This window comes from Ailuropoda melanoleuca, chromosome 15 (genome assembly GCF_002007445.2).
Source record: "Ailuropoda melanoleuca isolate Jingjing chromosome 15, ASM200744v2, whole genome shotgun sequence".
Classification (NCBI taxonomy): domain Eukaryota; kingdom Metazoa; phylum Chordata; class Mammalia; order Carnivora; family Ursidae; genus Ailuropoda; species Ailuropoda melanoleuca.
This window is the reverse complement of record NC_048232.1, coordinates 42,510,482-42,582,570: the sequence shown is the minus strand read 5'-3', so window position 1 is coordinate 42,582,570 and position 72,089 is coordinate 42,510,482. Positions and strand designations below refer to the sequence as shown.

The 72,089-nt window shown below is 37.8% G+C and overlaps 1 protein-coding gene across 1 annotated transcript; it reads right to left on the bottom strand.

Annotated features, from left to right (window-relative positions):
- Positions 1–12,411: 12,411 nt before the first annotated feature.
- CAND1 (cullin associated and neddylation dissociated 1) lies at positions 12,412–56,070 on the bottom strand. Its single transcript, XM_002918324.4, has 15 exons — positions 55,554–56,070; positions 44,607–44,750; positions 33,279–33,433; positions 31,586–31,709; positions 29,762–30,018; positions 29,571–29,676; positions 28,576–28,721; positions 24,031–24,323; positions 22,430–22,571; positions 20,604–22,097; positions 19,593–19,688; positions 16,975–17,144; positions 16,730–16,894; positions 15,394–15,501; positions 12,412–14,450 (listed from the first exon to the last, which is right to left on the bottom strand). Exons 1-15 carry the CDS (start codon positions 55,619–55,621, stop codon positions 14,226–14,228), a joined length of 3,693 nt encoding a protein of 1,230 aa, XP_002918370.1. The 5' UTR covers positions 55,622–56,070; the 3' UTR covers positions 12,412–14,225.
- Between the last annotated feature and the right edge of the window lie 16,019 nt (positions 56,071–72,089).

The window sequence follows — 72,089 nt, the reverse complement described above, 5'->3', positions numbered from 1 at the left end:
GGTCTAGCTATAGGATGTGTCAATTTTGTTTCTGTTTTCAAAGAACCAGCTTTTAGTTTCATTAATCCTTCCTATTGCCTTGTTAGGCTCCATTGATTTCCATGGGGATCTTTGTTATTTCCTTCCTTTGCCTGACTTTGGGATTCATTTTCGTGCTTCTCTTTCTAGTTCCTTGAGGTGTTGTAAACTTTGTGTGCTTGAGATCTTCCTGGTGTCTTGTGGTAGGCACATATTGCTATGAACTTCCCTCCTCAGACTGGCTCATCTCCACCCCATTAGTTTCAGTATGATGCCAATCCATTCTCACTTGTCTCAGGGTTTCTATTGCTTTGTTTAGTTTTTCCTCTTGATTTCTTCCTTGATCCATTGGTTGCTCAGGAGCGTGCAGTTTACTCGCCACATAGTTGTGAATTTCCCGGTTTCCTTCTTGTGCTTCATTTTGAGTGTCTTGGGATCGTAGTTGGAAAACATGCTTGACATGATTTCATTCTTCTTAAGTATATTGAAGATTGTGGTGTGAGCCAACAGAAGGTCTATCTTGGAGGATAATCATTGTGCTTATGAGTAAATGTGTCCTCTGCTGCTTTGGGAGGGAGTAGTCTACGCATATCCACAAAGTCCTTCTGGCCTAATGTATCATTTAAGGCCGATGTGTTTCCCTATTGATTTTCTGATGGATGACCTAGCCCTTGATGTAAGTGGGGTACTAGTGTCCCCTGCTGCTGTTCTGTCACTCTGTTTCTCCCTTTGGCCCTTTTAATATTGGCTTAACATACATAAGTTCCCCTTTATTGGGTGCACAAATATTTACAAACATCATCATGTCTTCTTATGGGATTGACCCCTTTATTATTACATAATGCGCTTTGCTACCCCTTGTTACAGCCTTCCTATTCAGGTCTGTTTTGTCTGATGGAAGTGTAGCTCCTTCAGGTTTCTCTTGGTTTCCATTTGCACGGAATATATTTCTGCATCCATTCACATTCAGTCTGTGTGTGTCCTTACATCTGATGTGAGTCTGTTTTAGGCCACAGACAAATGGTTCTGGTTTTGCCGATCATTAAGCCACTCTGTCTTTTCATTGGAGCATTTAGTCCATTTACATTTCAAGTAATTATCAAGAGGTATATGTTTATTTTGTTATTGACTATTTTCCGGCTATTTTTGTAATGCCTCTCTGTTCCTTTCTTTCTCCCTTGCTCTGTTCCTTTGTGGTTTGATGACTTTCTTTAGTGTTGTGCTGATACAGTGGATCCTTAACACAAGTTTGAACTGTGTGGGTTTTCTTATACTTGGATTTTTGTTTCTGGTGAATACAGTACCCTGACTGTATGACTCCTCCTGATGACTTTCTTTTCTTTTTTTAATTGAAGTACAATTAATGTACAGTGTTGTATTAGTTGCAGATGTGCAATGTGATAATCAAACAGTCCTACACATTTTGCTGTGCTTCTCAAGATAAGTTAACTCCTAATCCTTGTCATCTCTTTCACCCATCTGCTCCTCCCTCCCCGCCACCTCCATCTGGCAACCATCTGTCCATTCTCTGTGTTTAAGAGTCTGTGTTTTGTGTGTTTGTCTCTTTTTTCTTTGTATGTTCCCCTGTTTTGTCTTAAATGCCACATTTGAGTGAAATATGGTATTTGTCTTTCTCTGGCTGACTTATTTACACTTAGCCTTATACCCTCTAGGTCCATCCATGTCATTGCAAATGGCAAGATTTGATTCCTTTTTGTGGCTGCGCACTACTCTATTGTCCATAGATACCATGTCTTCTCTATCCATTCATCTAAGATTGGACACTTGGGCTGCTGCCATATCTGGGCTGTTGTAAATAATACTGCAAGAAACACATGGGTGCATATAACTCTTGGTGTTAATATTTTCATCTCCTTTGGGTCAATACCCAGTCGTTGAATTACTAGAACCAACAGTAATTCCATTTTTAAGTTTCTGAGAAACCTCTGTAGCATTTTCCACAGTGGCTCCACCAATTGGCATTGCCACTAACAGTGTATGAAGTTTCCTTATTTTCCACATCCTTGCCCAACACATGTTTTTTCCTGTGCTTTTTAAGTTTAGCCCTTGTGACAGGTGTAAAGTTGACAAGTCTCGTGGTTTTACTTGGCAGTTCCCTGATGACTAGCGATGTTGAGCATCTTTTCATGTGTCTATTGGCCATCTGGATGTCTTCTTTGGAAAAATGCCTATGCAGGTCCCCTGCCCATTTTTGTTTTCACTTGAGCTATTGCAGCGTTTGGTGTTGAGTTGTATGCTTCCTTTATCTGTTTTGAATTTTAACCTCCCTGGCCTTCAGAATCAGGTGACAAATAGTGTATTCTGGTCTTCGCCATAAAAACCGGGGCATTAGTTTTATGCAAATCTCTCTCTCAGGATATACTGACTGTGTTGATAGTGGCAGAAGTGGATCATGAAGATGATACCTCCTAAGATAAAAAAGAAACTAGCTCTCACTAGTTCCTTTGTTCTCATAAAGAATCTCAACAGGTCCCTGCCCCTACCAATTATGCTTTAAGATTAGCCAAGAAATCTCTTTCACATAATGATGTCTGGGGTCCCTTCAAATGGCTGCTTTTGTGCTGAGCTTTGGGATGAGTAATTCATGCATTAGCCCTTTAAAAGGCATTTCTTTGCTAGCTCCTTTGGGTCTCATCAACATATGTGCTGTTGGTTTTTAAAGCCAGATATTTTGAGGGGTCATCTCTCATGTGCAGGTTGTAAAAGCTTGGGTGCCTGATGTAGGGTACAAATTCTTCACTCCTCAAGGAGATATTCCTCATTTTTGCTTTCCCTACCAACTGTGGGTTGCTGCACCAGGGATGGAGTTTATGGTGAAACCATGTCTCAGCCTCTAATACCCACCTTGATGGGGTCCCCTCTTCTTGTTTGCCAATGTGAATGAGCTGCTTAGCTAGCTTTCAGGTCTTTTTCAGAGCAAATTTTTTCATATGTAGCTGTTGAGTCAATGTGTGTATGGGAGGAGGTGTGTGTAGGACCTTCCTTCACTGCCATCTTGGACCACCCTCTTCTCTCTCTTTTCTAACTAATAGCATTCATTACCTTTCCTTGCTTTGTTTCATTAGGAAAAATACCAAGACAATGCTATCTTATAATGCTGATAGTCTAGTACCTTGCTCTAGATCAAATGGTTTTAATGTTTCACCATTTAGGATACTATGCGTTATCATTTCTGATAACTACTCCACAGTGCCATAGTTTTACTATTCTAGTTTTCTAGTATTATAATTTATGCTTAACAGGGGCGCCTGGGTAGCGCAGTCGTTAGGCGTCTGCCTTCGGCTCAGGGCGTGATCCCAACGTTCCGGGATCGAGTCCCACATCGGGCTCCTCCACTGGGAGCCTGCTTCTTCCTCTCCCACTTCCCCTGCTTGTGTTCCCTCTCTCGTTGGCTGTCTATCTCTGTCAAATAAATAAAAAAATAAAAATAAATCTTATAATTTATGCTTAATAGTTTAAATATTAAGTCATTCTAGCAGTCTTAAAATTTGCTGTAAAATGTTCTCCTCAAAGTGCATCCCTCCCACCCCCTTTGGAAAAGTTCAACGAGTTAGCAGTAGGAGTAATATAAGGAAAACCTGTAAGTGGACTGTTTAGCTCCTATAGCCATTCGTTTGTGAATAAATGTATTTTTCAAAATATATCTGAAGTGAAATGTGTACCATATGCTGTGGTGTGCGTGGGTGTGTACGTGTTAACCTTCGTAATCTTTTGAGGCTGGTCTACATAACTCTATTTTACTGATGAAGAAATAGACCTAACGACAGTAATAATTTGGCCAAAGTCCCACAACTAAGTAGTGGTAGAATCAGACTTGAACTCAGCTTTACAGCCTGAACTTTTAACAACTGTTATGTTTCTCATTAATGCATTAGAAGAGAATAAGAAATAACAGAAGCTACAGGATGGCAGACAAATGTCATACTATTTAATCAGTTTCAAAATTCTACTGAAATGACAGCAAACATTTGTAAAATATAAATCGAAACAATATAGAGAGCAAAAGGGAACATCCGAGTATTTCAGCAATTCTGGCAAATTTCTAGAAGACAGAAAGCAGGGGACATCAGAATAGAGGAAGTCACAAACCAGACAAAACAGCAATCCTTTAAGACCAGCTAAGCCCCAGAGAGGACTCCAAGCTGTGAGACATTAGGTAGAGTGGGCCTGGGATGCTGGCAGTATTCGGTTTTACATAAAGGCCTATCTGCGAACAGTTGTTTCAGTCAGCTCTTTGCTTTACCTTCCCCTACTCAGCAATCATAGGCATCGGCATAAGGAATAGCAGTACTTGCAGTGTTAACAGGTGCTTTTTAAAGAAATTGGACTATATTACATGTGTAAAAATGGGACAGGCTCCAAACATGGGAGTTGGCCCCTAGAATATGCCCTCTTTCTCACTTGGCAGTAAGGAAAACAACCTGGCATCCTTAATTCAGCCTACAAGATAGCAACCAGTCATATAAAGGGAGGAAGAAACCCAAAATATTCCAGGCAAAGGCGTAATTTAAACTTGAGCACAGGTATGAAGGTAAGGAACAACATGGTGGCTCAGGAAGATATTTCTTGCCGGAGACAAAGGTCAGTCCTAGACGTGACAGATGCTAAAGCTAGAGGGGCAGACAGTAGCCAGTCTGGATATTGTACTGGCCCTGTAGGCAAAAGGGAACAACTGAAGGATGTACCGCAAGGATGAGAAATGGTCGAGCCCATCGTTTTGGCAATTGTGTAGAAAAAGGGAGCTGGGAATGAAGGCTCTCTGGGTATCTTAATACTCAGAGTCGTTCCCAAAGTGTGGCCTGGGAACTTGGGAGAAATGCAAATTATTGGGCCCCACGGCCACCTACTGGACCTGAACCCCTGGAGGTAAGGCCCGCAGTCTGTTCTAATAAGCCCTCCAGTGACTGTGAGGCATCCTCATTTGCAACCGCTCTTCTAAGGAACCCCTCTTATCTCCAGACACTTCATCGTGTCTGTGAACCTTTCCTGCCCCCCCCCCCCGTGTGGAATGGATCATATCCTCCGTTGTCATCCCTCTGTCTCCTACACCTACTTATACGGTAGAATTTTTTGCTGCTTCCTTATGTCAGCTTTGTCGTGGCAACCAGCACACTTCTTTGTCTCACGGGCGGTCTCTCGCCCGCCTTTGCAGGTCAGCAGCACCTGGCAAAGCGCTTCATAGACTAGTCCGCTGGATGAAGGACACAAAAATACTTACTAGGAGGCATTTGCAGTAATCCGGTCAATAGATGAGGAAATGAGGTCTTGAGTCAAGAGTAGTTGGGATGGACCTGAGAAATATTCAGGAAACAAAATGGGCAGGATACTAGGAAGAGCTAACAATTATATAGCACCTACTGTGTACCAGGCAGTTTTAAGTGCTTCACAAGCATTTCTATTTAATCCTCACAATTATCCTATGAGGTAGCTACTATTTTTATCCCCGTGTTATAAGTGAGGAAACTGAGGCTGAATAATTGATCCAAGGCAAACTAATATTCAGCTGACATTCCAACCCAGGCGATGTGTGGCAGCAGAATCCTCATTCTTTGCATTATTCAGCCTCCAAACTTGCGATGAGATTTTGAGTGGTTGGGTAAATGGAGTGCCTTCAGCAAAGACATAAAGAGGAAAAACCGGGGGAAGATGCCGAGTTCAGCGTTAGACATGCTGTTTGAGATACCTTTACAAGGCATCTAGCAATGGCTTGATGTAATAGCCTGAAATATAGGGGCATGGACTGGGCTCAGCATATGGATTTTTTTTTTTTAAGATTTTATTTGAGAGAGAGAGAGCACAAGTGAGGGGTGAGGGGCAGAGGGAACAGGAGAAGCAGACTCCCTGCTGAACAGGGAACCTTATGTGGGGCTCCATCCCAGGAGCCTGGGACCAAGACCTGAGCTGAAGGCAGGGGCTTAGCTGACGAGCCTCGCAGGCACCCCTAGGCAGGCGGATTTTAAAATCAACATGCAAACAATGAGACGACCTAGGAGGTATTTATTACAGATATTCCCACTTTTCAAAAGTTCATGTTACACTACTGTGCTTGTATGAAAGACCTGTGTTAGTCCCTGCTTTTGCTAACCAAAAGAAACCCAGAGGATTTTTGCATTGATGGACAAGCGAAAACAGCCTCCCGCGATAGTCCTGCAGCGAGCAGTTACAGAGACAGTGAGCGCTCCAGGCAGGGAGTGCTCCAGGCAGGGAGTCACGCCACCCCCTCCTTCCTGGGGAAACACACTCTGCATCTCCGCGGCGGGCTGCCGTGGCTTTGAACTCTGGGCATCTGTGCTTTATCTCCATTTATTTCGTGTAACTGTTAAAGTCTTTTCAGATACCTTAGGATACATCTTGCTAAGAGGTTATTTTTGGGTCTGGGGACGCTTACAGATATTTCCATACAAGTTCACAAGTTCATTTTACCCTGTTTCGACTTATGAAAGGTTTCACAGGAACCTGTACTTTCAGACAGCAGGGGAAAGCTGTATGTATGAGACCTGTGCACCGTGAAAGCCCTGGTGAACGATACTGGAGGGAATCTACGGTGCAGTGGCCTCACAGGTGTAAGGAAATTCCAGGGGACAGCAGAGTCCTAGAAGCCAAGGCAACAGGGAGTCTCATGACGGGAGTGACGAACAGTACTAGTACCAATGAATTCAGGTAAGAAAAAGACTGAAGGCCATTCTGGCATTTAAGACGTCACTAAAATGGGCTTGCTAGGTTCACCAACAGCGGGATGGAAGCCAGATTAGAATATGTTAAGTGAAAAGATGGCAAGAAACTGGGAAAGCAAATCTCTGTCTCTATAGATACAGGACATCTTGTGGAAGATGCAATAAAATTAAGTTTTTTAGATGAGACCTCAGCGTACTTGTGAGTCGAGCAGGTGGAACGGCTGGAAGTGGTGTTGAGAATAAAGGGAAGAAATGAAGGACCAATTTAATGATCCAAAACCTGGGAGAGGTTGGTCTTGAGCTGTAGGGCAGCAACTCAATCTCTGAGAAGAGAACATGAGTGAAGACAGGAATGGATGTGAGAATTTTACTTGAGTTTACTGATAAAATGAGACTAATGGTAGTCCACTGGATGTGGAGAAGCAGCTAAGTGTAAAACTTAAACGAAGATCTAGGGACTGGAAGAGTAAGCACCCATAAATGCAATAAGAGGACAAGTAATTTTATAAACAAGCCCTTTCTAAAACCAACCAGGTCAATGCTAGGTGGAAAACCAAAGGCTAGAATGGACTGAGAAGGAATGGTGGGAAACACAGGCTGCAGGACTCTGTGAGGTCCAAGATCAGGTTAGGGCCAGTGAGCACAGAATTTGGGCAGGAAGTTGTAGTTAAGAGTAGGTTATCAGAGGTTAAGTTCGAGTAGCTCTGAATTGAAATATATAAGCCGTAGCCCTCAGAGAGGTTGGTTGAAATAAAGACGAAGTTGATAAAAGCAAGAATCATAGGGTTGGAATATTGAATAAGAGCACCTAGGTACTTATGTTAGAAGACACCAACATGGCTGGGTGTAGTTTTGTTTGGAAAAATACACTTGAAATGGCGGAGCGGGGGGAGGGACGTGAGGTAAGTGATCTATTTCTCATGGGCCTGGGTGCCAGTGTTTAAAGCGAGTAACAAAACCTATCACTCTGGAAAGGTGAGGGTAGCTACAGCGGATAAAGAAGAGATGAGAGGAGTCAGACACTGGCACTAAGTGAAGGAAAAGCCTGAGAGAAACTCAGTGGCAGGGTGATTGAAAACAACTTGTAACAGAGGTAGGAACATCTAATTTTGAGTTGCTTGTGGTGTGGCATGCAATGTGACGTAACTTCTCTACCTCCCTTGTCTCTAAAAAAAAAAAAAAAATCACAGCTGAGCTATTTCCACAAATGCCTTGTGAATAAATGTTCAGCTGTTATGCATGGCCACGACTTCTCACCCACCAAAATGTGATCAGAGTGATGTGTCATTGTCAGGACAGGCAAAAGGAGAGATTGATTCGTTCACTTTCCCTCTGCCACAGCAACAGGCCACATTCCAAATGGTATCTTTGTCATACTGGGTCTTGAGGGGGGCTGCCTACAATAGACATGTAGAGTAATGAACAAGCTGTCCTAAACCCATTTTGGACAATATTCATATTGTGGGATTAATTGTATGTATTTCTAATATTCAACCAATGGCTGCCGTCAATTTTATTTCAAACATCCTGACTTCATCTCCAAATTACACTTGTTCTGCATAACCTTCCCTCTCACCTGCATTACCCCAATAATGTCCCAATTCATCAGCAAATGTCTTACCTTCCTTTTAATCCATTCTCTAAACTGTAGCTAATTTTTCAAAAATACAAATCTGATTACATGAGTGCCAAGCTTTTCAGTCTGTGGATTTAATTTCAGGGATGATGGCAAGCCAAGCTGTTTACAAGGCCCCACATAATCCTCCCTAGCCTCTCATTACTCTCTTGCATACTACAGCCACTCAGTTCTAAATACACCATGACCCCATGTTTCTATGCTTTCGCCAGTTCTGTTCCCACTGGAGGACACAGCTTTCTTGGCTTAGGCTTGTTCTGAACCCCAAAGAACCTCTCTGGTAACAAATCATACAGAACCCTGTATTTCCCTTATTACAACGTTTCCTAGTGTGTCTTCCCCAATATCAAGTACTAAAGAGGAGGAGGTAACAAGGGGAGAGAGGAAAAGGTAATTAGCTCTGCCTTTGATCCATTTACAGAAATGGAAGCATGATAATGTATAAATCTTGACTGCAGGACATGCGAGCAGGGGCTACGGTACTACACAGATCAGCAGTGGGGCCTCTTACCTGGGCCGAGGCACACGGTCATCTGATAAGGTTTGACTGTACGTTAGAGGGCAATCGATGCTGAAACAAATTTCTAAATCTTTTCAATGTAAATTTTAAGGGCTGAATGATTTTCAAGGTTTTCTGGACTTACACTGTGGGCCAATCAACCTCATTAGTATTTCAATAACATCATGTAAAAGGAAAAGCAGCTTTTTTTTTTTTTTTTTTTTGATCTATGCCGGTTCTTCCACGCGGTACTGAGACGGTTCAGAAGCTTGACAGACTACTCGCTCAATGGTCTGGTTTTAAAGAACAGGCAGTTTTGTGGTAGTTTTTCTGCCACATGGCTACCATCATCAGCCTTTAAAATCCCATGTGTGGGTGTCAAGATTCATACAGAAGCATTATATTGTCTCTATACACCAACTAATCCTAGAAAAATAGCAAAAATCTGCTGTAGTCAGCTTTTTTAATAGCGGCTTTCAAAGTTCAAATATATATTGTCTTGGAATTATACAAAATAGCACTATTTGGCAGGACTCCACATATTACAGCTAAACAGGAAGTTAACTATACTGGGAAACAAGTCATTAGTTCCATCAAGTAGATAGGAGCCTACTCTCCTGAAGAGAATAGGCGCAATTTTGAAAATCTACGAACTCTTTCAAGAACTCAAGAAAAGCGTACTCATTGCGTGCGGCTACTGTATACAGTGCGCCGATCCCGAAGCCCTCAGCTGCGTTGTACTCCCCTGTACAGCAGCAGCCCCTTCACACTCCTATTTCTGCCAAGGGTGCGCGAAGCGTTTCGTCGCAGAGAAAACCAGGATGTGGAGGGACTTAAGACCATCTGTTTCCACCAGCGGAGGTTATAGAGTAGAAACCTATTTCTACTAAATAATGAATTGTGCTTAATGATTAAGAAGAAAATAGGTTCATTAGAAGTAGTTCATAAGATGAATGGACACAAGAATGTCTGAAGTTTTATGTCAAGCTCTGTTGGTCATAGCTGTTCGAAACCAATCTCTGGAACAGTGGTTCTTAACTGGGGGCAATTTTGTATTAACGCCCTCCCCACCGACCTCCACTGGGGACATTTGGCCATATCTGGAGACAATTTTGGTTGTTAAAACTGGGGGTGCTGATGTTACTACTGGTATCTAAGTGGACAGAGGTGAGGGGATATCTTAACAACGCACAGGGCAGCCCTCATGACACAGAATTATCATCAACTGTGCCAAGGGTAAGATAATCCTGATCTAAAAAGAACACGTATTTTTCCACTGAAGTATAAATCCTGGAGAAAAGCATGATTTCGTATCTAGAATAAGGAGCCAGGAGTTTTTTTCCGGTCCTTTTAGGAAAGCCTTAGTTCATAGATGGTAATGATTCAAACAAAACACACACTCGCATGTCTTCTAAAAATACGACACTAGGATTAGAGTAAGCTACCATCAGAGTAAGGCAGCTGCCCTTACCTAAGGAAGCAGCTGGGTTTGTATTAAAACAGCTTTTCAGAGTAACAGGGTTAGTGCAGGCTATTAAAACATGAGGTTATTTGGTGCCATACACTACCCAGTTCTGGAGTATAACTCTTCAGATTTGTGTGTGGGAGAGAGAGGATTCTAAAATAAAATCACTCAATGTGCCAATGTGCATCAACCATGAGTTACTGGTAACGGTTAGATACATACTAATTCCAATAGTTCTTAATCTGGACAATATTCAGTTCACAGAATGTAAACTTTTTCTCCAAGACCCAAGTAAAACAATTTGCCAAAATCATCACTGATAATCATTTAAGATCAGAATTAAAAGGTATGAAGAGGTCAGGGTATGAAGACTCCCTCTACTAAAAAATTTATTCTGAAACCTGACAAGCAATGACATCACAGGGTCTAACAAAGTAAAATTTACCTGCAAGATTCCCTCCAGTAATTTTAATTGAAGTTGGTTTTTATGATGTCCAATGAAAAATCACAATTTGAATTTAGGACTACCTTCTAAGCGCACAAACATGCTGCTGGTAAACCTTGCCCTCACTTGCAGCACAGTGTTCACAAAAATCTTATTTTTATAGTAACAGGAAAAGCAGTAATTTCACTGTATATCTCTTTCTTATGAAAGTGGCCTTATTTGGTAAGCTTTTGGGAACCTGCCACCAAATACTTCTGTGATCCATTTTTACAGCCAACCAAAGGTATCAAAGGAGTTTTATATTTAATTAACTGGAAAAGTCAGTTAAAACCAGAATATCCTTTTTCCAAACAGTAATATTAAGTGTTACTGTATTCATTTTCCATTCTACAGATTAAATAAGATTTTAAAGAGAGATGAATCTGGGGTGGCAGTGATTTGAAAAATAAGACTCAATTTAAGATACAGCTAGAATCCAAAATTTGCTCGAAAATTTTAAGCTCCTTAATATCAAAACAAACATTTACTAAGCATAATATATGTAGAGAATGGCCATTAATTTTAACAATTTAAATTTTTGGTAAAATTTAATGTGGGCAGAAAATGTTACTTCAACTTTTTAATTGTGAAGTATTGCCATATACTTTGTCATGTGGCTAAATAAAGCTTACATGGCTTAGTAACTGTTTCAATGACCAGGGATTTTGAATATCTGTGAACTTCAATCATGTCTATATAATTGTATTCATTTGCTGTCCAAGAGTGAGCTATATATCAAAACATCCCTTAGAACTGGTTAAATTAGATATACCCCTATTTACCATTTACCCAACAAAAGTGTAAAAAAAAAAAAAATGATTTGGTTAATTACGGTTACATAAGTTTTTTGGTAAATATTCAGCCATTTGATGACGTCATCATACTACCTTTTAAGCATTCTAATTCCCAATGGCTAGGAAGCTTTAGCCATCACTAATGTGAAGACCGGACCACCTTTTTAAAAATTATCATTCAGCGCTACTGATTTTATAAGTAAATTTTTAGGTTAGGCCCGGACATACCAAATTTCCTTTCTGCTTTAGTTTCATAAAATAACCTCAAAATGCAACCCCCCATATTGAACTTTAAAAAAAAAAAAATCTAAACAGCTGATGTGTCCTCAAGAAAATCAGCAAACAGCTATTTATGAACTTGGAGCTCTCCCGAGAAACCTACATATGGAGAACTGCTAAGCAGAACTTCCTAATAATACGTAGTAAGGCTGGTTAACTAGTGCGAGTGGCAGACTAGGACTGGACTCCACACCTTGCAACCTCTAGTCTAGTATTGACACGACCGCTAAAGTAGAGTTAATCAGTAGGACTCAGCGTTTAAAATCTGAGTATTCTTCTGTTACCTAATTTTGTCATGTATGTAAATATATATATGTAAATATATATTTTGAAAAACCATTAAAACCATATCTACTACTAGAAAAAGGTGTCCTCTATTTTTGTATTAAAAGACTGACTTTCAGCTATGTTAGAAAAATTAGCCATCTTCCAAGACTTAAAAAACCATGCCATCTTGGAAGTTAAAAAAAAAAAAAATCCAATACAGTAAGAGTATTTGGATTTAACTTTAGACAATTAACTAAGACATTCACACAACATATGCATGTCAGTCTCCTATACGGTCCTAGAGCCTGCAGTATTGTAATTTATTGTGAAACCATGTAACCAAATACTTAAATATATCCACAACATCTATACCACGGTAATGCATAGTACATAATATACTGACATCTCAAAATAAATCTATTACAGTTTTATGCAAATTATGGTATAAGATTATCACCTGCCACATTTTTGAAATGGCACCAACTTCATGTAACATTCTATGTTAATGGACTAAAATCCTTACTGGTAATGATGTCTTATGCATTATCATCTGAACATTTGAAATCAAGCTGTTAATCTAATAACCACAGTATGTTATCAATTAAAATCACTGCATATTCAGATGTTAAAGCAGGAAGTTATACAGCAGGAAAAGTATTTCTAATTCACAGTTTCAAAAATAAAGGGTGCAGTTTTCAAATATCTGATTGCTTAAATTGGTCAATTTAACAACTGCCTCCTTCAATACATGTAAACTATGTTTGCACAGCATTAGGAGATGTCTTTTATTTCAGAAATTAGTTCTTACTGTTACAGGAGCACCACAAATTTGAAGGAAGAGGCTACAGTGTGAAATGAGCTCACTGAAGGATGTTAAATAAAATTTTAACTACAATATAAGGTACTGCAAAGCTTTGTTTCCCCCCAGCACAGACCCCTTAATCAGGAAAAGTGGTCAACACTTACCAAATACAATATGTAAATTAGCTCTAAAGAGGGGGGTAGCTAACTCAACTAAAAGAAAATACTATATTAGCTAACAAACCTGTGATAGCTTCAGAATTTTCCTAAAAATAAAATTCAAAAGCATACACAGTATTTGTATCCTTCGATAAGGAATGCAGGGATCCAAAGGGAATGAAAGAAACATCTCGTTTTAAACATTTCTGAGTGGAAACACACACACACAAATGGGTAACTGAGAAAAACTGAGTACTTAAAATATTCAAATTTTAAATGTGTAAGAAAATTTGTAATAGAAAAAGTGGCAAATTGTTATTGTGACTTGATTTGCTGAAAACATCTGCAAATTCACACTGGCATTAAGAAAACCAAAGTTTCAAAAATTTACTCCTCTCTCTCTCTCTCTCCCCAGATATGTTTTCTGTGCAAAAATAAATATCTGAAAATTGCACTAATACAATAATACTTATTTTAACTTTTGTTATTATGAATAACCTGCACATGCTGCTTTACAGACAATACGTATTTGTAAACTTGCTCATGCAAAATTAGTGTGCGCAACAGGGATATCATTAATCCCCATACTTAAAAAAATGATACCTTATTATCTTTTTTAAACTGCCGAACCCTTTGAAATGTAACAAATCTTACACAGATATTCTTGTCTGCCAGCTAAAAATCAATTTATGTTGCTGAAACAAAAAGTTATACAAGAAAAACATGGTTTTCATCTTGCAGAATTTTTGATTTTTAAAAGAAAATTTATAAAAGAAAGAAATTCATGGTCACAAAATTTTAACATTTTAATCCTAAACATTACAGGGTAAATAGATACTGGACCCTATCTCCATAAATCCTAACTTTTAGTTTCCATTTTTTAAATGTTGCCCTAACCACTAAGACATTAGTGGTTTTACAACCTCTGGAGAATTGTGGAAATACATGTTTCTGAAAGAAATACTACAAAAACAACAATGGAAGAAAGCCAAACTGTCTCCGTGAAGGGGGGAAAAAAAAATGGAACATTTTGAAGCCTTAAATACTTCTCTTTCCCCGTCTTATGATTAACCTGTCAATTCAGTGCATCATATGGTCAATATAATGGTCCCCACGTTGAACAAACATCTAACTAGTGTCCATTGATTCCAAGTTAGTAGATGATGAATCTTTTTGGATACTTTCAAAGATGGCCGCCAGCTCAGGGTTAGAACTGATCTGTGACTGGAATTCACTCATCAGTGGACTCTTCTCTGCTTCTGGAATGGTTAGCAGTGCTGCTACTGCTCTCATGGCAGATCGCTTTAGTTCATCTTGCTTTTCAAACTCCTGCTTTACTGAGTTTGCCTTCACCTGTAACATTGAGTAAATTTATACTGTGTGTTATAAAGACAACTCAAAATTTAAGCATGTAGAAACTTCTGGTAAATAAAGCAAAGCTATTGTTTTATAGGTCTAAAAGGTACACTCTACTCTAAACATAGTTTTTTTTTTTTTTTTTAAAGATTTTATTTATTTATTTGACAGAGACAGAGACAGCCAGCGAGAGAGGGAACACAAGCAGGGGGAGTGGGAGAGGAAGAAGCAGGCTCCCAGCAGAGGAGCCCGACGCGGGGCTCGATCCCAGAACGCCGGGATCACGCCCTGAGCCGAAGGCAGACGCCCAACCGCTGTGCCACCCAGGCGCCCCTAAACATAGTTATTTTTAAACTTTTCAGCAGTAGCCGTTCTTCCTTCGAGGGAACATTTGAAAATCCAGAGCCATCATGGTTGAAACAAAGAATGGGACCCAGAGCCTTACCTACTTATCAAGTCCAACCCTGGCCTCCAAGAAACTATTCCTCTAGCTACCCTGTTTATTCATTATTCTTCAAGATCAGGTATTGACCTCTCTGTGCCTTAATATGTATAATTATTTTTATATGAAAAGTCCTGTTTCACCTTCTGAATCTAAAAATCTTTCATTTTCAAGGTCCATTTTAAATGTCATCATGCTCCTAGGAAGCTGTCTATGACTCCCACCTCTACCCATCTCCACCAGAATTCACCATTTTCTCTTTTGTGGTCCTATCACACTTTATCCTGTATCAGTACTTCAACTTATGTATCATACTGTTATTAAATAAAAGCTTTTAGGCATAGCATTTAACAATGCTAAGTTTTCTAAAACATCCAACAGGCTAACTTTTAAAACTAACTGCTACGCACGGTTAAATTTGGAGAACTAGAGTACAGAATCAACTAGGAATCTTGAATATACCAAGTGTGGCCTGAGGTAATATCAGTCAATGATTACCTTAGTTGTGCATGTGGCACGTAATGGCTCAACGAGTCGGTCCAACCTCTGCAGTACTGCACTTGGACAAAGGGTGGAGAGTCTCACCAACATTAAGAATGTTAGCATCTATTAGAAATTAAAACAAATTTAGACTTTGCATTATTTTCTAAAGACAATATTCCAAATTCTCACGAAGTTTTTAGAGGAATGACTAGCATGTACCATAAAGTTTCAAACCCTATCTGAGGAATATTAATTACAAGCATTAGACAGATCTAACCTATAACGTGGTCCTAGAGTACAGAACTAACAGTGGTTCTCAGTCTTGGCTGCGCATTACCACTGCAGAGCTTTAGAAATATGACCAATTCCTCAGCCCCTTTCCCAGAGATTTTTACCTAACCTGTCAGGATAGGGCCATAGATAACAGTATTTTTTAAAAAGCTTGTGTGCACCAGAATGGAAAATCACTGACAAAAAAATAATTGAACTAGGAGAAAAGCTTTAAAGTAAGTTTCTACTCTCTCAGCAGATATCAAAAAGACTGGTTATTCAGATTAATCCAGTAACCCATAATGCAACGGGCGGCTTCTCCTACTTCTTTTGGAGCTTTGCTCACTGGATCCGGAGCATATGCTCAACTACTGTTCAGCTGCCACTTTTGCTCTGTGACTAAAGGCAGGCCCCAAAGAGAAGACAATGCACTGGTTTTTAAAATCACCCTTTTAGAGTTCATATTTAAAACAGGCACGAGCAAATAACAAAGAGCAGTTATGAGTAAAGTTCATGCTGTAAAAATAAGAAGCAGTGTGATTTCTATTTGCTTCTACAGATTGTTTTGTGTGTGTCAAAGTCCTTTTGTGCTATCCTTTAACAAAACTTCCTATTAAGCCTATAAAATATTGGAAAATAAAAATCCCTCATTCCAGTAAATAAAATGGTTACCACATAGAACAGTTCTAAAGACAGCATAAAGAATGAGCTAAGACAATGCTGGAAGACTACTATCCAGTATTAGGACAAAAACATCACATTATAAAAAGCAAAACTTGTCTGGACTCTTAAGAAAAAGCTCTAGAAACTATGCACTAAAGCAAGCTGGCACAGAGAATTTCTTAGAATTTTTATCCATAATGTAGACTTGACTTCCTCCTCCAATGCAGTTTCTGGATTTTTCCTGTATGTCAACTGATGTTACACTGCATCACTATTCCTTTTGCATATTACAGTTAATAACACACTAAAATCATAACAAGCAAATCAATTTTTCTTAACAAGAGTAAATTACAAGGGTGAAAGTCACTATAGAACAAAGTCTTCTAAAGCAATCTATAAACAGGCACAAATATCTTACCTTAATATCGTAATGGTCCTTTAAACCATCTTCAACATGATTTAGAAATTCAAAGATATCTAGTCTATCAAGACAACTGTCTAAAAGTGTGTACATACACTCAAAAGCTGCCTTTCTAATATCCAGTCCATCATCAACTGTATGTTTAAATGGACCCATTTCTACCTGTTGAAACAAAAAAGAACGTGTGGATATACTTAGAAGTAAAAGACAAGCTTAGATAAACAGTAATGTAACTAACTTACCTCTCTTATAAGCTCCTTTCTAACTTTTGTTTCATTATAAAGATGTGGCAGAACAGTATCTAGAAGATCCCTTATTAATGATGGTTTATTATGTGCTGCTGAATTGAATGTGACCAAGGCTACTCTTCTTACATTCAAATCTGGGTCTTCCAATGTTTTTAGGAAATCACCTGAAAATTAGAAGAGAAGAAACATATAGTCATGGTAGGCATAAAATATATATGTTTTTCTAAATGGTTAAGTTTGTTGTTGATATTGTTGTTTCTTCAATGCAGGTCACGGAAGAACGTGATATAATAAGTGAACCACACAGCTGCTTCTGGCAATAGGTAAACTACCGATTAAACCCCCTTACATTCAGACATGGTAACTGACTCTTAGCAGCATTCTATAATGCAGAGGACATGGAATGAGAAGCCCAAAAAGGTCCCTAATTCTACAGATACATTAAAAAAGGTAGGTTGCACAGAGAAGTGATGGAGCCAGCAGCTACAAAAATGATTCGACTCAGAGTTCAAAATTAACATTTTCACTAAAAGCAACAAAAACAGAATTAAAAATATCGAGTTCAAAATAAGATAAATAGGATGAGGACAGATCCACTGCTTGATAAACTGAATACTATTAACTAAGTATACAATTTATCAGATGATAAAGAGAAATGTGCACTCAAAATATTTTTATTTCTATCTTTAATGAAGAATATATGAACTGTCAAGAGGGTTAAAAATACAAAAGGAGGAAACTGAAACCTAACACAGGACAAAAAGCAGAACTAAGTCTGGTTGTTCTTGCAAATGTGGGGAAGAAATTATAGTGCAAATATGTTTGGAGTCACAGAGACGGTGACCCAAATCACTTCATTTGCCAACTGTATGACTTTTGGCGAGTTACTTTGGGCAAGAGCCTCAGTTTCTCAGTTTGCAAAATGAGAATTATAAACCTTTTAGGCTACATGAGTAGAATAAATTGCATGTATACTGCTGAACAGTGTCTGGGACACCCCTGGTATTCACATGGAGTTACTGTTCATCATTATGTAACATCAACCGTACAGTCAGCAATCTTTTGGAATACATAGGGGAAAAAAAAGAGATGCCAAGACCTGAATGTACCACAATATCAATTTGAAAAAATGGGAAGGAAGTAATACTTCAGACACCACATACTGGTAAATTCGAGGCTGACCACCCAGGAACTTCTGATTACCAAAAGTGTTCTTGGAATCAAAAAGAATTTAAATATACCAGACTAAACGTTCTTACCCCGCTTTTTGCTTACAATTACTAAGAGAGTAAATCAGAATAATTAGAATAAAGTATTTGCTTTCAGAAAAGCATCTAAAATATTGCTATTAAAGATATTGCTATTATTTTGGACAAATGATGACATGCACTAGGATTACCTATCCCCAACTCTTTGGTTTAGTTACTGTAATTTTTAAAAAGCTTCCTTGGTGGTTCTGATGTTCATACAGTCCCAAATAATACTAACGTAGGTCATAATTCAATGAGAATGACCATCTGATCAAATAACTATACCAACGATACAAAATGGTTGACTTGTCAACGTGGAAATAGCCTCTAAAGATGTGGCCCAGGACTCTTCTCCTTTGTCCTATCTTGTACAACACAAAAAATGTCAAATATTTCAAAGCGGGGTGCCTGGGTGGCATAGTCAGTTGGTCAGGCAACTCGTAGTTTCAGCTTGGGTTGTGATCTCAGGGTTGTGGGGTCAAGCCCTATGTCAGGCAATAAGCTCAGGGCAGAGCCTGCTTGGGATTCCCTCTCCTTCTGCCCCTCCCACTCACACTGGCTTGCTCGCCTGCTCTCAAAATCAATCAATCAAACTAAAAACAGGTGAGGAGAACAAAAGGAAAGAATCTTCCAGTTCAGACGTTCTTTATTTCTAGGACCCAACAACAGCATCCATTTATCCCTATGTCCCTCTTATTCTGAACTGATAATCCATTTCTGTAATTCCTTTAAATTGTTTTTTTCCTTTCTGGCCTACTGCAGAATGGCACAAAACTACAAAGCTTCTTTGCCATTTCCCTCTATCCTCTCTGCTGTTATCTCCATTGCTCTGTCTTCAAGAAAACACCAAACTAAGCTCTGAAGGTTTTGAGTATTACCAACTCTAGGAAAACTGATGATGAAAACAAAACAAAGAAGTTATAAAAGCGTTAAAAATAATCCTAAAAGCTAATTCTTGTCCTCGTAGAAGTAGAGATAGCCCTAGTCTCTCCTGGCTGTCTCTCAGTTCTACTGTTTTTTACTCTTATATTGTCTCCACAGATCTCCTTGGGTTGTTGAAGGGCTTACAAGTAAGAACAGAAAATTGGGGTTCTAACAGATCAAGATTATTTTCTATCTGGTCAGATCGACCAAACATGTAGTTGACTCTGAAGACATCCCAGTGTATTTATTTGAAGTTGTTATCAGATAATTGTGCAAACTAAAGGATGATAGAATGTAAGTATGTAAGATCACACATTATCAATTATCTTTTTAATGAAACAATTACCAGACCCCTACAAGCATTTTATTTTAGTTCCTTGGTAATAATTTTAGTTGCTGACATTATTAATCAGCATGTTTATCTTTGTTTCCACTTACCTATGCAGTTCTTTAACAGGGGATCAATAGGTTGTGGATGATCAGAAATCGTGAACTTCACAGCTGTAACCACGGAGCTTCGGGCATACGATGAGCCTAATTCCAAAGAAATTTTAAGTCTATTGGTATGTAAATCCATGGACATCTTTATCATTTTCAAACCACTTCAACTGACACCAGTGTCCTCAATTCCTTAAAATTCTCTTTGGTCAAGAGGGGTGGTACTCATAAAACATAACACCATTAGATTTCAAAAGAAATAATGTCTTCTGGGAGAGCAGCAGTGGAGAATCTAGCTCTCTCAAAAGGGAAGTGTTTAAACCCATAAATAGCTTATAAGATCTTCAAGTGTTTTCTTTAAAATGCAGTTTCTGAAGAAAGCAATGGCTAGTATTACCCACTACTTGGTCTAAAGGAGTTGACACTGGTAAATCTGAAAACAAAAGTCTTCTAGGATCCTTCATTTGAACGAAGTTCACTAATTTTGGTATTATAATTAGTACTACCAAGCTCCTTAGTATGTATTAACTCGAGACATTTGTCTTTTCCACATTTTAAAAGTGTAACATTAAAATATAATGAACACTAGGAACTACAACAGATTTAACCATGATCTTATTACTCTATCCTTTTTAACAAAATGTCATTTCAATATGGCTCCACATTGCAGCATAAGGAAACAGGTTCTACATGTAACACAACACATAAAGGCTTTAACTTCTGCATTAGGCATCTTTCAAGGTTACCAACTGCTAATAAAATTCTTTTTAAATAAGAAAATCTAGGGGCGCCTGGGTGGCACAGCGGTTAAGCGTCTGCCTTCGGCTCAGGGCGTGATCCCGGCATTATGGGATCGAGCCCCACATCAGGCTCCTCCACTGGGAGCCTGCTTCTTCCTATCCCACTCCCCCTGCTTGTGTTCCCTCTCTCGCTGGCTGTCTCTATCTCTGTCGAATAAATAAATAAAATTTAAAAATAATAATAATAAAGAAAGAAAATCTAGGTACCCACCTGATATCAAATACCCCTTAAGCCGTGGAAGGAGAGTTTCTGGATCAATTAGAGTGAGTTTCCCTAGACATTCAGCAACAACATTTCTGGTTCCTTCTTCTGCACACTCACAGTGCTTTAGCAGTAAGGCCCAGATGTTTTCAACATATGGTTTAAGGCCCACTACTGATGCAGAGCTAATAATTTCCTTCAAGGAATGAAGCAGAAGATACTGCCTTTTGGGCTGACTGGTTATTTCTTGTAAGACAAATGGTAGATACTCAGGAAGGTTGCCCACACTAATGCTGCCTAAAGCATACGAGGCGGCTGATTTAACTTCTTCACTAGGAGATGAGAAGGCTTCTAATATTACAGATTTTAGTTCCAGCTGCCCACTTAAGTCAATATGATGCCCAACTTCTCCGAGAGAAAGCAGAGCTAAAAGACGAATGGAATCTGTAGACCGTGAGTTCTTGACATCTTGAATAAATTGACCTACTACAGCTGGTCCTTCTTTAGGGCATGCTCGAGTAAGGGCAGCTACACATTTGGCAATAGAATAGTAAGACTGCTTGTGAGTAAGAGCGGTGCTCTGAGAATAAACTGGACCAGTCAGCATGCGCAACAAATCCATGTATCCTAGATTGTTTGTTCCAGTGACAACCAAAGCTTGGAAAAAGTCTAGCATGGCGCTAAGAGCTCCCCCCTGTAATAAAGGTGATCTCACAAGTCCAATAAGTTCATTGAGAATGGATCCACTTATCTTTGAAAGGGAGGAGGGATACACTTTTGCCAGTGTGGTGAGGAAACTGATAGCCATCTGCGAAACGTGCATATCACTTTCACTGATAAGAGGTGGGAGCTCATCTAGAACTGCATCAATCATGGCAGCTGTCAAGCTGTCACTATAGTTTTTAATTAGAATATCTAGGGCAGAAAGGGTACCCAGTTTCAAAGCTCTCTGGTTTTTCCTCAGAAATGAAGCAAGGATAGGAACCCCTTCTCCCAGGACAGGCCTCAAATCTATCTTCAAAGGCGACCCAGCAATCAGTGTCAACGCCTTCACTGTAGTTAACCGGGTAATTTCATTCTTTAGTCTCTCCAAGAAAATCTGAAGTGTATTAGGCAAATCAGAACCCAAATTGTCTCCAAGGTTGCAAATAATTTGTCCCATACAGGAAATAGCCCTTTCCTTGACCTCCTGATCAATGTCAGCTGCTTTTAACCTCTTAATGGTACAGGTAAATAGATCTTTGATATAAGGAGTTGCATCAAACGAGGAAGGCTGATCTAAAGGACGAATTACTTTGACAAGCTGCTGGGTAACAAGAAGTGCTTCAGATGTAATCTTGTAAAATGGGTCTCCAACACAAGCCACCACTGGAGGGACCAAAGCCTGAACGTGAGGATGGAAGACTTGAGGAGAGTGGTTACAGAGGATTACATACAGACACGACAAGGCATCAATCTTCAAATTTGATGAGCTTGATTTATCATTCAGTGAGAAAATGATTCCTAAAAAGTCAACAAAAAAAGTCCAATAATTTTTATGTAGTTCTAGGAAAAAAAGAAAAACTAACCCCTAAAATATTTATTAAAGTTTCTACTTCATCATACTATATCTCTAAAGTAGTAGAAATTCCACAATCTATGATCAATATTAGAGCCAAAAATTTTAAGCTAAGATTTTAACCTTTTTACTTAAATTTCTAACTTTAAGTGTTCAAGATGGTTCTATGTGCAAATTAAGTTGTCACAGATTACCTTTTTGAAGAAAACAACCGTTTAAGCTTATCGAAGACTAAAGTCTATAATAAATCCCCAAAGTGATTTAATTTCTTTCGTACCTGGTACAAGTACAGGAATGTGTTGCGTTAGAGCCCCAGGTAGTACATTTACCAGTTCTGTTAACATGTTAAAACAACACTGTCGGGTCTTCACACTTTTTTCTTTCATCTGTTTGTGCAGAGCTTTAACAATGTTGGGAACCTGTAATTATCACACACTCATTAGCTGGTTCAACTAGTATTTCCTCAGTACACTTAACACAAATTATCGGGGATGGGGGGAGAGGGAAGAATTTAACAAGACTGTTTGATACAAATGTTGTACCTATTACATATATGTAATATATATTACATATTACATATGGTCTCTTGGAACTCTCTTTGCTTTATACTGATAATAGAGAAAAGCTAACATTAGCTTTCTACAGAGCAAGAAAAGACCTGATTAATCTTTAATTATGAAAGGCACAAGACTAAATAGAAATCAAATTTTCAACCAAAATTTTAGGAACATAATTTATAAGTGGCTTTCTGAACAAAAATAGCATAGATATGTGTTTAAAAAGGGGGGGGGACAAATTAGGGAAAAGAAACCATTAAATGAGTTTCCATCTTTGCTCTCACAATGAAATAGGCCTCACTTCAAAATGTAGCTGCAAGCAGCAAGGTTATGATTCAAAGACATCTGCTTCTAAACTTTCTAATGTTTTGTTAGTTGGTACAACCTGAACAGAGTATTTACTAATCTTACGGATACAAAGATACATAAAGTATCGAACAGTGATCTGAGAGCTAAAGACAAAAGAAAACCACCTAATTCACTACATCATCAGAATTTCCCATGTTTTTATCTGACTTCTATACACTTTTTCTCATTTCCTTCTACGACTAATCTTCAGTGTTCAACTTTAAGTTCACCATGATTTTTTTTGTTAATGTGTGCTACCTGAAAGCAAGACAGATATGTACATCATATGTACATATGATAGTTGTTCAGTACCTTTCAACATGTTTTTGTAATTAATAAAAATGAACAAATATGTATGCCATAGGGCTGCTGTAGGGATTATACAGAAGATAGGAAAATGCCTAGCATGCACTGAATATTCAATCAGTAGGAGCTATAGAGCTCTAATCTTTAGAATCTTAGACGTCCTGTAGTGAAAAATACCTATGCTAATTGTTATTGGTAAAATATGTACTTACTAGGCACCAGACTGTTTACCATAGATCATCTCATTTCTCACTACCGTGGGTAGACCATTCTAAGTAAACAGACTGTTATTACAAATGAGAAAAGTTTAATAAAATGACTACTTGTCCAGGATCACACAGCTAATGAGGAGTGAAACAAGGTATGAACACAAGTAGTGTGACTCCACAGCCCTAAGATTTCTCTGTTACCATCAATGATAATTTTACTGAATCTTAAAATTACTTTAATATTGCTTATCTAGTAAAATCAAGAATACCTCAAATCAGAATAAACTATTTACAAGTAACATAGTATGAATGTACATAAACTACTACATAAACATATCCCAGAAGTTTGCTTTTCTGAAGATGTTCTGGGATGTTCTGGTTCTCAGATTTCCATATAAAAAACGATTTAAAAATTTCGTATTTACAAGCATGACTTTCAACCACACTTTTAAACTGACCTGACTCTGAAGCATTGTTAAAGGTGTTTCTCCCTGCTCCATTGCATCAGGGTCACATAGCCAACTTTGTACAGGACGAGTTTGCTTCAAAAGAGAAAGGTATGCATGAAAAACATCTGCCTTTACATTCTCTTCACGCTCTTTAAATCTGGATATCAGTGCAGGAGAGACAGTCTTGTAGAATTCCGGAAGCATTTCATGCCTTGTGCTAACTACAGCGTCCAAGCACTTAGCAGCTGCACGTCTCACTTTCCAACTCATGTCATCGTCGTCACTGTATTCATCATCACTCCCTAAAGAGAAGTTTTAACGTTAACAGGCTATTAATCGTAAGCAAGTTTATCATTTAATACAGAAAGTGAACTGATACTCAGTTTTATAACTTTTCACTGACATACAGCAAGTTTTATTTTTTTCTTTTTTTTAATAGAGCTTGAAAAGAACAAGAAATTATACAAATTTACACACAAATTGATCTCTAAAGAAAATAATCATAACTTTTTAACTTATCACTTTCTCACTTATGGGTAACAAGCACCTTATCAATCTTTATAATGATTAACAGTTAAACTTCTTTCCAACATAAATATTTGTAAAATCAGCCTTTAAACAGCATGAATAGAAGTTCAAAGGACTCATTTGACATTATAGGAAAATCAATCAATCAAGGAGTTAATAAGATAAACCAGGAAATAAGATTGATGACTATAGATGAGGTGTTGAGAAAAGTATGGTTACCAAACCCAGAGAGAAAAAGAATCCTGACATCAGCTTTCTTTGTGGCTTAAAGACTTTTCACTAAATTTGTTGATGGACTATTAGGAAAAAATATGTATATTTCCAACCTTCCAATATATTCTCTTAAGGTAGTTTAAAGAAATTATACTTCCTCAATTACAAGAAAATTCTGGCAACAACTAAGCACCATGTAAAAACAAAACACCATCTTCTCCAAATTACTATTAAATCTTAAAACAATATTCCAATGCTATCAATTCCATTTCACTTACGTATCCTTCATTAACTTTCATGTGTGTGAAATCTCTGAAAATTATTTCCTTCTAACACTGTAAGGCCGAATCAGTTGGGTAACAAAGTCAGGAGGATGGCAAAAATACTAGCAGTTCTCAGGACAGTCTAAAATTATCTAACAATAATTTCGTTATTCTTAGATAAGACTATAGCCCTGAAATGCTGATTCCTCACTAGGAGAAAAAGACGTTATCTCTTCATTGGCTTATATGGCAATTAGCTTGGTGACAGCTAAATAGAGCCAGCTATGCCTTAAAAAATCCTAGGATTATATAATAAAATTTTCCAATCTCCAGAAGGTTTAATTTCATCATGGCACATTATAGGAAAACCCAACAAAATACTACTAAGCCCAAGGCATTTGATTTATTCACCAATACATGTGTGAATAAAAATTATAAGGTACTGTATCAAAATGCACTATTTAAAAGCCAATAAATAAATGAAGTTTTTTCCATGGCAACCCAACTACGGGAATTATTTTGCAGAAATATACTTTGTTGAAAAAAGGGTTACTGAAACATTAAATACCCTAATCACTGAAATTATGTTGCTTTTATGTTACAGTAACATTATGGTAGAAAGGCAGATTAGGTATAATCCATGCAAACAGATAAAACAGCTGAAGGACTTGGTTATTCAACATAAGTACTTGGCACACTAAAAACCATCAAAAACAGGAATATTTATTTACTGCTACTGCCTTTTTCAAAGGATATTCTTCTGATATAATCCCTTCAATAATACAGCACATTTACTGAGTGTCTTCCGTATGTCAAGCACTATCCTAGGCACTGGAATAAAACAGTCAACAAAAAGGCTGAAAGTCTGTCTTCATGAAACTTACATCCTAGTGGGTGGAAAATAATTACAATATGTCGAATGGGATTAGTTATAAAAGAAAATAAAAACGTTGAGAAGGAAGAATATAAGGGGAAAGCTCTGAGATGTGAGATTGAATGAAGGGGATGTATGAGAGAAAGTAATTAGGTATACCCCAAAGTTTTTGGCCTGAGAAACTAAGACGAACGTTGCCATTCTGAGATAGAAAAGGCTGGTTAAGCAGGAGAGGGGGAAGGGGTGAGAAGATTTTTAGACACCTAAGCAGTAAATCAATTAACCAAGTGTATATACAAACTTGAAATTCACAGGAAAGATCTGGAATAAAGAAAAGATTTGAGTTTTCTGCATACTGATATTAAACTCAGGAGACTAAATGAGATTAACAGGAATATAAGAGTATCACAGAGAAGTCCAAGCCCCGGAAAATTCCAAAGTTTAGTGGTCAGGATTATGAAGAGCAACCAGTAGAGAGACCGAGAAGGAGTAATCACAAAAAAAGGACTAATATCATCACAAAAATAGGACTAATACCAGGAGGTGTGGTATCCTGGAAATTAAATAAAGAAATGCTGCTGATCTAATAGGCAAATATCTGAGGTCAGTGGTGATCCTGTCAATCACTGAAAGACTGGATTCATGACAGAAGGAGAAAAAGGAATTGGAGAGCATTCTTTTGAGTTCTGCTGTAAGAGAAACCAGGCAGTAGCTGCCAGACTATAATATCGGGTTAAGAGGGATTTTTTGTAGTTTGTTTTCTTTTTAAAAGATAAATGAAATTATAGACTTTGGACGAATGTAATTTCATTCAAACAATCAAATTTAAAAGTATGAAAAATATCAGGAAATCCACCAACCCACATACCTTGTAACTTACCCATTCAATTATCTCCACTGTGATTCTTTTAATACAAGCAGAAACAACTAAACACGAGCAACCTCTAGGTCCTTGAGAGTGCTATTCCTTTCCAGAGCAAATACTACAAATCATAGCATGACGACATCAATCTTAGGAGCCTCAGAAATGTTTAGATGATTCATGAAAGTTAAATGGAGCCTCAAACAATATTTAGGATTTTTCATGAAAGTATGCATAAAACCAACCAAACCGCTGAATATGTATATCTACCATACAGTTTTAAAATAACATTCATTTCCTCTCCAAAGGCAAGAGAAACAAAAGCAAAAATGAACTTGTGGGACTTCATCAAGATAAAAAGCTTCTGCACAGCCAAGGAAACCAGTCAAAAAAACTAAGAGGCAGCCCACAGAATGGGAGAAGATATTTGCAAATGATGCTACGGATAAAAGACTGGTATCCGAGATCTACAAAGAACTTCTCAAACTCAATACATGGGAAACAAATAATCAAATCAAAAAATGGGCAGAAGATGTGAATAGACACTTTTCCAATGAAGACATACAAATGGCTAACAGACATGAAAAAATGTTCAAAATCATTAGCCATCAGGGAAATTCAAATCAAAACCACACTAAGATACCACCTTATGCCAGTAAGAATGGCAAAAACTGACAAGGCAGGAAACAACAAATGTTGGAGAGGATGGGGAGAAAGGGGATCCCTCCTACATTGTTGGTGGGAAAACAAGTTGGTAGAGCCACTTTGGAAAACAGTATGGAGGTCCCTTAAAAAGTTAAAAATTGAGCTACCCTATGACCCAGCCATTGCACTACTGGGTATTTACCCCAAAGATACAGACGTAGTGAAGAGAAGGGTCATATGCACCCCAATGTTCATAGCAGCATTGTCTACAATAGCTAAATCGTGGAAGGAGCTGAGATGCCCTTCAAGAGATGACTGGATTAAGAAGTTGTGGTCCATATATACAATGGAATATTACTCAGCTATCAGAAGGAACGAGTTCTCAACATTTGCTGCAACATGGACGGCACTGGAGGACGTAATGCTAAGCGAAATAAGTCAAGCAGAGAAAGACAATTATCATATGGTTTCACTCATTTATGGAACATAAGAAGTAGGAAGATCGGAAGGAGAAGAAAGGAAAGAAGAAGGGGGGGTAGACAGAAGGGGGAATGAACCATGAGAGATTATGGACTCTGGGAAACAAACTGAGGGCTTCAGCGGGGAGGGAGGTGGGGGAATGGAAGAGGCTGGTGATGATACTGAGGAGGGCACGTATTGCATGGTGCCCTGGGTGTTATACACAAGTAATGAATCATGGAACTTTATGTCAAAAAGTAGGGATGTACTGTATGGTGACTAACATAATTTTTAAAAAAAAGCTCTTTACAGAAAAAAATAAAAAAATAAAAAATAAAATAATATTCATTTCCCTCCTTATAAAAACCCTTCGCAGAAAATCTGAATAAAGAACAAAATTCTCTTGGCTAGCAGTTTTAAATGTACTGGTAAATTTTCTTTTTCTGTGTATTTAAAAAAATAAAACCGGGACATAATTTTGCTACCTACTTTTTCCACTCAACTTATTAATAACTGCTTTAGTATTTTTCTAGATTCTGAAAATGTTGCACAGCAGTTCAATACATGGATGCCCTATAACTTATCTAATCAAGTTGCTATAGTTGAATATTGAGGTCATTTCCCCTTTCACTAGGAAAGGATCATCTCCATCTATAACACTGGGTCTTTCATGGAAATTTAACAAATTCCTTCTATTTAATCTGAAATACCTTGGTCATCATCGTCACCACCATCTGCATCCATGGCATTTTCATCTTCATCTTCATCATCATAATTGTAATTTGGATCATAGGTAAGATATTTAAGACAAATATTTATAATAGTAGAAACATGAGGATATACTTCCTTAGGACATCTGAAGAAAAAAATAAAAGCTGCCTTGAATATCTGTACTTTTCTTGATTCACTATCTGACATGTTTTGTTACCAGATTTTTTTTCTTCCCTTTAACACGGCATAGGAAAAGTGGTTCTTTTAGCTATATGCTAAGAGACAGAACACAGAAATGCCCCACAATAAAGGAATAATTTATGTTTCTCAATTAAAAGAACATAAATGAATCCCACAATTTGATTTTAAAAATTTGGTATGACCATAAAGCTACTTCTTAAAACCATGAGTGGAGCAAGGGATTACTGCAGATACCAACCAGTGAAGTCTCAAGACACTATGCTATACCAAACTGTCAATTCTAGCCAAAGGCAAACCAATATGGCCTGCCTAGTACATAAACGAGGATTTTCTTATTAGAATCAAGGTTTCCAAATTGAGATTCACTGCCCCAGCAAAATGGATGTGACAAACTTCAAAAAAAATGTCGGAAAGATATAAAATTCACTATATATTTTTGGCCAGGTAATTAATTTACCCTGCTGCTCTTTAAGACAGTAACTACATTATTAAATTAAAACAAAAGACAACCATAAATACCTTTCCAAATTCTTTCAAGTTCTAACAATGAGAAGGAAATATTTCAAAATAAATATAAGGACCATATTTTTAAATATAAGATCACATCTACTTCAAATACTGCACTGGTTGTCAATTACTGTTTAATAAAAATGTAATCTAATCAAACACATCTGAAACCAAAACTCATCCTGGCTGTCAGTAAAATAACCCATTTCTCCCACCTACTCTAGATCTTAATTATTACTCTCTTAAGGGAAAATTTTATTTGAATATAGAGATCCTAAAAACTTACCTTCTCACAAATGACTCAAAGGCTTGAATGCAGTACTCTCTTAATTCATCGTCATCTACATTACAAAATTTTACCACCAAAGGAATTATCTTTTCAAGGTATTCACCTAAGAAAAACATACCGGTTCTTAAAAACATTCTTTTTTTTTTTTTTAATTAAAGCAAATTTTGAAGTATTTAAACATTTCTTACCTATTCTATGACCAGCTTGCCGACTAATTGCAGCAATACACTGTATGTAGGTTCTTGTTGTTGACATGGAATCATTTTTGGACAATTCTGACAAGAGATGTTCAATAAGATCTACAAAAACTATATTTCCACAGCTCATAACCAGATGGCCAAGAGCAATAATGGTTCTTTTCCTCACTGCAAGTCTAGGGCTGGTCAACTGGGGGAGCAGACAGGTCAGAATTGAAGGATGGAAATTAACAAGAAGTCCTCCTTGCCTTAAAATAAAATAAAAAAAGAAAGAAAACCATAAATAAATTCAAGATGTCTGAGCACTACTGAAATGTCCAGCCTCTGACCTCAATGTACTCAAAGAGTAAACATTTAGATGACACTAATCCAAATTCAGAATTAAAGTAAAACTAAATTCTTACTCTCTGCCAACCCAACTGAAAAGTTAAGTAAAGGCAGTTTTGAAATCTATATCCCCAAATTCACTTCTAGAATCTAGAACCATATCCCCATCTATAAGATATCCAACCAACAAGCTTGAGAATACATCAAAAAACCAATGGTCTTGTCACTTTTCCCCTTCCCAGATCTCTGAAATGTTTTCTCTATTAATAGCTTTTTCTCTACGATAGCTTTCTAGAAGTTGTTAACCCTCAAAATCTCAGAACCTCTTGACTGCCCCCTCTCCCTATGGTCTTTCCTGAACCTATCTATGTACTAAGTTGCTTTGATCCTGTTTGTCCAACCCTCTCTTCCCAATCATTTCACATGTGCAGTTCAGGGAGTCAATAGCAGTTAAACACCAATGTGCCAGGACCCTGAAACTGATCCAGTAACACACAGGACAAAAAGTCTACCTGAATATTTACTACCTATGAAATTTAAGTATAAATTCCTCACCCTCTTCAACATGACCACAACCTATGAAAATGATTTCCTACTACTTTTCTATTCATTCTATATATTCTGGAAAACGAGAATACAAGACTGTTTATGCTGATATATTCTAAGCCTGGGCAGAGACACCTGTGCCCTACCCATTCTTCAAAACTAAATTCAAATGTCATTCTTTCCATAACAAACTTTCTTGGAATCTTCCATTTTAAACCCCGGAACACAAAGTCTCAGTATTTAATCCCATTTTTGTTCTTATCTCCTATAGTAAAGTATAAGTTCTTGTGTGTGCCAGGATGACAGCTCCTACCTTTTACTATAAATATGTACCATATGAAGGCACTCATTATTTTCAAGCTGCAGTGAATCAGGCACAAATAATACATAAACAATGAAGACATACAATGATTTTGAGAATTAGGGATAAACGAAAACTGACAGGTCTTTTAAGGTATTCTCCCCCTTAGAGTTGTTTATATCTTCTTATCTTCCCAAGTTTGACTTTCAGGGAAAAGCAAACAAGGAACAAATGTATAAAGCCAAGCTCCCTCCTCCCCAAACATGCAGTATAATCATGGTTGCCGAAATTTACACCATTATTTTAACTGGAAAATTTGCGACTCCTACCAGCACATCTCTTATTTAATAGAGAAATCACTGTAATCAAAATGTAAGAGTAAAGCGAAACAAAAACTGTGCTGAAATATTCAAATCACAAATTTTATTACTTTTCAAAACTACAAAAAAATGCCTGCTATGCAATACTATGTGATAAATATAATTAGCTTATTTCTCCCCTTACCTCTACCCACATATTTATAAAAGAGCCACAATTTAAACATGGACAATTTTAGACCAAATTATATTTATCAAAAGGTGTTTTTAATAAATGCAAATAGTTTTTGTATTACAAATAATGCAAATGACGGGCATGTTTACCTGCTCAACATATCAGCCATAATATCCAAGGCTTCCAGCTGAACAGAGACATCTTCCTGCTTCGCTATTGCACTGGTAAGACGTCCAGTAATCTTTTTACATACATTAGCAGCTAATGCAGAGCCTGCATGAATAATAAACCAAGAATAATTTCAAGGCAAGTATACTGACTCTACCTTATATTCATGGTGGTTACCAGATAATCAACAACTCTGAACTTGATTATAATCGAGACTTAAGAGAGCCAAGTCAGAAAACCAAGTATTTCAAAACAGGTTGTTTTTACCAAAATAATTTATTAAACATATACAGTAATAAGAGATAATAACTACAGAAGGAGTACATGACACAGGCAAAACAATAATGATTCAACAGACTCTACTGGACAACTATTTCTATATACTGACATGACTGCTGACTATGGAGTCAGTACTAGCTACAGTGTTTGCACCTCCAGACTGGGAAGCAGAAATCAATTTTCTTCTACTTGAATACTCTTTACTAGCAACCTAGACTTTTTAAAATTTCAGTGAATTAAAAACCAAATATATTCTGAGCTCTAACAACATGATCTCTTAAAAAAGAGAGCTGTAACCTTTAAGATCCTTCCTATTCCAATCCAAAGATTCCAAAACTTCATTCTGATGAACTAGAAATGCTGTTCCAGAGACCTCATAAATCAAGGTCATTACTATTTTGAAGTAGATTTGACTTGTTACTGGCAAATGGGAGAAAAAAGGAACAAGAATCTAATCTAAATGGCTAACAGAATTCTTGTCAGAACCAGAAATCAGCTAAAAACAAACGTGTTTCAATGAAAAGAAATGAGGAAAATGTCAATATAACTAATACAGTTATAAGAAATGTTTTTTGAAATAATAAGAATAAAGTAACACTGGTAAGAAACAGTTGAAAACCATCAGCTTTGGATTAAAAGATAATGGAGGATTTGAATCTTCACCCAAACAGGTAATCACAGCTTTGGGTGCATTAACCTCATCTCTCTGCATTTCAGTTCCTTCATCAATAAACTAGGAATATTAAGACCTCCCATATGGCTGACGTTTAGATTAACTGAAATAATACACACGTATCATCTAGCATTGACAGCTAGCATAGCAAAAGATTAATATATATTTGTTAAGTAAATGAGTAAAAACTATATACTTAGACTACACTACTACCAGTCTACATTTTTCCATGAAATAGATAATAATTTCACTCCATCTGTAGATAAGACCATCAATAACTTTAGCCTGCTGATTTTAGCCGACAGCTAAATCAATTTGTCAACATCAATTCTAAAACTTGCACTACCTAAATATTTGTGTCAGAGGCCAAAATCTAATTGACAAATTCATTAACTGCCGTTTTAAATTTAAATTACCAAAGAAGCTATAGAGTCAGCCTTAATAAAGATACTAGTCATGGTACAGACAACAATAAAAAAATCTTGCTATTCCTACGAGATACTTAAATTCAATCAAAATAATATTCATTTAGAACTGAAAACTGAATTTATTTTCAAGCAAAAATAAGACTCCTGGACTTTTCCCCCCTTATCTGTTCAAAGAGATGCTTACAAAGATCCTTTGATAGACACCGCTCTCCCTCCCTGGCCAGGAGGAAAAATGTGGAGGAAAAATAGCTCCATGTAAAATGGAACTAGGAAGAAAAAAGTGCTCTTGCTTACCACTGGAAGCTGGAGGAAGTTCTCCAATTACTGTTTTAAGGCCAATACTTGAAATATCTCGAAGTTGTTCCTTATCAGAAAGCATGTTAGTGCAGAGGGTATCTACAATGGTCTCTACTTGGTATTCTTTCACTTTACTCACTAAGGGGCCAAGACTGTAATATAAAATAGAAAAAAAATTTAATTTACATTAAATATAAAAACAGAAAAACAGACGAAAGCATTAATTTTTTCTGCCTAGCAACTATCAACACAAAGTAAATGCACTGTACCTGTATCACAGATAGTGTATGAATAAGGTTTTAAAACAAATTTGGATTGAGAAGCTCCCTGTAGTTGGTTTCCAGTGTTCCCCACTGATTTCCATTATGGTATCATGAAACTTAAGATGCTTTTACCCCTCCCAATCCTTTATATACGCAAAACATTTTTTAGTACTACAAAGGCTAATTAGGAGTCTGCTCCTGACAAGGATCCTATGGTTTACCTGAAATAGCAATGCCATCCAATATGTCACTTCCCAACTCTGACCCTGCCTTCCTCCTATCCTCTATCACCAAGTCCACCTTGTGAACCAAAAGAATTTGCATTCCTTTTATTTTCCTGTTTAAAATTTAAAAGCATCAAACCATTGGTTGCAAAAAGCAAACAAGTTAGTACTACTCTGTGTTCCCAAAGAACCTTGGATAGTCCTTTCATATTAGTGTTTTGTACTATTATTATAGGTTTGCATGTAGGTCCATTGATTGAGGAGGGAGAAAAGTTCTTCCTTTGTGTCCTTCCCATAGAATTTAGCACACAGATGTTTGGTGCATGAATTTCTATTGAAAAGCCATTGTATTCAAGACTGTACTGAATAAGAAAAGTAAGGTCCCTACCTTCAAATATTTACCACTGGTTGATGAGGTTAAGGAATTCACAAAGCTATTTTAAAAATGAATTGAAGGCATGCACTACTCTGCACAATTTCTTTTTAAAAACTCTTAAATTCAATGTTAGTATTTAGAAGACAGAAGACTGCACCTAAGGGACAGATTTTTAGGTACTAGGCTTATGGGATATTGTTAGAAAAGAAGAGCATTTCAAATGGAAAGATCAGAGGCCAGAATGAGTAGAATGCATGTTTTTAAAAAATGAGGAATGGGAAACAAAAGCAAAAATGAACTATTGGGACTTCATCAAGATAAAAAGCTTTTGCACAACAAAGGCAACAGTTGACAAAACTAAAAGACAACCTATGCAATGGGAGAAGATATCTGGAAATGTCTTATCAGATAAAGGGCTAGTAACCAAGATCTATCAAGAACTTACCATACTCAACACCCAAAAAAACCCCAAATAAACCAGTCAAGAAATTGCCAGAAGACATGAACAGACATTTCTCCAAAGACATACAAATGGCCAAAAGACACATGAAAAAATGCTCAACATCACTCAGCATCAGGGAAACACAAATCAAAACCACCACCTCACACGGGTCAGAATGGCTAAAATTAACAAGCCAGGAAACGATAAATGTTTGTCAAGGATGCAGAGAAAGGGGTACACTCTTAACACTGTTGGTAGGAATGCAAGCTGGTACAGCCACTCTGAACAACAGTATGGAGGTTCTTCAAGAAGTTAAAAATAGAGCTACACCACAATCCAGCAATTGCACTGCTAGGTATTTACCCAAAGGATACAAGCATTGTGATCCGAAGGGGCACCTGCACCCTAATGCTTATAGCAGCAATATCCACAAGAGCCAAACTATGGAAAGAGCCCAGATGTCCATCAACAGATGAATGGATAAAGAAGATACATACATACATACCCACACACACACACACCCAGAATATTACTCAGCCATCAAAAAGGATGAAATCTTACTATATACATTGACGTGCATGGAACTAGAAGGTATTATGCTGAGTGGAATAAGTCAATCAGAGAAAGGCAACTATCATATATAGTTTTACTTATATATGGAATTTAAGAAACAAAACAGAGGATCATAGGGGAAGGGAGGGAAAAATAGAGTAAGACGAAATCAGAGAGGGAGACAAACCATAAGAGACTCTTAACTATAGGAAACAAACAGGGTTGCTGGACGGGAAGCAGGTGGGGGGATGGGGTAACTGCGTGATGGGCATTAAGGAGGACCCGAGATGTAATGAGCACTGGCTATTATATGCAACTGATGAATTACTAAACTCCACATCTGAAACTAATGATACACTATATGTTAAGCAACTTAAATAAAAAAAAGATTAAAAAAATGAGGAATGAAAGTAACTGTTTGATAGAAAAGGCATATAAAACACAATAGGAAAGGTAGGCCCCAGGAACATTATGGAGAACCTTTAAAGTTATGCCAGCAAATTTAAATGTGATGTGGTAAAACTGGGAGCCAATGCATTTTGTCAAGCATAAGGGACATGATAAAAATAGTTTCATTTGATAAATATCAGATCAACATTTACCAAATACAGATGTTCAATAAACTGCTAACTGCTTGTCCAGAAGCCATAGGGAGTGCAATTTGGGGAATTAAGAGAAGGAAGAAAAAATAAGCAGAAAGGCTGGAGAAATCCAAGAACAATCCAATCCAAAAAAACGGCAGTGACAGAGAGACACGGCATATGTGCAGAGACCTAACATGACACAATGAAAAAATCTGGAGTAAAAATAAAAGGGATTCCAAAAAATGAATTTATAGAGTTCTAAATTCTGGGAATGGCAAAATAGCTTTGTTGGACCAACCCTTCTGCAGATAAAGACTGTAAACTCTCTAAAACTGTGTTTTAGAAAAACCACAATTTGAACACCAGATAATGATGTAACTAAAAACAGAGAAAGGTCTACCTAGAATTCCAAATCCAGTGAAATTATCCCTTGAAAATAAAGACAATTTATGATAAAAACTGAAACTATATCACTACCAAACCTATACTGCAAGAAAATTGCCAAAGAAAGCTCTTTAAGCTAAAGAAATATTAAACCAGATGGTTACTCGGATTTACAAAGATCACCAGAAATGTAAATGTGTGTATACATAAAAGGCTATATTTAAGAGACTACATGGAGTGCCTGGCTGACTCCATGGAGAGCATGCAACTCTTGATCTCAGGGCTGTGAGTTCAAGCCCCATGTTGGGTTTAGGGATTACTACTAAATAAGTAAGTAAACTTAAAAAAAATAAAAGGGTGGTGTTAATATTGTTCATGTAAATAAAACTAAATTTTAGTCCTCTTTCTTCTTCCCAGTTTCCTCAAGGAGGTCTTTCTATTTTTCAGTGGTGAGCTTTAATCATTGCTGATAATCAGTGTTAGCAGTACACCTTTATCAAGAAAAATCACGTAAGGGGCGCCTGGGTGGCATAGCGGTTAAAGCGTCTGCCTTCGGCTCAGGGCGTGATCCTGGCGTTACGGGATCGAGCCCCACATCGGGCTCCTCCGCTGTGAGCCTGCTTCTTCCTCTCCCACTCCCCCTGCTTGTGTTCCCTCTCTCGCTGGCTGTCTCTATCTCTGTCGAAAAAAGAAATAAAATCTTTAAAAAAAAAAAAAGAAAGAAAGAAAGAAAAATCACGTAAGTGAAATCCAATAACTTACTGCCATCAACCTGCAAAGTACTTAAAAAGTGCCCAGAAATCACCTTTCTAAGCGCTACAAATCTATTTCCTCTAATTAAACTTTTTCTTCAAGCACAAGTAGTACAGAGAACTTCACTAGTATTTTCCTTCAAACTATAAATAATACTGTATTACAGATACACATACAAATATATATTTAAAAAAACAGCATAAAGACAGGAAGAAAGTAAATGGAAAAATGTTGCAAGGTTTATATAATTTATATCAAGTGGTACAATATTAACTTTTAATAGACTGCCATGAATTTAAGATGCAATTTACAATCCATAGACTAGAGTGACAATTCAAAAAACACTAAGAGATGTATCTAAAAAGTTAATAGAGGAAATCAAAATTAAATATAAAACAGATTCCTAACCTTTTGGTTTCAGGAACCCTTCTAATGCTTTAAAAATCAATGAAGACCCCAAAAACTTTTCTTTATCTAGGCTGTATCTGTCAATGCTTACCATATTAAAAATTAAAGGTAACAAAAATAAACCTATCACATGTTAACATAAACATTTTTTAAAAATTAACTATATTCTCAAAAAAAGTGAGAAAAATAGCACTGACTTATATGTTTGCACTTAAAAAAAAACACCAGATTCTCATTATCTGATTTTGCATTCGGTCTGTTGTGATGATCACGTCATGTGGCCTCTGGAAAATTACACTGTGCACTTATTAGAAAACGAGAGTCAAAGGGAAAATAATTATTCACATGATAAATTTTGACCCCTTCAGGGTCACAGGATGTCCCAGGGTCCCCCCGAATCAAACTTTGAGAACTGCTGCTATAAAAGATTTATTAACCCAAAAGAAGGCATTGGGGGGGGGGGGGACACAACAACAACAACAAAAGCAAAAAGTAAGAAGAATGATACACCTAAACCCAACCGTATCAAATATTTATAATAAACGCCAAAGGACTATATAAGCATTCCTATTATAGGGCAAAAATTATGAAACTGAATCAAAGCAAGAATTAACTATTCACTGTCTATAAGGCACACCATTTAAAAATACAGAATAACTGAAAAATAAAAAAAGGTACACTATGCAACACTAATCTTTAAAAAGTTGGGGTGACTTTTCCATATTAACATAAAAGAAAATATATTTGATAAGGTATATTTAAAGAGAAACATTTTATATTCATAAAAAATTCAAACATCAGGAAGACAAATGTGTAGTCATCAGGTTTTATTTAATTTTTAAAGATTTTATTTATTTGACAGAGATAGAGACAGCCAGCGAGAAAGGGAACACAAGCAGGGGGAATGGTAGAGGAAGAAGCAGGCTCCCAGCAGAGCAGGGAGCCCAATGCAGGGGGCTCGATACCAGGACTCTGGGATCACGCCCTGAGCCGAAGGCAGACGCTTAATGACTGAGCCACCCAGGAGCCCCAAGTCATCAGGTTTTAAAATACATGGAGCATAATATAATAAAAAAAATTATTTAAAAAAATAAATAAATAAAATACACGGAGCAAAAACTGACATTAAAGAGAAAAACATAATTTGACAAACATAGTTGGAAATCTTAAACACTCGTCTTCTTTGGGTATTTAATACCAAAAACAGCAACAAAAAAAAATCACAAAGAATATAAAATTTAAATTTTATCAACTACCTTGACCTGACATTTCTAAAACATTATGCCCATCTACCACAGAATATACATTTTTTCCCCAGAATATACTTTCTTCTGAATGTATATGGGACATTCACTTATCAAGATGTACCACATGCCAAACCATAAAACAAACCCAAGTAGACAAAACAAAAACATTCTGAAATTTTAAAGAGTATGGTTCTCTGACCAAAATGGAACTAAATTAGATAGTAATAAAAATAAACCTCCAAATACTTGAAAATTCCTTCTAAATAACCCATGGATCAAAGGAAAATCACAATAGAATTAACTAGGGGCACCTGGCTGGCACGTTCAGTCAGTGGAGCATGCAACTCCTGATATCAGGGTTGTGAGTTTGAGCCCCACGCTGGGTGCAGAGATTACCTAAAAATAAAATCTTTAAAAAAAGTATTTCAAACTGAATGACATTATCAGAATTTGTAGAATGTAGCTCAAGAAGTAATTAGAGAAAAATACATACCTTTAATTGTTTAAGAATTAGAAAAAAGAAAGGGTGCATTAAAATAAAAGAGAAAAAAATCAATGAAATAAGGCAACAAACAATAGAGAAAATTAACAAACCTTAAAGTCAGTTCTTTGATAAGTTGGTAAATCCCTAATTAGATAAATTGAAGGAAAAAAGAAAGAAGACACAAATTACCAAAGTCAGGACTGAAATAGGTGGATATTCACTGATCACCCCTATTTAGGTAGAAAATCCCAAGGAATCAACAAAAACTAATGTGACTATTAAGTGAGTATGAGATACTATGGTTCACTGTTAAAAGACAGTACTGTTAAGACGTTGATTCTCTTCAAAAATCTATATAGCTTCAACACAATCCCAATCAAAATTTGAGCAAGCTTATTTTTTTAAAAAAAATTGAAACTGACAAACGGATTCCAAAATTTACAATGGAAATACCAAAAAAAAAAAAAAAAAAACCCAAAAACAAAAAACCCTAAAAAATCAAAATTCTCTTGGGAAAGGAAGAATGAAGCTAGAGAACTTATACTACCTTACATCAGACTTCTATAGATCCATTCCAGGAGTTTTCAACAAAGGGCAATTTTTACCCTCCAACAGATAGCTGGCAATGTCTAGAGACATTTTTGGTTGTCACTCCTGGGGGAAGAAGGAAAGCTACTAGCAAATAGTAGCTACAGGCCAAGATGCTGCTCAGCATCCTACAATACACAGAATACAAAGGACAGCTCCTCACAACAAAGACTTATCTGCCCAAAAAGTCACCAGCGGCAAGGTTGTCTAATACACTACACTAATACAACAGTTTTATACCGGCATGAGAATACGCAAAAACACCAACGGAACACAAGAGAGTCGAGAAATAAACCCACACTTTCAGTCAACTGATCTTTCGTATCAGTGCAATTCAACAGAAAAAAGATGTCTTCAATAAATGGTGCTTCAACAACTAGACGTTCACATGAAAAAACTGAACTCAATTCCTAATTCTCAAAAATTAATTCAACACAGATCACAGGACTGAAAGTAAAAGCTGAAACTATAAGGCTTTTAGGAATAAAACACAGGAGAAAATTGTTGCAACATAAGGTAAACAAAGGTTTCTCGTAACATGGAAAGCAATTACCATAAAAGAAAAGTTGAAATTAATTTGTAAGACAATCAAATGAAACTAAATTTAAAACTAAATTTAAAAAACTTAAGTTCATCAAATTGGGAGAAAATGTTTATAAAATATATGTATCAAAGGGCCTATCTAGAATATATGAAGAACTCCTACAATTTGATAATAAAAAGACCACCTCAATTTCAAAAATTGGGAAAAGTCAGGAAAAAAAAAGTCCAACAAACACACAAAACAACACTGGACGTTATTAATCATCAAGGACATGTAAATTAAAACTACTCCTATACACCTACTGGAATGGCTAAAATTAAAGAGTCACAAAACCAAGTGTTGATGAGAAAGAGGAGACAACGATACTTTATGTAAAGTGAAACAATGTGTGGGGCGCCTGGGTGACACAGCAGTTAAGCGTCTGCCTTTGGCTCAGCGCGTGATCCCGGCGTTATGGGATCGAGCCCCACATCATGCTCCTCTGCTATGAGCCTGCTTCTTCCTCTCCTACTCCCCCTGCTTGTGTTCCCTCTCTTGCTGGCTGTCTCTATCTCTGTTAAATAAATAAATAAAATCTTAAAAAAAAAAAAAAACAGTGTGGCAGGTTTCTTAAAAATCTAAATGGAGAACAATTGCATTCTTAGATATTTACTCATAAAAATGATCCATATCCTAAAAAGAACTCATGCAAGAATGTTCATTTTATCTCTATTCGCAATAGCCAAACTCTAGAAAGAAACCAAATGTATAGACTAGTATCGATGGCTACTAATCAGTAATAAAAAGTCAAGGAATACTAATACACCCAACATGAATCTCACAGATGTGATGAGTATGACAGCTAGACACAAAAGAGCACATATTATACAACTGCATTTATATGAAGTTCTAAAACAGGCAAAACTAATTTAAAGTGAACAAAACAACGGTGACCTAAAGTAGGGATGTTGTATGTGAGGCAGGATACAATTTTCTTTTTCAAATGGTTATCCAGTCCTTTAAAAAAAAAAAAAGTCCAACTTTCTATCCTGTCCTATTTTACTCCATTTGTCCATTAATGCCTCACTGCTGCACTGCTTTGATATAGAAACATAATAGTCTCTTTTCCTATCTAGTAGGGCTAAGTAACAACTCCAACTTCAGCAACTGTTACACTTTTTCAAAGTTTTCTTGGCTATCTTGACCGAACACCTGCCCCCTCTCCCTCCCACCAAAATACACTTTAAAATCAACTTGTCTAGCTTGTGAAATAATTTTTACAATTAGGTTAGCATTAAATTAGCTTGGAGAGAACCAACAACTTTGTTGAGTTATCCTATCCAAGGACATGCAACGTCGTTCCATTTGTTCCAAGTACATTTTTTTTTTAAGATTTTATTTATTTATTCGACAGAGATAGAGACAGCCAGCAAAAGAGGGAACACAAGCAGGGGGAGTGGGAGAGGAAGAAGCAAGCTCATAGCAGAGGAGCCTGATGTGGGGCTCGATCCCATAACGCCGGGATCACGCCGTGAGCCGAAGGCAGACGCTTAACCGCTGTGCCACCCAGGCGCCCCCCAAGTACATTTTTGTTAGGGATCAAGAATATTTTAAAGTTTTCCTTAAGTTTTGAAAAAGATAAAATTGTAACCTTACCCTACCATACAATACCCTCACTCAAGGTCACCACTGTAACATTTCTTGTTACATTTAATTCCTAGGCACTTTGTATTTCTGTTGCTGTAATAAATGGACGTTTGATTCCATGAGATCTTCCAACGGGTTATTATTTGTTTGTATGAAAACTACAGATTTTTGTTCATTACTTTCACATCCTGTTACTTCACTGAATTCTTACTGTCCATATTAAATTTTTTTCTTGATTGACTTGATTATTCTCATGTACCTTTTCCAATTCTTACACGTCTAATTTTACTCCCCTTTGTCCTATCGTGGCTACCTTCAAAAAGAATGTAGTGGAGACAGAAACCCATCTTTGCCTTGTTCCTGACATCGGTGTAAAGGTATCTGGTAATTTACTGGTTTTTGGGTTGAGATGTGTGTGTATGTATGTACTTCTAACATTAAAAAAGGTCTTAACAACTCCCTGTTATTAAATGTTTCCCTTCAAACAGGTAGTGAATTCTCCCTAGTGAGATAAAGCATCCCTGATCAGTTCTTCACTCCAGTGACATATTAAGTATGATGATGGTCTTTGGAAGGTGTTCCACTCCTCTTAATTACACTAAGTAGCCTAAATAAGTGTTGTGTTTTGGTGGTGGTGTTTTGTTTTGTTTTGTTTTTTAAATCAAGCATCAATGTTGAATCTTACCAGTGCCTGGAGAACTGCTTTTTCTCCCTCTTACCTACCAACATAATGAAATGTTTTAACAAAGCACATAATACTGAACCGCCCTCATATTCTTGGGATCACTTGGTCATGGTATGTCACACTTACTGTCTTGTTGGATTATATTTTGAACATTTAAATGGTCTGTAGTCTTCTTTTAAAGTGTTATCTTCTGTCAGGATGTGTTATCAGTAATTGGTTTAAATAAAAGACTGGGAAGTTTTCATACTTTATGTTCTGGAACAGTACTAGAACTCTCAGAACTGGAATTATCTGTTCTTTGAGGTTTCAAAGACGTGTGTAAAAGATTTCTGGGCCTGAGTTTCTTTTGGGTGATGAGTTCTTTGACAAATTCCCCTATTTCTTAATAACGCTAGTTAGTAATTTATCTATTGTGATTTTCCCTCCTCCAAGAATCAGTTCTTGGGTTTTAGCTCCTGTTATATTACTTTTGTTTATATCTTAATTCCTTTCTCTTTTTCTTGAATATATGCCATTTCTTCCTCCAACCTGTTAAGTTTTAAGAATGAAAGGTCTTCAAAAGATCAAAAGCTCTGGTACCTAAGGAGTAAAGATTCCTATGCAAGTGAGTAAGATCTATGTACCTCTCAACTCTCAATCCTGGACAATGACTACTTTTTATTACCACTTTTAAAAGCTGGTAAATGTTCATCACATATTCTGAATATTTAATTTTATTAAGCACAGGCAAAAAAAAAAATTTAAAAGATGAAAAATAACTAAAGTAAAATTATACTCATTGCATCATTCTGCAACTTACCTTTTTAAGACCCATTTTATTTTAAACTTCCAAGTGATCTAAGTTACAGAAAATTATACTGCATGTCTAGAAACTCGATGCTGACCAATGATTTCTCACATTTTGCCTGTTTTTATACAGCAGGTAGGTAAAAGCTAAGCCTAAAACAAACTTAAAACCTTTATAATAAAATGCATTACTGGGCACCTGGGTAGCTCAGTGGATAAGCGTCTGCCTTCGGCTCAGGTCATGATCCCAGAAAACTCCCTGCTCAGCAGGGAGTCTGCTTCTCCTTCTCTCTCTGCCCTACCCCCTCTCCGGCTTGTGCATGAGCACGTGCACACTCTCTCTAATAAAATCTTTTTAAAAAGTTTTTTTTTAATGCAATAAAGGAGTCATAATGAGACGATGCTTTATTTAAATTGATGCCTAATTATTATGGGACATACAAAATGACATAAAATTCCACAGTTTGTTATATGAAACTAAAGGTTATACTTTCTAATAACTTACTATGTAAATTGTTAAGGTTTTCTAGTATTTGATACATATAAACGAAACAATTTGTTAACAGAATTTACTAGGAACTCTAATTCTGTACCCTATTACTAAAAACAGTCAAACTGTCAATATCGTGCTCCTACTGCTCTGTACACAAAGACAATTGGAATGTCCACAATTTTTAGAAAAAATTCTTTGTAACTGCTGTTATCAGTTTTAATCTGTGTTAACTATGGTTTAAAATTCTGCTGTTTTTTATAAAGTATTATTTTTTCTTCGCTTGATCATTGGTTCTTAAATTTTCATACAGACATGAACAGAGGCAGGTAGCCTTTTAAACCTGCTAAAAATCAGGTCAAACAAGTGAGAGAATCACTCTTTCTGGAGTTTCCATTACGTACTTCATATGAATCAAAATACCGTAAAGTGTTATATCTAGTCAATATATGTATGGGGTGCTTGGGTGGCACAGATAGTTAAGCGTCTGCCTTCGGCCCAGGTCATGGGGATGGAGTCCTGCAACGGGCTCCCTGCTCAGCAGGAAGCCTGCTTCTCCCTCTCCCTCTACTGTTCCCACTGCTTGTGTTCTCTCCCTCCCTCAGTCAACAATATTAATAAAATTAATTAATAATTATTAAAATAATAATTAATAAAATTAATAAATTAATAAAATCTTTAAAAAAGAAACCTAAAAAAAAGAAAGAAAAGAAACTTTAAGAAGTATATCATACGTACCACGTACAAACATTAAACATTCATCCCTCACCTACAAATTCTAAAGAAAACTCCAGAAAGGCATAGTACAAGACTAAGATAATTTACCAACTATTACACTGAGTCTTTTAATGGGGCTGATAGGGGTGGGAAGCAAGTAAAAAACACTTACCATTTGACAGCTAAATTCTGTACCTCTCCATTTTTATCTTCCAGTAACTTCAAAATCATTTTCACTACTTTCCTTTCACTATCATCATCCAACTTGATGGAATCTTTCTGCAGTTCTGTCATCAAATCATTTGTAGCCATAAACCTATCAAAAAATTAAATTTGTTGATAATTTAAATTTTTAAGCATAAGGATCATGTCTTTCAAAACTAATGCTATCATCCTTAGATAACATCCTATGTTAGAGTCCTAACAAACTCTTTTAAATAAGGTACCATCACTTTAAATTATCTTCCCCAGGTCAGTCCTGTTTTAAGTTACTGATAGGATCTACTTTGAGCACTCTTTCACTCTAATTAACTGTTATCATTGCTTTTAGGAGGAGAAAAATGCCTCTTTACTTTTTCTTTGCATGTGATTTGAATTTTATCTAGGAAGCCTTTAACAACAAACATTAAGAACACCTTCCTATATAATACTCTGTGTGGGGACTGAAGGACATGGGTCACATATTAAAAAATTACTGGGAAATTTCCAAAATACAAATTCTCACCTCCACCCCAACTCCCATCACAAGGTTATCAGGTGTATTTTCAAAATGACGAAGAGGCAATGATTCTAGAACATTGGTCCATCTGACATCCAGCCCCCTCCCCTTAAGAACTACTGCCAAAGACAAGTTAAATACTGAACAGCCGAAAGAAAAAAACAGAGTGATCAACTGTCTCATCTCAGCTTTAAACGAAAGAGTTGGAGACAAAAATAAGGTAAACAGACTCAGGTTTTTTCTCATATACCTCCCCAGACGATTCATTGTTTCAAAAGTAATTTCTCAAGAGTAATAAGATAATCACACTGAAATAAAGCCCCCCTAACCTGTTTGAAAGCCAAATGAATTTTTCTCCCAATTCTGGCTCTTCTCTACCTACTGAAATAATCCAACTGCAGTAACAACTACTTAAATGCTTTTTTTTTTGGTATCTGAACCAGATCAAGTATGAGTAAAGTGTACTATTTATATTACATACAGAAATGTCAAAATCTGTGTTTAAATCAATTAAAAAACACTAACTATTGGAGCTGAAATGATAAATAGCTATGCAGACAGTCTGGCAAGATAAACTATGTGATAAGGATTGGCAAAACAACTTATTAATTTAGGAATTCATTGTTATTTAAGGAGTTAATATGTTCATTTAATGCTAACTTGACAAAGTTTTAAACTATAATGCAAGCACAAGTCTTACCAAGTTTTATGAAACAGCTTATAAAGTCTGTGTTCAAATTGGGATTATACAAGGTAAAGCAAGCATGTACTTTTTTTAAATGAACACAGTTGTAATTGATAGCCCTCATTTTATATGATGACAAATGAAATTAAAACCACACAATATTCTATAAAACAAAAATCTGAATAATGGCACACTACTGCAGGAATTCTATACACAAAGCATTAAAATATCTTAGCCATTTTACTTCCATAAAATCATGAAATAAAACCACAGTAGTTAGGACCTCTAAAGACCCCTGAAATGCTCATCATCTGGTTGAAGAGAACATGGCCACTAATTTCAGTAAAAAAGCAAATAATCCCAATGCAAAAAGTTGTTTTATGGCTCTGAAGGGAGTCTACTGGTGTACAGATTCTTTCCTTTATTTACCACTTATTTATTCATTGGCTATTATGCTACAAAGGCTGGACTATGAGCAAAGAATAGATAAAAAGTAAATAAACCTTGGCTCCTGACCTCAGAGAAGTCTACCGATATTCAAAAATCTATGATTAATGCAAAACCACAAGATACCACCTCACACCAGTCAGATTGGCTAGTATCAAAAATACAAGAAATAACAAGCCCTGGCAAGGAAAGGGAACCCTCATTCCCTGTTGGTAGGATGCAAAATGGCGCTGCCAATATGGAAAATGGTATGGAGGTTCCTCAAAAAATTAAAAATAGAAATACCATATGATCCAGTAATTCCATTACTGGGTATCTGCCAAAAACAAAAAAACACTCACTCAAAAGGATATATGCATCCCTATGTTCACTGCACCAGTATTTACAACAGCCAAGATATGGAAGCAACCTAATGTCTCTGATAGGTAAATGGATTAAAGAACAATGGAATATTTTATGGAATAGCCACAAAAAATGAAATCTTGCCATTCTCAACAACATGCATGGACCTAAAGGGTATTAAAGGGGATTAAGAGGCACAAACTTCCAGTTATAAAATAAATGGCAGGGATGAAAAGTAAAGTACAGCGAATATAGTCAATAATATTTTAATAACTTTGTATGGTGACTATACTAAGCATGGTGAGGACTGTGTAATGTACAGAATTAGAATTATCAAATCACTTGTACACTTGAAACTAATATAACATTGTATGTCAACTATACTTCAATAAGTTTTTAATTTTAAAAAATCAGACTAATGGTTAAACATTTTTTTAAATTGAAATGAGCCCCAATAAAATTAACATACATTTTTAAAAATCAGAAAAAATGTATTGACATAATATAAAGTTATACTAAGAGTTACTTTTTAATGGTGACCCCCAAACAGAAAGTTCTAAGAATTTCTCCTTCTGTTAATTCGATATAAAAATTCGCACTATAAATCATCCTATAAGAAAGTTGTTTAATCAGCTAAAAAGCTGTCCATGGCAGATTCAAAAGACAATCTGTAAAATGTCTCGTAAGCATGTAATGTTCTACATGGTGCTAAGACCTGAGATGATAAAACAGACTTAGTCCCTTCCTCCTAAACTTTTCATCTATTATGGCAGACAGACAGGTAAATGGACAAATCCCAATCTTATAGATTCAAAAATACTCAAGGACATTTGACACTGATCACACCAAAGAAATAACAATTAGTTTGCATCTCAAAGGATTAACAGAGGTGTGCACATGGGGAAAGCTGGTTTTCAATTTTCAATTTTTATTTTTGTTGGGGTAGGGGTGGTGGCAGCAGCAACAATGCTGAGGGACATAATACTTTTCAATGAAGGGCTAAGAAGCAGTTAAGTGTGGCTGGGACATAAGCAGGTAGAAAGAAACCTAACAGGAAGAAGATGGAAATGTAGGCTGACATCAAGATAAGAAAGATCTGACACACTCACTACGTAGTGAGAAACTATTATGTATGTATCAGGTACTATGCTGACCCTGTACAAATAAGAGATGGCAAAAGCAAACACAGTTCCTGCTGTCTTGGAGCCTATAATACAATCAAAGAGAGACAGATTAGTTTTAAAAACTACATATATGGGGTATGTATGTACTTACGAAGAGAGATAAATGCTAGGAAGGGAAGGAAAGGAATATAGCATAAAGAACTCAATGGTATAATAAAGTAACCTGATGTAGACTGCATTGGGAGTTGTGCATACCAAAGACTGAACTCTGAAGCACCAGCAGGAATTATTTTTGCAGGGGAAGCAAGAAGCAAGGGCCAAGAGACTGAAGAGATTTGGGGGGTCTTATTAGGATTTTAGTCTTTATTCTAAGAGCAATGGGAAGCTACTGAAAGGCACCTGGGTCAGAGATGGGCAGTATACCAAAATGATCAAATGTGTATTTCACAAACATTACTCCAGCTACACTACGGTCAGAGTGCAGAGAGAACCAATCTTCATTTAGCCAAACTGAAGGGAGAAAGTTAGGAGAGTTACTGTAGCAGTCTAAGTGAGAAATGATGATAGCTACAATTAGGGTTATGTCAATGGAGGAAGAAAAATGGACATACAATCAATTCTGTTAGCAGAGTAAATGCCTTCTTGTTTCAGCTCATATACTGTAAAAAGTATCCTCTTTTCTATCTAATGCCACATCTTTTGCATGTTTGTGCTTTTTGTTGGTAATTTTGCTGTTTAAAAGGGCCCTCAAGCATAGTGTAGCGCTGTCTAGTATTCCTAAGTACAAGAAAGCTGTGTCTTCCAGAAAAAAAAAAAATACACGTATTAGATAAGCTTTTTTCAGGCATGAAGTGATAGTGCTGTTGGCCATGAGCACAATGTGAACAAATCAACAACATATATTAAATAAGGTTGTCTTTAAACAGAAACATAAAACAAGGTTATGAACTAATCAACTATGAAAATGCTGTGACGAGGGGCTCACAGGAACCTACCACCGTATTTCCCCTAGAAGTAATGGCTCAGTATCACTAATTCAATGTTCATGGTAACTTGATAGTACACCCTACTGAGAATAATGAGAACCAACTATTTGAGATTTTAAAAGTTAAAGTTAGTCTTTGAAATGGATTAGATAAGGGGATGGTAAGGGATAAGTTAGGAAATGGACAAAGTAGGAGGAAAACCACAGGACTTGGGTGTTACAGTCAGGTATGGGTCCCTTCCCGACTCTTAACTGTTATTTAGCAGCCACTGTCCTATCAGCTGGTTCAACCACGCACCCAACTATCACAGAAAGAATTAATAAACCTGGCTCAACTACAGGCTACACTGAATGGCCATTCCTCTGATCCTAATCGACAAAATCTCAGCAATAATGAAGATGTAAACATCATAAATCAACGATGCCCCACAGCACAACTTCATCTGCCCTTGGTCAAAAGGGAGGACTAAGACGGGGGGGGGGGGCGACAACAGAACAGAAGAGCCCTACAGTCCAGGAACTGATCTGAGGCTCATACCTATATATCTGAATGTTATTACAAACTGATCTGATTTTTACAATGAAAGCATATTGTTTTCCTAGACATAAGCAACCTCACAGAACATCCATATAAGACAAGTTCACTTAACACAAAATACCAAACACGTCTTCTCTAACTCATTAAGTGACTGCTACTTCTTCACCAATTACAGCTTTTCCTCTGCTTTAATCTTGCCCTCCTTGTATTAAGATGTCAAACGGAACTGCCCCCACTTTCCAACAATCCACTGTGAAACTCCACTTCCTTAGACCCTTCCCAAAATTACCCAAATGAATAGGTCCTAACACCCTTTAATTGAGACTTCCCATAGTGTTCTCTCTCCCTCACTATAATGGTAATAAACTCAACCTGTGTCAAGGATGCCTATTTAAGAGAATTTCAAAAAGGAAAAAATTATAAACAGTGCTTGTGTATCAAATAGATGAGCAAAGAAAATATCCACTGAATTATTACATAAAGCTTGTTAGAAACCTGGGGAAGAGTAATTTCAGTGATCTTCAGCTAAGAAGTTCAGAGTTTATCTTGTAGTCAATGGGAATTAGTGGGGGAAGGCAATGATCAGCTGTGATATTTAGAAAGAAAATTCTAATGGAAGAGTTACCAAACGACTGGATTAAAAAGAGGCCTGAGACAGGAAAACTAATTTTGAGAAATAATCATCAGGGAATTAAATGAGAGAGAAAAAAGTAGAAGGGTGACATCAAGGTTTTCCAAATGGGACATTTGGGACATGATAATGCAATGGGACAAAATAAAAATGGCTTAAGGTGGGAGAGAAGGAAGTTAAAATGTTAACTTTCTGGGGCACCTGGGTGGCATAGCGGTTGGGCGTCTGCCTTCGGCTCAGGGCGTGATCCCGGCGTTATGGGATCGAGCCCCACATCAGGGCTCCTCCGCTGTGAGCCTGCTTCTTCCTCTCCCACTCCCCCTGCTTGTGTTCCCTCTCTCGCTGGCTGTCTCTATCTCTGTCGAATAAATAAATAAAATCTTTAAAAAANAAAATGTTAACTTTCAAGCTTCTATGGCAGTCCCAGGTGGATATAACCTACAGGCAGTACCATCTCATGTATTCGATAAATATTTTGGGAGTATCATCATTAGGAACTGTGCCAGGTTCTGCAAACACAGTTATGAACAAGATAATCATAGGATAGAACTTACAAACCTGGCTTATTCTACTGGACTGAAAGTTCATTGAGGGGAGAACTTACTCATCTTTAGTAAATCCAATGTAGAGATGTGCAGAAACAATGGTAGAAATAGATACCTTGTACTGCACAATGAGCAGTCTCACAACCCTTCCCCTCATACACGAGCACAATTTCACCCTTGTTACTAACAGAAATCTAAGTGATATGGGCCAACTGCACTATCCAGTGAGCTATTTACCTTTCAAAGAACTCATACACACACCACCACTATCTCATTTTTTTCTCATTTATTCCCTTGGAGTATGAATTTAGGATGGTCTTAATATTGTTCATGTAAATAAAACTAAATTTTAGTCCTTTCTTCCCAGTTTCCTCAAGGGGGTCTATTTTTCAGTGGTGAGCTTTAATCATTGCTGATAATCAGTGTTAGCAGTACACCTTTATCAAGAAAAATCACGTAAGTGAAATCCAGTAACTTACTGCCATCAACCGGCAAAGTACTTAAAAAGTGCCCAGAAATCACCTTCCTAAGCGCTACAAATCTATTTCTTCTAACTTTTCTTCAAGCACAAGTAGTACAGAGAACTTCACTAGTATTTATTGTTACATTATTATAAATGCCCATACAGTATTTTCAGCTATGTTATAGGATCTCTAAGGTCCCTTCCAGCTCCGGAAGTGAAGATTTCCATACCAGGCCTGAGATTTTTATTAGCATTTTAAAGTTTCCAAGAAAAAAATACCTGCTAATATCCAAAACAGATACGTACATACATAGATACAAACATACATAAATTTGGTAACATAAACCATTATCAAGCTAGGAAATTCTGCAATGCAGTAAATTATTTTAAGATTGTATCAAATGGCATTTTAAAAAATAAACTGGAGGGGCGCCTAGGTGGCGCAGTCGTTAAGCATCTGCCTTCGGCTCAGGGCGTGATCCCAGCGTTCTGGGATCAAGCCCCACATCAGGCTCCTCTGCTGGGAGCCTGCTTCTTCCTCTCCCACTCCCCCTGCTTGTGTTCCCTCTCTCACTGGCTGTCTCTGTCAAATAAACAAATAAAATCTTTAAAATAAATAAATTAATTAATTAAATAAAAAATAAACTGAAGATTTTTCCAACTGTTTCTGGAAGAGATTTCCCAAAATCCTTACACGCTTTTCTCTTAACTCTGTAATTAAAATCCACCTAAAACTAGCACCTGAGAACCACAAGGCCAAAATAGTGGAGGATTAAGTTCAGTAAAATAAGGTCCCTACCCTCAAGCAGTTCCCTAAACAAATACCCCCAGCTCCAGTCAAGATTATCTACTTGTATAGTGAGCTTTCACACTTGCACTCATTTTCTCTACCTACAATTTCAAGACCTAGCTCAGGTGACTCCACAAACAGGAATCTCCTTGCTTTCATCTTCTCTGCCACTTAAGGCTGACGACTACATATTGCCCTGGGTTCTTTATCTTTTTATAAAAGTGCCTTAACCATTCAACAAGCACGTAAATATTACTGAGGGCAAGCACTAGATCTTAAACATTTTGTAGTCCCTCTCAGGGAATTACTAAAAGTGTCTTCTAGCACAAAATATTCCATAAGCCTAAGAGGGAACTCAAATTGAAGTTCTTAGTCTTAATGTCACCTTAGTCAAAACCCTGGAGAAGTAACATAACATGGTGGTTAACAGTTCATGCTCTGGCGGTTGGGGCTGGGGGTGGCCTGGAAATCCCAGATCTAATGTCTAACTCACCTTGGGCAAGTACTTAATTAACATCACCACACCTCAGTTTCCTGGACTGGAATAGAGATTGTTAGTATCCACTTTACTAGAGTTATAAGGATAAACAGGATCAAGTATATAAAGTTGACAGTAAGCATCAATGTTAACTACTATGTAAAGATAGAAGAGTAGTAAATTTTTTTGAGCTCTTTATTCCTTGGACTACTTTAATTCAGTTGGTGGTGAAGCATATGAAAATAAAAGCAAAACTTCAGTTACCTCAACCCACTGAATTTTCAATATTAATATTCATAAATAGAGCACTCACATGGTTCATGCACATTAAAGTTTTCATTGTTATTTACAGAATGACCTACCTACTAGTAGTAAACCTTAAAATACCTCCTTCAAAGAGTACAGTACCCCCAACCAATAAATTGAACCCATGATTTAAATCCTACAAAATGATTCTTTAAAAATGCTGACATCTGAAAAAATGGAAGCTTATACCCATTTCTTTACTTTCTTTATATGAATGGACTATGTAGTTATCCAGAGACTTAAAATTTCAGGCCTATAAGGGACCTTTTGTAATCATCCACGTATAAGTCTCTCAAAGTAAAAATTTAATCCCAAATTAAATAGCCTGCCCAAGATCTCATAGAGAGTTCACAAGAAAGAATCCTACTAGATTAGAACACATGACTAGAGCCCATATTTTGTGACCAGTAAATCATATTCTCTTTGGATTCTACCATGAGAGGAATAATTTTTTTTCCTTTTAGATATATTATTGTTTTCATCTCCCCTTAGCACAAGCAGAGTGGTTTGCACGAGATATTCTGCAATATTAACTCTGTCCTCAAGATCTTTGTTATTTGTTAGTAGGTATTTCAAAACATGTAGCGACAAACTGTGATATTTACATCAAAATAAATTTCAAATGAGAAAGCAGAGGAATAATTTTAAAATAGAAAACATATATTCAAATAAATGCCTATGCTGGAATTATACAGAAAAATGTTCAAAATACTTGACCTCAAATGCTCACTATTTTAATCTCTTAAATTATCTGTAATTTAATATACACAGTACTTCAGTTCCAAAGAGTTGTCCGTTAACTGGATGGCTTCAGCATATTACAAGACTTTAAAACGTAGTTAATAAAAATATCTTAATGCCAAGTAGCTGGAAGTCACTGTTTCTACACTTATCTTCTTCATCAACTATTGGAAATATATCAATATTACACTTTTAGAAGAACAATCCTCCAAGCAATGTTTTGATTTACTCTGGCTGAAACTCACAGATAATTTTTATCAAGTTCAACACTGACTACAGCTTAACATCAAAGCATTATTTTTTTCATACAGTTCATTTAAAAAAGAAAGCACAAAATCACATATTATCCCTACAAGAAATTTAGGTAGCTTGAGTCAAAATCACACATGCAGTAATAACACGACTTGATTTGTTTATTCTAAGCATACTACCCATACACAAGCCTACCTAGTTGAACAAAATTATTATAGTATTACAACAAAGTGCTATCTTTAGTATGAAATTGAAAACAATCAGAATGATATTTAGTATTTAGTACTTTTACAGAATGAGCCAAATTGACAGGAATGGGAAGGGTGGGAAAAAATCACACCACAAGCTCCACACAGCTGAAAATTTATACATATATATGTATATATTCAACTCAAATGTGCATTTAAATTTCAGTGTCTTGCACTGGGAGCAAGCAAAGCTCCAAAGGGAAGTAAACAGCATTCTAATCCTTAAAACACACACACACACACACACACACGAAAAACTTTTATTTCCTCCAATAAATCTTGATATTGATCTACACAAATCTATGATCAAATCTACACAAATCTAAAATACCAAAATAACCAAAACAAACATGTCTCTTCCAGAAAGTCACAACACTAAAATCTTTGGTATTAGCAAACTGAATTTTAAAAGTTTCAAATGAAGCATCTCCCTAGGTAGCAAAACTTTAAAAAAAAAAAAATCATTTCCGGCTTTGAAGTCACAGAACCAAAACTGTATTTCACTGACCATCTGAATACACCGGCACATTAATTTAATTAGGAACATGATCACATTTTTCATGCTTCTCCTTTCACAAACAGGAAAATCTCTTCCTGGTAGATGAGGTCTGGACATGTTTTCAGGTGTTAATACTGTTCATTCATAACATAAAACAAAATAGGCCTCAGCCTCAATTTTAATAGAGCCTCAATTTTAATAGAAAATATCTGTTCTTTCTTTTAAAATGCTCACAAAATACAACTACCAAGCTTAGAGAACAAAGTATCAAAGAAATAAGCTTTTTTTAGATTGGAAGCTTATTTATTTTGTGATGGGATAGGAGATGGGAAAGAAGAAATGAAACCACCACTGTAGTACCAAAAAAAAAAAAAAAGAGGCGGGAGGGGGGGGGACCAAGATAATCGGTGAAAATATAACAATTCTTCAATATGAATATTACCAAGGTTTGGAACGGACAGTACAAGTCTCCGGGAACAGAATTGCTATAATAAAGCTTCATATTCACCACCCTCATTTTTGAAAACTTCCATTAGTAAGACCCATTTGCTTGCTTTCCTTTTTAGTTTAAGGTTCAGGAATTCACCTTTCTGGCAGTAATTTTGGATATAAGGAAATGAGAACGATCCCTCGAATTTTTGCTTAGTTTTCACCTGACAAGGAAAAATGACAAGAGATGCTGGCGGGAAAACCCTGCGAGTCAAGTTTCCTCATCCTGGCTCCCTCCCCACCCCACCCCCTTCTTCCCACCTTCACGAAAGCAATTGTCCAAAGAAAAAGTTTATAACCCAATCCGTGGAAAGCTCAAAGCAAATCATTCAAGCTGAATGCACCTGGGCCCACTCCCGTCTGCGGGTAAAGAGGCGGCAGCTGGGGCCGGAGTGGGCAGCAGCCCGAGCGCGAGCAAGCAGGGCGGCCTAGCGCTTGAGGCGGGCTGGACGGTAGGCCAGGCCTCCTGGTCTCCAAGCCTAGAGCAACTCCCTTCCCCACAACGGTGGGTGATTTTGCCCCTTCACACTACCTGGGACGCGAAAATCACGTCTCGGGATTGGGGGTGGGGAGCAGGGAATGCAGTGGAGGCGTCTGGGGACGCAGAAGGGGCCTCGGACCCGCCGCGGGCAACGGCCTAGAGGAAAGAACGGGGGGAGGGGGTTGGAAGGTGGGAGAAAAAGGAGCCTGCGGGATCAGGGAACGGAGTGGTGGGCCGGAGAGCTCGGGAAAGCACACAAACCAACTAAGGCCAAAGGGGTGGGGCAAGGCCTGTGTGAGGGCCAGGGCCGCGGACGGGGGACCCCAAGGTGGGTTTACGGTCGGATTTTGGCCTCACCTGAAGTCCTTGTCGCTGGATGTCATTTTTTCCAGCAAATTGGAAATATGGTACGAGGCGCTCGCCATGTTGACGGCCTCGATCCCGCCCGCTGGCGTTGCTGGTGCTGCTGCCCGCTGCCGCCGCCGCTGTTGCTGGGGCTCCTCCTCTCGTTCGCGGCGGCTCCCGCTTCCAGGGTCGCAGCGCGACGCCGACGCGGACTAGGGAGGCGTCTCGATGGGCTGCCCCCTCCTCGGAGAGGCGTGGGCCTGTCCTGGAGGAAGCAGAGGCTACGGGGTCGGCCTAACGACGGCGCTGCTCGCTGGAAAAAGAGCTCATGGGCAGCGAGGAGTACAGCAGGGCCTCTCCGGGGAGCCAGACACCTCCACTCGGGTCGGTCTCGCTCCCACTCTCTCCGCACTCGCTCCCTAGGGCAAGGGGCCAAAACCCGCCTCCTTCGCTCCGGGGGTGGGGGCGGCAAACGCGGAACGCCACGGAAAGCCGAGGTCAGGGTTCACGGAGGTCTCCCCACGCACGCGATAGAGACGCTATTTAAAAGGCAATCCTGTTGGCTGAGGCCTCCGTCAGTCTTCGCGTGAACCGCCTTTCAGGAGGCATGACAACGACCAAAAGGGGCTGTTCTCGCGAGACTTGAAAGCGACGGTTAAAGGACGGGGGGAGTGAGGGGGACAAGCGTGCTGTAATCTGAGAATAACTTGCTTTTTTTCCGTATGACAGTAAAGGAAAGGTTTACTATTTTTAGGAGTATAAGGCCAGGGAGTAATGCTAGCTAAGGGGTAGCGTGGGGACCAACATAAGAATTATTAGTAGAAGCTTCCATTCGAATCGGACGCGTGGCCTACTTTGCCTTCACCACTGTGAAATAATGTTGCCACGTGAAAACCACAAATCCCACAATTCCCTCGGCGTGGTACATTGGGTCAGCATGTGATTGGCTGAAGGAACTTGTAGCTTCCTCGTTGGCTCCCGCGCGAAGAGTGAATGCTGGGATTTGTAGTCTAGAGGAGTCAGCTGTGGTGGATAAAACCTTTAGCTCCCCGCGCGGTTGGTTTCTGCAGCGTATTCGAATTTCCTCTTACAGTTCCTTTTGCTGCTGTGGGATGTCCGCAGAGCTAGGCTGCTGCGGTTTGGGCAGGCGCAGTGCGGATCAGTTAGTGTTCTTGGCAGAGATGTAGTAGAGACTTCCTAACGCCAATCCTGGAGAGTGATGGTAGCCTCATCCTCAAGGCAGCCGAGTCTCTGCTAGGCACACTCCCTCCGTGCATTAAAGAGCTCGCCAAAGCAAGGAAGGCTAAATGACTGATGATTGTATTCGAACCTTCTCGTTTTATTCAGAGCAGCTAAAGGACTACCTGCTCTAGTCATCTCTCGTGTATTTGTTAATCTTGCAGCTGTATTTGATTGTTCCCAGAGACATACACACACAGCAGTGGGAAATCAGATACCAAATCATTTGTTTTAGTGCCCACGTTTTTATCTGTTTAATTGGAATTGGAGCTAGCTTACAGGCCTTTCTAAAAGAAAGAGAAAGCCCAGTCAAGAGACAAGGAAAATTCTGTCTCAATCTGTAACTGCGCCTGTTAAACAAACAAAACACCTAAATAGCTCCTTTCTTCCAAATACTAAATCTGACGTTTCTCTACTAGTTCTCTCCTGTAGCTCCCAAATGTTACTGAGTATCTTCTAAAAGCCAGGCACTGTTATAATCAACAGTTAAAACAGATGAAATGTGATCTGGCCTCATGATTCATACCTAAATCCCCCCCATTGCCCTTGTTTGCCCCCGTGTATCCTTTTACTTTAATACTGTTTCTCCCCAGTAGTACCATACCTCTTCACTCATTTTACCCGAGTCAGCCATCTTTAAGTTCCCAAAGCGCTTCGTCCACAATTAACTCCCTTCTGCTCTGAACAACCTTTCTACAATATTTAATATAAACTGTGTGCATGCATGTCACACACAAACAAGCTGGTCATTTATCTTGTGTGGACCCCAAGGCTTAAAATCTCAGTCATCTGGTGATAACCCCCTTTTTTTTTTAGTCAGTCAGGTGCCAAGTCGTGTTTTTTCCATTTGCGTGTAAATTCTTTCATTTATCAGTTTTCAACTGAACTATAATATTTGTAGTCAGACAGCTTGAATATAAATCCTGTTTACTGCCACTTATTAGCTGTCTTAGCAATTCACTTCAAGGTCTCTGAGCCTTGGTTTCTTTATGGATAACACTATGATCATCAGAGCACAGTATTACCCCTCTGGCTGTTTGAAGAGTCAAATGAGCTATTGCCTGAGTCTGCTAGTGTTGCTATAACTAAATTCCCTTGATTGGGTGGCTTGAACAACAAGAATTTGATTTCTCATAGATCTGGAGGCTGAAAACCCAAGATCAATGTAATAGCAAGGTTGATTTATCCTAAAGCCTTAGCTTGCAGATGGTGGCCTTCTCGTGTCTTCAAGTAGTCTTTCCTGTGTGCATTCACACTCCTAGTATCTCCTTCTCTTCTAAGGATTCCAGTCCTATTGGATTAGGGCCCCATCCTTTTAACCTCATTCAACCTTAATTGTGTCCTCATTTCACCTCATATATCTCTTTAGAGGCCCTATCCTCCAAAATTATCATATTGGAGGTTAGGGCTTCAACATGTGAATTTTCGGGGAGACACAGTTCAGTCTGTAACAATATCCCATATAAAGTGTTCAGCATATTACCTGGAATGTGGTAATCTTTATAAATAGTAATATTTCTGGCAGTCACAAAGGTCATGGAAAGCATCTGACAAAAGTCAGCTATTAGCGGTAGTATATTCTCTCGGTCTTTCACTTGTCCCTATCCCAAACCACTCTGCTTAGCCAGTTTAGAGTTTTCTAAAGCATTGTTTTTATAGCGCTACTCAGCAATTTAAAAAGTGCAGTGGCTCTCTACTACTGAATGAAGTCCAAATGTTTTGGCAATCAGTGGCCCCCTTTATCTGTCCCTAGCCCTTTTTTTCTGAACTTTCTCCCACTATTCTAATATAGGAATTACTCCCATCAATTTTTTTGAGTCCCTCAAAAACCCAACTCCAAATTTTTGTATAATCATCATTATTAATAATGAGCCCTTACCTGTAGGTCCGGTGGTACATTAATTCGTTTAAGCCACATTTTAAGTATGAGAGGCACAGAAAGCTTAAGTAACTCGCTAAAGAAGCGGTCAGGATAAAAACCCAAGCAATGTGGTTTTCAGAGCCTATGCTCCAAATCTGTGTATTAAAATGCTTGTCCCCACCTGCAATGCTATTCACCTCCCCTGTCTCTTTCTGGGATCTTGAACCAACGATAGTGTTTATATTCTAGCTTCCAATTAGAGTGTAAATTCCTTAAGAGCATATACCAACTTTAAACTACTTCTGCGTCTTTCAAGTACTTAGCCCATGCCAAATTCGTAATAGGCACTCAAAAGTACTTGATTTTATATTGTATTCTTGACCTCTTAGAGATTTGATCTATGTGTCACTGAATATAGCTGGTTACTAAACAGTGGGGACATGCTTTCCTTTAATGATCTGTAAATGCTAAATTAACTTTAAGGGCAAAAGAAAATAAGCCTACCTAAGGCCACCCTCCAAGAGTTTTCTTTCTAGTCAATGGTCAGAATGGAAAACGGAGACAAGAAAAGAAGAAAAATGGAGTCCTTCAGCTCTTAGAAATTTCCTCAGATATCAACCAGTAGCTTAGCTTAATTCACAAACATTTATTGAGTGACTACACTGTTCAAGGTGATGTACTAGTTACCAGGGAGGCAAAGATGAGCAAGACATTTTCCTTAATTTGGGGGGACGTTCATGTTGACCAAATCTTAAATTTCATATAATTTTTTTTTGTATTTTGCCTTAAAGAATAGATCCTGAAATTGTCTTTAAAATTTAAATATGGTAAGACTGAGGTGAATTAAGTATTAAAAGTTAAATATCGATAAAGAAAAAGCAACAGAAGGCAACAGAAACATTATATAACTGATTTATTAAGAAATATGAAGTTGTTGGGGTACTGGCATAAAATGTTACTTTGTTTTTTTGTTTTTCTTTCTTTTTTGAGAGAGAGAGGGAGAGAGAGAGAGTGCGCACAGGGGGTGAGGCAGCGGAGAGGGAGAGAGAATCTCAAGCAGACTCCTTGCTCAGCGCGGATTGAGCCCAAGGCAGGGCTCGCTGAGATCACCTGAGCTGAAACCAAGAGTCAGATGTTGTACCTGCAGTGCCACCCTGGTGCCCCTATTATTTTGTTTCTCAAACACACTCTGTCGATTCCTTTACATCACTCTAATGACATACTGGGCAAATCCCAGAGCTTTCCCTTTGAAGTCTTAAAAGCCCAACCTACTTTAGTCCAATGTCCACCCTGACACTACCTTCTGCTTCTATACCACATAGGGTTAAAGGGAATGGCGAAAGAGAAGATAAGGGGAAAGAGGCAAATTGCTTATAGTTCTACCTCTCTCTTGACTGTTGATGTCATCTTGTAGGCACCCGAATACTGACTCTCTTGTAAGGGTCAAGGTTGTAAGTTCTTAAAGGTGTCTTTCAGAGGCCTTCCTTTTGCACACTTCCATGACATAGCATGCCTGAGCATTCCCTGGTCTTCCAGCTGGCAAGTGGCACTCATAGATGGGGTCCCTCAAGAAGGCTCGCACCCAACTTACTTGGGAGGGAGTTGCTAACTTCGCCTGCCGGAAGCTCATGCATGCTTGCCTCGCTGCATGGAGGGAGTGCAGGCTGCTGCACTGCTAGGCCTCTCTCTGTACTGCCATTTCTCTCCAGTTCTCTTCTCTCCTCAAAAGGGCATAAATCAGGAGTTGGCCAACCCCGGGATGAATAATCGGAAGTTTTGGGGGTACCGATGTGAAATTTTTTCTATTGTTTTTTCATCATCACTTTCAAACACACTCTATCAAATATTTTCCTTCACCCTTAATAACATCTTGGGCAGACCTCAAAACTCTGCAGAACTTTCCCTTTCTGCAGGGATTCTCATTTTTTCTGGGTGATGAGGATTTTTTATTTATGTGCCTGTGTTTGTTTGTTTGTTTGTTGGAATGAGAAGGGGAGGAAAGACCCAGCACCCAGCACTTTGTGCCAACTGATAATTTCCACATTTCTCTTAGAATTCTCTCTTCCCATGGTGGTCATCATATATAGACTGGGAGGGTATTTGCAGGATGGTGGTAACAAAATCACCTCTAAAAGGGTGACCGGCCCCCCTTTAAAAACAGGATATTTTAGGGGCACCTGGATGCTTCAGTCAGTTAGGCATCTGCCTTCAGCTCAGGTCATGATCTCAGGGTCCTGGGATCAAGCCCCACATGGGGCTCCCTGCTCAGTAGGGAGTCTGCTTCTCCCTCTCCCTCGGCCCCTCCCTCCCGACTCATGTGCTTTCTCTCTCTCAAATAAATAAATAAAATCTTTAAAAAAAATAAAAATAGGATATTTTATGCCTAACATTTTCAACTTGGGGGCCTCTAAGGCAATAGAAATGTCTCATTTTATATGCATGTGGAGGGGATGTGTGGAAAGGGACCTCCCTCTAAGAATGTGGAAGAGCAACAAAGACAAGTTTAAAATGACAATGACTCTTGTACAGGGAAGTGAAAGGTCTGGAGCAGTATGACAAAGAATGAAGTTTTCTTTCTCTGTTTTATAGCTTTTGAAGCCTAAATAAGTAACATACAATTTCCCAGTGGGTTGAGATGAATGCTATTCAGTTCAGGTTATTTTTCCAAAAGATGCTTAAGGGCTTGATCTCAATGTCCATCCTTCTCCCCACTATTACAAGGAAGCTCTACCATAGCATTTCCCAAACTGTGGACTGGTCCCAAACACTAACAAACACTTTCCATAAGATGTCAATAAAAGCGGATACTATTGGGGGGGGGGTGTGAGGGAGGGTAGAGTTTTAGTTTAAAAAATGTTTAGAAAACAGTGTTTCTTAATTCCAGAAAAAAATCTCAGGACATTTCATATGCTAATGTGCTGTGAATACCCAAGAGGAAAATATAGAATCCCTACGGACTGACCTGTGTGTTGCATTCCCTCTCCTACCTTACAAGGATGACAGATTCGTATGTTGAAGAGCCATCTTCCAATGGTATGGTATTTGGAGATAGGGCCTTTGGGAGGTATTTTGGTTTAGATGAGGTCATAAGGATAGGGGCCCTCATGATGGAATTAGTGCCCTTATAAAAAGAAACACCATAGAGTTCTTTCTCTCTCTCTCTCTCTCTCTGGGCCATGTGAGGACACAGAAAGAAGACAGTCATCTGCAAGCCAGGAAGAGAGCTCTCACCAGTACTCAATCATGCTGGTGCCCTAATCTGGGACTTCCAGCCTCCAGAATTGGGGAAATAAGTTTCTGTTGTTTTAAGCCACCCTAGTCTATGGCATTTTGTTATGGCAGCCCTAGCTAACTAATACAAGTATGCAGGTATTGACACAGTTGAGTATAGAGTTTTTTAAAGTTCTACCTATTACCATCTCAAGGAAGGACAGTACCATGAAACATTGGAAAACATTATTCCATGGGTGATTTTTTTTTTCTGAATTGAATGCTAAATGGGTGATGGGGAAGAAGAGAGTCTTGGCAGAAAATAAGTTTATTCGACATTCATTATAACAGCCTTCTGCCAAGTAAATGTGGATTGTGCTTAATTCATAGATTTTGCCATAAACTGAGTTAAAGGAAATAAAGAAAATAGAGCTATATTTATTATAGCTACTATAGTTACTAATTTCTGAAATATAATTCTCTGTCGAATGTCAAAGCTGCTGTGTTAATAGTGGAGGAAAAGGGCAGCTGTGATTTGTGTTTTAGATAGACATCTTTGCACACAAATAAACACAAAATGCGCCTGTTACGGATCATTTGTTAATAATGAATTCATCTTAGATGAAAAAGGAAGTAAGTGCTATATAAGACTGATCTTAAGAAGATTTATTTCCAATTGTTTGGGAACAATTCAACAGCTAGAGTTTTTCCTATGATCTACTCTCTTCTAAACAACTGTTAGAAGCTCTTGGTTAATTTTTAGTGGCACTGTAAATCAAATTTAATTGTTATTCCATGAAGGGATTATTCTTTTAGAGTCAGAAATACATTTGCAGCATATTAGAGAAAATTACAAAGATTATTTATATCACAAAGGTGCTTCCTTTGGGACATCTACCATCTCATTCTTACTTTGGACTTTTATAATAATATTAATCATCACGTGGCATTTTAATATCATAACATCTTCTGATATACATTCTTAAGAGAACTGTCCAGGATTTTCAGACAACTAAAAATATAACTTTTAAGTATAAAGCTGGTTATCAGTTTTTACAGAACAATGCCGAAGAAAATGCTAGAATTAAGCAAATGCTGCCTTTTGCTTTAAATATAGATGCCCTGCCAATGGGGTCTTATCCCATTGCTTAAAACAGGTATTCTGCTCACTACCAGGTGCAAGTTTTGACTTTTGGGAAATGGTGTGAAAGAGTAATTAAAGGGAAATCATGAGCCCACAGGTTCAGAGATTGAAAAAGAAAGTACAGTAAAATGAAGCTGGAAAAAATAATAATTTTAATGAAAATAAATTCAATGAAATAGTCCTGGGATTCTTTCAGCAGTGGATATTTATACAATGAAATTAGTCCATCATTATTATTTATATTAATATGTGAAGTGGTAGAAATATCACATTCTAGAAAAACAATTGCTGATTTTATAAAATACCTGTTTTTATTGTACCTATATCATTTTGGAAAATACAAACTTTTCTGCATGATCTAAGTAAAAAAACAGACTCTCTTTACATTTCATGGAAAATGCTATAAAAAATCTGCATCATTTCCTAACAAGTGTGAGAATTTTGTTATAATGGATGTAGTTGTTCACACTTAAGATGGGTCACAGTCTAGAATTTGCCATATCATATAGCCAGGTGATTCAGAGTGCGGGCTCTAACTCAGAGACCTGGTTTCAAACCCTGGCTATAACCCCTTATTCTGTGATCTTGGGCAACTTCTCTAAAATGAGAATACTAATAGTACCCTGGGTCGTATGAGGCTTAAAAGAGATGGATATAAAATGCCTGTTACAGGTACTCTATAAATATTATCTGGTAGTATTTAAAAACAAAATTAGTTTTCTCCAAAAATTTAACCCTCTTCCCTATCACCATAATATATATATTTTTTTTTTTTTTTTTTNGGGGCAGAGGGAGAGGGAGAAAGAATCTCAGGCAGACTGCACGGAGCAGAGCCCGGCATGGGCTCAATCCCACGACCCTGATCGGCACCTGAGCTGAAACCTAGGGTCGGTCGCTTAACCGACTGCACCACCCAGGCTCCCCCTCATATTTCTTTTCTTAGCTCCCACAAATATTCCATTCTTTTAGACTGAAAATCTTGGGAAAATATTTGAATTTTGTATTTCTTCACTATCTATATTCCCTTAAACACCAATTCTTCAAGAAAATATCACTTAGATCCTTCCTTTCTAATAAGCTCCCGTAAAATCGTCTCTCCAGGCCGTCTTTAGTTCCTCACTGTCTCGTCGGTCAGTAAACTCAGCCACGCTCGATATTAGCTGGGTGATTTGGGCAAGGTACTTAGCCTCAGTAAGCTGCGGTGTTCTCCACTACACACCGGGGGTGGTAATATCGACCTCACAGAGTTAATGTAAAGATTAAACTATATAATGCACAAAAATCCTTTTTACTGTGCCTGATGCGAGAGTAAGTGCCTGCCAAAGGGCGTTACCATTTTCTAATTCTCTGTTCGATATTTACAACTTCAGATCATTATAGCTTTTTCAGCTGCTACATCTCACCGTCGCTTCGCTGATCTTGCAGTCCACGAAGCCTCCAAACTCTTCACTCCGTGCACTGGGCTCTGGTTATTCCACATACCATCCCCCTCTACTTGCATATAATCACTATTCTCAACTGGCTCAACTTAGAATCAACTGGAAAGCCTCTAAAAAATACTGATCCTTAGGCTACTCTCAGACCCATTAAATCAAAATCGCCCCAGGTAATTCTAACATGGAACTGGCCTTGAGAAGCACGACTTTGTTTTCCTGGTGTGGGTTTGTTGTTGGCGTTTTGCTTTGTTTTGTTTGGGATCTGACTATAGGATTTTGCTTCCGTTTCTGAAAATATTTTTGGGTCTTGATTGTACCCCTTGCTGCTCCTGAGTTTCTGCAAATTTAGGCATTGTGTCAGCCAATCCTTAACTAAATCATTTGTAAAAATTAGAGAATAAGACAGCAACATTCTCCTGGAGAATTCACTGTAACTTGCATCAATTCATTAATCAGCACTTTGGGGAATCTCATTAATCAAGTACCCCAATTATGAACCTGAGTAACTGCACTGATAACACTTCTTGATCTGCAAACATCACTCCTTCTAAATCTTTTACTTCTAAGGGTACTATAAGAAAGCCTGTCAAAAGACCCTCTAAAATCAAGGTGTATATTACGATCCTATCTAAAAATGGTATGAGGCTTACCTGGCCTGATTTTTCTAGTAAACCTGTTCTCTTCTTGATCACAAGTTTCCTTTCTCAGTTCTTGAAGACTCAACAATTCATCCTGGAGTCTCACTGGAAGTCATAGCAAGCTCTCAATCTGATAGCTGGCAGCATCTTTTTTTTCTCTTTCTAATTTGAGGCTTTATTTTTCTAGCTCTGTATTTAAAGCACCTTTCAGTTCTCTCCAAATTCCAGAAGATTATCAATAGTCACTTAGTAATCATCTACACCTTTTTGATAGATTGATATGATGGTATCTTTTTAGTATCAGGAGATATTTTTCACCTAGGCCTGGAGATGAACTAGACCTGATGGGTATTTGCTATTTTACTCTCTTGCTCTCCCTTTCTTCTTATTACTATTTGTTTTGTTCTTTCCAAGTAATGATAAATCTTCACAGAAAAAAAAAAATGGAAACATACTTAAGGAATTTGTAGAGTCAGTTAAATAACTCAATTTTTTCTATTCTGCAGCATGTGTCATTCAACCAAGTGGTGGCCTTATACCCCATTCTTGTTTTCCTAACTCGCAATTTTTTTTTTTTTTTTGCTATCAATTTTTCACAAGCCTCAAAATCTTGGGAACTTTTAGCCTCACTGACATCATTCCCATTTATTCCCTATTACTTCTCTAAATTATTTCTACCTCCTAAATTATTTCTTCCTCCTCAAAGGGTTCCCCCTCTTCCCCTTCGTCCTTCTCCCTCCACCTCTTCCTCCCATTCCTCCTCCTCTTATTCTTGTTCTTGTTGTTGTTCTTCTTCTTGCCTTTCCATCATATTTCTTTTTCATTTTTTCAAGAGTCCTTTAAATACGAACTTGCTGGCGATTTCTCCGTGCATTCATATCCATCACTTTATATTTCTCCCTTTTTTTCCATCAATGTAGATCAGAGGCAGAAAACTTTTTCTATAAAGGAGTGCAGAGTAAATATTTCAGGCTTTGTTTGCCTGCGATCTGTGTTGCATCTGCTCAACTCTGTCATTGTCACACCGTAACAAGTGTGACAGGGATAAAACTCTGTGTATGGACATCTACTTGCGGTTCTACGTATATTTCACATGTTATAAAATATTCTTCTTCTTTTGATTTATTTAAAACCACTTACAAATGAAAATCTGTCTTTTAGCTGCTGAGTCTTATAATAGGTAGTTGCATAGAATTCACATGTAGGCTGGAGTTTGTCAGCTCCTGCCAGAGAAGGGTCAAAAGTACACTACAACCAACAGGGAAAAGATGATAATAAAAGTAATCACATAAATAAACTCAGCTAGCTCTGAAACCTACAGTCCTGTTGGGAACTGCTATGGGTTGAGTTGTGTCCCCTCAGAAGATTCATTCGAGTACTCATCTCTGGTGTTTATGAAATATAATGACTGGATTGGATGGGCAGGGTATTGTAGCACACAACACAACACCTTGTACAAAATGAGGAATCACAAATGTTTGGTAATTTGTATCAATAAATGCAAAACAGCCACTCAGAATATATGCATTCAAATCATATATATTCATGGGGCACCTGGCTGGTTCAGTCAGTTGAGCCTTCGACACTTGATCTCAGCTCAGGTCTAATCTCAGGGTCATGGCTTTGCACCCTGCAATGGGTTCTGTGCTGGGCATGGAGCCTACTTAAAAAAATATATATATATATATGTATATATATATATATATATAAACAATTGTATATACTCATATAATTTAACAAGTCATTTCATCGGTACTTAAAATTCCTATGGTTCTTTAATATATTTGTTATCTTTTAAAGGAAAAGAATATGGAAAGGAATATGGGAAGAATTTCAATGGACTATAGTAATGTACTATTCTGAAGAAAAATACTAGAAAACAAGAGAATACAATTTAAGTGGGAAAATACTTGAAAGAAAATAATTCATTGCTTGAGGGGCACCTGGGTGGCTCAGTCGGTTAAGCGTTGGACTCTTGGTTTCGGCTCAGGTCACGATCTCGTGGGTCTTGCCATGGAGCCCCACGTCAGGCTCCATGTGCCATGGGGAGTTGTCTTGAGATTCTCTCCCTCTGCCCCTCCCTTCATTTAAATAAATATATAAATCTTAAAAAAAAGAAAAGAAATTCATTGCTTGAGAGAATGGTCTCATTTTGTGATATGCATTGAAAAATTTTGTTTTTCTTTGACTTTTCCCAATTCACACTAGACAGTTAATGAGGCACATTAAAAATATAGAAGAGTTCTACAGAGGAAATTCACTGCCACATAGTGGTATTTGCAGACCTATCTCAAGAAACACCAAGGATTACTAGCAGAACTAGAAGCTGAGAGAATGGCATAGAACAGATCCTTCCCGAGAGCCTCAGCAGGAACATGGTACTACTGACAGCTTGATTTTGAGCTTCTAGCCAGAACTGTGGGAGAATAAGTTATTGCTGTTTTGAGCCACCCGGTTCGTTTTCCTTTGTTCCAGCAGCCCTAGAACACTAAAACAGAGGCAGATGAAAATTTATCTTGCAAACGATGCTCTCTCAACCTCAATGTTTATAAAGGTCTCTTCTGAATATCTGTTTATCTCCTCGCGGATTCTCTCCCTTCTATCCTCTCCTGCTTCCCAAGATGGCATCTGGCCATACAAGAAACATTTGTATGTCATGGCTGCATTAGGGAAGGAGAGATTGGTCTTCTATGACCTATGGTGGATATCAATTGAGATTTCTCAATCCAACTAAGGTTTCTTAACCCAGGGTCTCTGGATTCAGAATGATGCAGCTTGGTCTTCTCATTTCTGGGTGTCTTTTCTAGCATTGACTGAGGTATTGTTGGTCCTACCTGGTGTTTTGGGCCGTACACCTCACCCATTGCTGATGAACGTGACCTTCCCCCTGACGCTTATTCCGAAGTGCAGATTCTCTATGGCCTGCCCCCACTGAGGCCTGTTTTGTTATCATGGTCTCTTCTCTATTTACACTATTGCTTGTAGGCTCAGGACCTCTCAGTTACTTTCTCTGTACTAAGCTGGACTGTGCTAGACTCTGGGAGGCTGCCTTCAGGCCCACGGAGCTAGGCCCCTCTCTCAGGCTTCTCCTTGACCTCTAGCCTGACGTGTGTGGTGCTACATTAACCATGGTTTTCCCTGAGAGGCATTAGAAGTGTTTTCAGCCTACACTTGAGGAAGTCAGTTACAGACTTCAGACCTGGAATTCTCCTAAACATATCTGGGTGTTTCTACTGATGTGTTTTCCTCTGAAATTCACCTCTAGGCTGGGGATGCAGAAAGCCATCCCTCTCCTCGTTCCACCCCCCAGCAGCACAGGCAGACTGTTTCCTCCACAGGGTGGCAGGAACTTTTCCTCATTATATTCTCATTGTTTCTTCTGTATGTTCAAGTTATAGTCAATCCTTTAAGCTTTGGTTCTGGAATAAAATCCAAGCTTTGACGATGGTGAGAAAAATCCTTTTTTCTCTCTTGAAAGCCATATTTCAAGACTGTTGTCTCCCTATAAATTTTTTTTTAAAGTCAGATTTGGAACTCACAGCTGATCAATGATTTTTTCTTTTAAAACTCTACTTGTTTCCTTTTCCCAGAGTCAATGCGCCCATGGGCAGGCCAGCTCTACCTGGCAGAAGGACTACAGAAGATAAAGCTAAATTGTTGAAAAAGGAAAATATATTAGATATATTTCAAAAGAGTTCTACATCAGAGTCATTCATGACTTTATTGTCAGACCTGCAGTTTTTAAACAGCTTCCTTAACCTGTTGAGCTTTGTGTCTTTTAAAGCTAAAGAATTCTTTGGTTTTGTTTTTGCTTCTCTCAGACGACCTTGATTTGACTTTACATGATGGATACAGCTATTGGGGGCTCCGATGAGTTAGCCTTACTCTTTCAGCTTTAGAAGCTTCTAAGACTTTTAGAACAAGTTCTCAAGAGCTACCCTGGGGGCATTCAGAAACCCTTCAGAGGCCTTCTCAAAAAACCTCTTTTCTATCCAAGCTGAAATCCCAAGGCCAGACTCATCCTCCGTGACATATTTTCTCCTATCTCTGGAGGGAATTTCTGTCTTCCTGGGCATCTGCTTGTATCCTGCAATCCCCTCCACCAGCATTCCCAAAGGTTGCAACAAAGGAATCTTCATTGTTTCTCCTGGGAAGCTTCGGTCAAAGAGGATTTCTGATGGCCTATTATGACACCCCAGAATTCTTGAGAAGGGTGCAAACACTACTATGTGGTGGTGAATTTCCTCTGTAGAGGAAATGTTTTTCATGTGCATTATTAATCATCTACTGTGATTTGGGAAAAGTCAAAGAAGAACAAAAATTTTTGATGTACATCAGAAAATGAGCCCATTCGCTCAAGCAATGAATTTCTTTTCAGTATTTTCCCATTTAAATTGAATCTCTTCTTTTCTAGTATTTTTCTTTAGAACAGGACATTATGGTAGTCCCCTGATTTTCTTCGCATATTCCTTTCCACATTCTTTTCCTTCAGAAGATAACAAATATATACTTAAAGAACAATATGTGGGGTGCCCGGGTGGCACAGCGGTTAAGCGTCTGCCATAACGTCCCGGCGTTATGGGATCGAGCCCCACATCAGGCTCCTCCACTATGAGCCTGCTTCTTCCTCTCCCACTCCCCCTTTGTGTTCCCTCTCTCGCTGGCTGTCTCTATCTCTGTCAAATAAATAAATAAAATCTTTAAAAAAAAAAGAATATGAATTTTAAGTGCCAATGAAAGAACGTATTAAATTATATGTATATGATTTGAATGCATATATTCAGGGTAGCTGTTTTACATTTATTGATTCAAATTACCAAACATTCATGATTCTCCATTTTGTATAAGGTGTTATGTTACACACTGCAGGACCGTACCAGCCCTTTGAGAATGCCAATCTGGTTATTATAATTCATAAGCCATGGTATCACAGAGGGGCATGGACTTGGAAGTCAGATTGATTTGAGCTCTTCTTAGATCTGCCATTTACAAATTGTGATCTGGGCAAAATAGCTGTTCTTATTATTCAGGCTAATGATGAAAAGTACCACAATGTTCAATGTGTGAACTGAAGGGAAGTGACTAGTTTTGAATACAATAAGGATGGATTTCAAAATACTTGATAAAGAAATGGAATTAGAGGAGAACTTTGAAATATGGGTAGGATTACAGAGGGTGAAACTGGGTTAGGGCCAGGAGAAAAAAAATATTCTTCAGTTTATAAATAAAACACCCAAAGTTTCAAAGTAGTTATGTCTTATTTTCTAACCCAACCATTAAATTAATATAAATGTTGTTTTACGACTATGTATAAATATGCCATTTAGTTGTCTGTATTTTATGAGATATCCAAGTGAATGTGCTGTGAAAAGGTTAAGATCTGATAAAACCCAAAGTACATACATTTTCTAACTCACTATTATATATAATTAACCAAAAGTGATTTTTAAAGTAAATAATTAAGGAATTCTATACATTAGTCCTACTTTTATCCAGTAGGTTCTTTTTACTAACCTTATATTAAAATCCAGGGGCTCCTGGGTGGCTCCGTTGTTGTGTCTGCTTTCGGCTCAGGTCATGATCCCAGAGTTCTGGGATCAAGTCCCACATTGGGCTCTCGGCTCAGCAGGGAGTCTGCTTCTCCCTCCCTCCCTCTGCCCCTCCCGGCTGCTCATGCTCTCTCTCTCTCTCTCTCTCTCTCTCAAATAAGTTAATACAATCTTTTAAATAAATAAATAAATAAATAAATAAATAAATAAATAAATAATCTAGCACCACTCCAAATCTATTTTCCTGGCTTCTCTCAAACCGGGCTTAACTCTGTTTTAAGAAGAATGCTTCCCAATTCGACAAAAGCTAAGATGCTAATGAAGTTCCTTTTCACTGTTTCACACAATCTCTCTAGAAATGTTGGTCCTAATTAAATGTGGTCTTTTTTCCCAAACGTTCCTTAATCTTGTTTCTAAAAATTAAATACATTAAGATAATTGCCAATCAGGGGACATGTGGATTCAAAGGAAAGGACAGGTCAGCCTGTACTTGTCTAGTCCAGACCAGCCGTGCGCTAAGTGGGAGGAGGAGGGAGGAACTTACACTCCAGGGATTGCTCAAAACCACCCACTGAGCTACAGCTGGAAAATATGAGAATTTATGTTTCCATATAAATTTAAAAATTCTACTTGTATAAGTTTTTATCGTGTGCATACTTTGTTAACATAATAATATATATGTATACAATTTGTAAAGAAAAACATTTACCTATGTTGGGGGGATGTGCTCAGTTATTTTTAAGTATTAGGGACACACAAGGGAATGACTAAAGTCCTGCACAGGGATTAGTGCCCTTTGAATCTTGTGCTCTGGGGCTATGCCAGGGTCCCTCACACAGCAGAGATAGCCCGAACCTACAATGTCATTTAGTGCATCTTCTGTTAGACACTAGATGGGTTTATGAGCTAGATGTGGACTTTCGTACTTGCTTCACTGTTGTTGGCAGTTTTTTTTCTTAAACAACAACAAGGAAAACGAAGTGCTCCATATCCCTTGGGCCCAGTTTCAGAATATCATTGTACGGTTTTCATTAGTTGGCTTGAGATTGGCAATAGCAAATAATTAATAGTAACTCCATAATTACTGCAGTGCTAGCATTTATTGGATAATTTTAGACCCCACAGAAAATATAATGGGTAATGGTGACAGGTTTCCTTTACCTGCCTTGGCTCCAGAAGAGAAGGACTTTAATCTCAACCACAGAAATTATTTGTTAACTTTTCTTATGGGAAACCCACCCCCTCACCCCCTTACTTCCCTACTACAAAAAAAGAAAGAAGAAAGAAAGAAAGAAAGAAAGAAAGAAAGAAAGAAAGAAAAGAAAGAAAGAGAAAGAAAGAAGAAAGAAAGAAAGAAGAAAGAAAGAAAGAAAGAAAGAAAGAAAGAAAGAAAGAAAGAAAGGCTGTCAATGGGAGATATTCTCAATTAGGGGAATGAAGGGTGCTCTAATCAATCTTTTGTTCCCTGGAT

Coding starts and splice junctions, on each gene's coding strand:
- CAND1 (XM_002918324.4), bottom strand. CDS start 55,621: ATGGCGAGCGCCTCGTACCATATTTCCAATTTGCTGGAAAAAATGACA. Junction 30,019..31,585: donor ATGGCTGATATGTTGAGCAG/GTAAACATGCCC, acceptor TTTTATTTTAAG/GCAAGGAGGACTTCTTGTTA. Junction 22,098..22,429: donor CATTCCTGTACTTGTACCAG/GTACGAAAGAAA, acceptor TTGACTTTTTAG/GAATCATTTTCTCACTGAAT.